General features: G+C 48.2%; 1 protein-coding gene across 1 annotated transcript; it reads left to right on the top strand.

The window, feature by feature from the left end:
* The first annotated feature begins 27959 nt into the window (after positions 1 to 27959).
* LOC149347567 (uncharacterized) lies at positions 27960 to 52874 on the top strand. Its single transcript, XM_089585615.1, has 3 exons — positions 27960 to 28417; positions 31960 to 32172; positions 52779 to 52874. Exons 1-3 carry the CDS (start codon positions 28349 to 28351, stop codon positions 52839 to 52841), a joined length of 345 nt encoding a protein of 114 aa, XP_089441741.1. The 5' UTR covers positions 27960 to 28348; the 3' UTR covers positions 52842 to 52874.
* Positions 52875 to 72089: the final 19215 nt, after the last annotated feature.

Genomic DNA, 72089 nt, shown 5'->3' with positions numbered 1-72089 from the left:
GCTCAACTCTCCAGGACCAACGAGCCCTGGTGACAAGAGCCCGGGCCGCCGCGGAGGCCACAGGGGTCCCGGACTAGGGATCCCTCCTAGTGATTGTGAGGGCCGGGCCCTTCAGGCAGGGTCCAAGCAATACCTCTCTTGTATATAGTATAAATAAATGTTTTACACCACCACCTACTCTCTTGAGTTTCGCAATAGTGGAGTCCGGTCTGAGTCTCTGGTGAATAAAAAGGCCCAGAATACGGAGCTCCTCCACCTCTCTAATAGGACCTCCTGACAGAGAGATGTGTATTGCTGTCCTATCCTTTGGGTTCGCTCTGACATGCAGAAGCTCTGATTTCGCTGGAGCACATTGGAGCCCACAATCATTAGCATACGCATCGACTATGGAAGCAGCCTGCTGAAGGCGGTCCTCCATGTCCCCAAGGCTCCCCTGAGTGGTCCAAATTGTAATATCATCTGCATATAACGCGTGTTGAATGCCTTCCACCCGGGCCAATTGGCTTGGGAGGCGCATCATAGCAATGTTGAACAGGAGCGGTGATAACACTGCTCCCTGAGGGGTACCCCGTGTTCCCATCATGTAAGGGCCGTATTCCTCGCCCTCAATCCGAAGAAAGGCCTGGCGATTAGACAAGAAATCTCTTACATACGCGTAGGTCCTAGCCCCACAATCGCTAGAACTCAAGTTGGCCAGGATGCTTCCGTGTTTCACATTGTCGAAAGCCCCTTTCAGATCAAGGGCGAGGATGGCTTTGTCATTGTGTTGCATAGTTGTGGGTCGTATTACATCCCTGTGCAGCTGGAGAAGGACATCCTGTGCAGACATGTGAGGGCGAAACCCGAACATGGTGACTGCAAAGAAGCCCTTACTCTCCAGGTATGGAGAGAGGCGATCCCGTACCATCGTCTCCATAAGCTTGCCCGCACATGAGGTCAGTGATATGGGCCTCAGGTTGTCCGTATTCACGGCCTTACCTGTTTTAGGGAGGTACGCTAGGAACTGCGACGCGCCACTGACGTAGAGAAACACTACTCCTTGCACAATGAAAACATCAAAAACAGCAGCATCATCTATACAGATTCACTGAGCGTCCTTACAGCATTAAACTCCAAAAATGCCACGGAGCCACTGATCTGAAGCGTCACACACAATATAGTAAAGGTCACAACACAAAAACATGTTATAAAATTCTGCTGGGTTCCCAGTCTCGTTGGCATTAGGGACAATGAGAGCCGACATGTGTCCTGCACAAACCAGAACCATGGAAATAAAACATGTGAATTTGCCTCCTAGGAATTACATGAAGTCAGTACGTAGCAAACTAAGAGCCAAGTGGCGAGCTTCTTGGGAAAATGAAGGAAACAACAAGCTGCATACCATAAAGCCCATTTTAAAAGAATGGAAATCATGCCGCCATAAAGAGCGTTTCATCGAACTAATTTTATGTCGGTTACGCATAGGTCACACACACATCACCCATAACTTCTTAACAAAAAAAGACAAACCTGTGTGTGAAATGTGTGGTGAGGAGCTCACAGTAAATCACATTTTAATTTCTTGTTCGCATCTCGAAGAACTTAGAAAAAATTTTTACGGTATTTTACAATGAACACATTCCATTTCATCCCGCATATTGCTTTTAGGCGAGCAAACACTTGTCGAGTTTTCACTTGTTTGTAAGTTTCTAAAGAAAGCCAATGTTTTAAATCTATTATAATGTAACCTCTATACACTTGACATAACATAATCTAACCTTGTGTTTGGCGCATGATAGCCATAGTTGCTTATGCGCCATGAAACCCCATATAACTATCTTTACACAATGGAATGCCATTCTGCCCATCCACGAAGGTCAAGTCGACTTCCGCAGTGAATGCAACCGGGTTTAGGGCCGCCCCTCCTCACTGGGGTGGCTGTACGATACGCCCTCTGTCAGATAACAATGCAGGCCATTCTCGAGATGGGAGCCGCTGGTCACCTCCGCCGCATACACTGGGCGAGAGGCTCCTGTTCCTGCTTGATTTGATGGCGTACATGTAGTGTCACCTTCTCGAGATACGCTGGAAATAGCATGCGCCAGTGTCGTATTCACGTAAACGCGGTTAGAGATTACACAAGGCGAGAAACCTCGCCGTCAACGTCAGTTGTCCTTCAGCTTTCGGAGAGTGAGGTTGAGGAGGTATGGGGTCTTCATGTTCGAAGTTGAATCCCTCGCGTCGCGTGTACATCATTGGGCGAGACTGCATTGCGTGGCCGGAGGCGGCAGCTCAATGCCGATGAAGTACGGGAACCCGACAACGCAATGAAACGCGCGAAACGAGCTGCTGCAGCGAAGACGTTCGAGTCTCAAGTCCTCGATAACTCGTCGACAAGTAACGTTCTCGCATTACACATAAGAATCGCATAAGTACCCCAATAAAATACTGAGACGACAAAAAAACACGAGTAAAACTAAAAACTTTGAGATCACTACGGCGACCCGCAATGGAGCAATGCAAAAGCAAAATGCCCACATACGATATCAACGTCTGTGGCTGTTCTGACGTCGTCCATGTACCATATTGAAGTCTATAGCTATTTTGAAGTCTTATTTTTTCGCGTTTCTAGCTTTTTATTCACTTATTAAAGCTCATCAACCACATTTTGCCCATGACAACACTATCTGTCACAATCACATTTTCACACATTTATCTCTAGAGAACGTACAGCGGACAAAATTGCGGACACTTTTCGCTATTGCAAGAGAGTCATAATATAAAATAATATAAAAACACAGTTATTGCAGTAAACACGCAGGCGGAAGAAATGTGGAGCGAGAGGGACCCTCGACCATATTATTTGGGAGTACACACAATCAACAGGCAGGGCGAATAAAATAGGCAGTAGAGACGCCCGGGAGACCTTGCTGCGTAGTTCTGACCCTGAGCACCAGCTCCCCGCCGTCCGACTGGCTGAAGAGGCCGGTGGGATTCAAAAATTCCAGGCCAGCACACTCCCCGACAAGAAATTAACCCGCGGCCAGTCGGTCACGTTACGCTTCCTGCAAACGAACTCATACCCCAACCCCTGGCACATGAAGCACATCGACCCAGACTAGGACGGACAACATGTGTGTGAACAGTGCAGTGAACGTGTAGACTTGAACCATATGCTGTGCGGTTGTGCATCGAGTGACGCCTACTCCAAGAACAAGGAACATTGGGACAAAGTGCTAAAAAGTGCTTCACTACACGACCAGCTTCCGGCTGTCCAGGAGGCCCGCGCAGCGGCGGAGATCTTTGGGCTCTCTGTGCCGACGTGGGAGCTGCCCTGTGCACCTGGCGCCTAGTTGAGTGTCCTTCACGAACCCTACTGTGGGAAATAAAGTTTTGCCACCACCACCACACGGCGACCCTGTCCTCCCCAGTCCCTCCTGGCCCTCATCTCTCGACTGGGAGGGAGAGCCGGAGGGTAGGATGAGGTCGTCTTCTGTCGGACAATAAAGTAATTCACTCACTCACTCACTCACTCGTGACCACGTCGTCCAAAAACAGGTAGCGCCGGAGCGCCCACCAGCAAGGCTCGTTCAGGTCGTCGAGCTGCGCACGCGTATCTTGGCGGGCGTGGCACACGACGCTCTCGCGAACGACGCCCGCCATAACCATGAATGAGTGCATGTCGTCGAATGCGCAGAGTGCAGCTCTTAGCCCAGCTGCGGCCTTCTCCGCGGAGATGCATTCCACTTCGGCGAACTCTTCCAGCAGGGCACGATGTCTGAAGACGCGTTCCATGGCACCGGCAGTTGTCCTGCGGACACAGCAGATGGTTTGGGACGAGACAACAGACTGAGTTGTGGTGTGCTCTTGCGAGGAAATGAGATTCTCTAAATGACCTTTCCTGAAGGCTTCTCACGTAACACCATGTGACGATTTCGTATCACGTTTTTTCCTGCCAGAGTCGATGCGGACGAAATAAGACAGTGCCTTTTTTCTTGCGGTGGATAAAAAAAGATTTAAAATACAAAACTTTTGCCACGCTCGCACAGCATCTGCTTCATATTGGCATTCCCCCTTGCAGTGGGCGCACCGAGAACCTGATCTAAGAGAAACGGAGGCGGAAGAAAAGGAAAAAGAAGAGAAACAGGAGAAAGCAAGCGCGCCGCGACGCAGAGTGCCCCATAATTTATAGCTGCAGGAAACAACGAAAGGGAATAGATTAAAGGGAGGAGAGTAAAGGAGGAAACTTTATTTAGCAAACACCTACGCGTCGACAATGGAGTGCATATTGCAACCGCGCAAAACGACGCAGGACGAAGAGAGGAAAGCACAGGACGTCTTGTCCTGTGCTTTCCTCTCTTCGTCCTGCGTCGTTTTGTGCGGTTGCAATATGCACTCCATTGTCAACCACCAACTAGCCCGCCTTCACTTGTTACCTACGCGTCGTAAAAAATTCAGGTGGGGGCTATCAAATCCCGTCTCTAAAGTGACGCTATTTAGCTTTTCATAGGGGCCAATTACTGGTTTCCTATTCGTTTTTCGATGAGCCCATGACTACAGCGCAACGAATGGGACACGAGGAAGGACACAGGCAGAGACACAACACAGCTGACTGTGTCCTGCCTCGTGTCCCGTGCGTTGCGCTGTAGTCATGGAATATCGGAACCAACTCGCCCAGCCACTTACTTTGTACTTTTTTAATGAGATTATAGCGCAAACGAAAACTGAAGCGGACAATTAAGCTATACCTAAGGGTATTACGCGATAGCGTAATGGGTTAATTCCCATATTGACATGAACTCATTCTTAACTTTACATCTATAGATTCCTAGGAGTAGTCGTACCCCTCCTTGCGCCATGGTGCAGCGGTTAAGGGACGCGCCGCTGTAGTGCGATGGCAAGTGCTCCCGCCGGGGGGCCTTATGAGGCCCAGCTTGCTCCTCCCGAGCGACCAATCAATATTTTAAATGGTACAGTCTTTGTCAAAAGTTTAGAGCCCAGGGGGTTTGCTTCTAAGCCTCTCAGTGGGACTCCTGTAACATTCGTGGCAGCCCTACCCATTGGAGGAGGCAGAACCAGAAGTCATCGGACCTTCAGCAAATTTGGAGCGTTGGAGATGCATTACGAACCAGACAGTGTGGCTCAGAAGCAAACCCCCTGGGCTCCAAACTTTTGACAAAGGCTGTACATTTCAGGGTGAGCAGTTGGCTCACTATCAGGTGGGCTGGTTTTGATGACGCCTCAAGGTCACGTGACTTAGGTGGCCCACCCATCTCCTGGGTTGCTCTCAGGGCACCACCTGCCAGAGCCAGGCTCGTGATTTTTCGCTCACAACACCGACATGCCGACAACGCCACGACGACAACGCCTACGCCGGATTTCCGGGGTAATGCGGCCTCTAACGCTATCGCGTCAAAGGTAATCATGCGACGAACGCAACCACTGCCAGCCGTTGCTTATGCATAAGTACAAATAATGAAGCTGAAATTTTGAGCCGCACAGCATCCGTGTCCAACGAGCGTCATGACACAAGGTGTTTCCGTCTACTCGAGATGGGGTCAGCGACCCATTTACCAACCACTTCACCCTAAAGAAGCAGAGCACCAGGCCAAGGCAATGCTTGTACCGATTGTATCACCTCTGGGTAGCTGACAGCGCTGATCGAAGATCGAACCCAACACTTTCAGCATGCGAGGCGGATGCTCAAATCACTAAGCCACCGCTGCGGTAGCCGTAGATGTATACGAATCGCAGGTATCGTACTAAGCGATATAAAATAATAATGGCGCATCACTGATTAAACATTTTCCTCGTCTCCTAAAGAGGGGATACTTGTGTGTCCCATGCATGTTATCTACACTTAATCAGTAATCTTGGTACGACGAAACAGCGCTGACCGACGGGACGGAAGTAGAGAGACGCATGCGCATGAGTCTGCCTGCGCATGAATGTCTGCGCATGAGTCTCTCCGCGCATGAGTCTCTCCGCGCATGAGTCTGCCTCTTCTTCCGTCCCGTTCGTCAGTGCTGTTTCGTCGTACTATTTAACATGAACCAACCAGCCCGACTCAGCCCTCTCCTTCAATCTTGGAACGTACAGTCGTGATGCATGCCAGCACGAATTATTGTGAGCCACAAAGGGTAGTACGTATACATTGGTTTGCGTTGCTTTTAACTTCATCTACGTATTACCTCTGTCGACATGAATGGGCGACGCGTAGACCGTGTCCAGCAAGCATCCAAACTTATCAGGGGAAAATGTTAAAAACAAAATACAACGCACGAAAAGGGAGATGACCGTACTTGACTGCGCACCACTATTTCAAAGTTCTTTTAACATTGGGAGATCAATAACAGTCCACTGCAGCGAAACAAACAACAAAAGGGGAACACGATGCGCCCTGTATTTCGTACGTCCCTTACACTCGTGCACGTTAAGAAGTTCAGTTGAAAGATATGCCGGCATTTCAACCTTCGAGCGTTGTCACATTTGCCGCACTAAACATATTCTTTATCCAACTAGAAAGAAAAAAAAACCTCTCATTGCCACGAGAAAAAAAAAGTTGCTGTAACATTACCACTTATCAGTAGAAAATTTGAGCGGACACTGGACGTGGTTCGTTCCTTCTCTGCCAGAAAAAAAAATTCCCTGTCGGCATACAACGTGTTTCACCTAAGAATTTACAGTTCTTAAAATTAGGTTTTTTCAGTTAGAAGAACGCTTTTTTTTCGACATAGCAATGTCAGCTGTGTAGTACATCAGCATTCAGCTAACACGTGCTAACTGTCAGGCTGTTTAACTACTACTGAATAGTTATTCGTAACTATTACCATTTGGCTCCTTAATTATTGAGAGGCGAGTAGCCCACCGCAAAATATTACTCCTATTCGTTCTTAGAATTTCGAAAACGTCGTTAGCCTCGGCGCTGTGGCCCAACAAATTTTGGAAATTTTGCTGGGATAGCTGGGCTCCAGTAGAGTTGCTTTCGCAACAAAATGGACCACCAAGTTCAACCACACACGTCAAATTACAGCGTGGATATGCGAGGAGTTTAGCCGAGGGAAGATTTTTACAAGGGGCAATTAGGGATGCAAAATTCACGCCAATTAAAGATATGGCCGCCGGGTGTGCGTTCTTTGAAGCAGCCATACTCACCTTTCGAGATGAGCTCCCATCTGGAATTGAGAAGCCCGTGCCACCAGACTGGAGTTGCGTCGCGTCGTGTCCCGGACGGCGTAAGCGTTTGGGTCCGAGTAATTGGGAAACTTCACGCTGATCAGGGCGTAGTTGCTGGCAATGCCTGTGGACAAGTGCTTCGTGAAGAGGTCCGACATCCGCTCTTCAACAATCACACCGAGCCTCCTGATGCTATCACTGCATCTGATAACATCGGCCAGATATTCGATGTCTTTCGCCTCCACGATATGCGAGTTTATGCGCAGCTTTGAGATGCTCTGGTTTCTTGAGAGCGACTCGATGGTGGCTTTCCAGCGTACGTTTTTGTAGTCCGCAGGCTTAACGGTTGCAGTCACAAAAAGACGCAGCGTCTTAAGCGTGGTTGTTGCTCCGATTAGGCTGGCGATGGGAGACAACGGATCCCTCTCAGTCGGATGTAGGGAGATGCTCAGGGTTAATGACGTCACGTGACTTACAGCAGAGACCTCGGCTGTAAGTTTCTTAAGTTGTGGGGCACTGTCTCCACAATCAGCCTGGATGTCGACGAAGCTCTTGCAATGAATGAGGCTGAAGTTGTTACCGTAGAGGGAAAGATCGAATGCAGGAGTGAAGGTAACTCTCCCTTCTGCTCCACTTTGACAGATTGCCACGCAGAATTCGTTCAAGTCCCTCACCGACATATCGACCCAAGCTATGCTGATCCTTTTGAGGTTCTGCTTCGTCGATAACAATTCGAAGAACTGCAGCCACTGCGGTAGGCTCCAGATCTGAAACGGCACCGTCATTTCTTCGATAGTGTCGTTTCTTGTCAGACTGGGGAGCCAGCTATCACAATGACCACCCCCTTCGATGACGCACTTGTAAGCAGGATGAATGTAGAAGCTGCGAAGCATGGTGTTATTTGCGAGCAAACTGGCGATGAGGTCGAGCGCCTCATTATCGAAGAAAACTCCGTCCAGTTTCAGTTTGAGGATGCTTTCGTTACCGCATAGCGCCCGTAACACCGCCTTGCCGCAGGAGCAACGAAAGTCGCAATCACCGTCGAGGCTCAGAGTCGTCAAGGAGCCGCTAGTCTTGAGGTACTCTGAAAATGCCTCAAAGTCTTCGGAAGGCGTCTCCAGAAACGTGTAGTTTAGTGTAAGCTCTCTCAAAGAGGCGTGCCCAGTAATCGCAGTCAGGAGGTCCGTTGGGTCCATGTCGTAATTCCAGAGTCCGGGAATATGCAACGACTCCAACGTATTCGTTTTCTCCAGAGTTGACTCCAGAGCTCTCAGATGTGCCCTGCGGAACTCTGCATCGGTTGTGTATTGAAAGTGCGTCAAATTCTTCAACGACGAGATCACCGGGAAAAAAGGCTCGAATGCATCGCGGTTGTGCGTGAAATCCACAAGGGTGACACTACGGATGTGCTCGTTGTCGCGGAGGGCGTCGCAAAGGAGTGCGTCGTACACCCCGAGTCTGCCAATGACGACGTCAACCGCTGTCAGGCAGTGATGTTTCTTGATAAGGAAGTAAAGGAACGTGGCCACTCTCAGCAACTTTTCAAGATCGTAAACTGTGGCGCACGGATCTATGCTCGCTAACATTAATTCGGGACGTGTTCGTGGTCGTTCGCGGAGTTCATAGAGGCCCTGGAGTAGTGCTTGGTTCCACGCAGACAGGTGATGAATGATCTGGCAAGCTCGGTATTTGGTGCCGGTGCAGGGTAGTGTGCAGTCAACCACTCCACCTGTGAAGGGAGCCATGAAGCCGCCAGCGCATGCCAAACAAATTCGGCATGCATGCAGTGTAGCCGTTGGGTTGGAAGACAGCGGGTCCTGACTTGGGTCTCTCTTGCTAGTAATCTGACCTGCGATAAGTAAGCGTTCGTCATGGCGTAGCGAAACAGCAGCTCAAGTGATTTCAAGTCATGCCGTGGATGCAGGTGGAATGTTTCTCAAAAAACGCACGTTTCATTTGGAACATGTTTGAATACTTCCACACCAGATTGTTCACTAATGACGGTGTGTGTTCGAATGACCTGCAGTCCAAAAAAAAAAGAGGAATCACATATGCGCTTCGCTACTGTTGCTCGTGTAGATCTCCGCCATGTTAGATAACGACTTCACACAGATGCGTTGTCAAGTATCAAGTGAACATGGGTGAACTCTTTGTGCTTAGGTCATATGTTGCATCAGCGATACTTCTCTCACCTTGTCCAGAAGCATAGAAGGGTTTTTTTCGCGTTTTGGTCTGATCATTGAACACGGCGCGGCTTCTCATGTTGGTGTCCCTTACACAAATTTTTGTAGACTGTCTATAGACTTCTGTCTATAAAGTCTGGAGAACAGTCTATAGGCAATGCTATAGACAATCTGTAGATTTATGGCCATACACTCTAATAGATTGCTGTCTATAGACTATGAATAGACAAAAAATATCTGCATGAAGGCAATAGAGTCTATAAGAAGTCTATAGACTGTCTACAGACCATTTCTATAAAGGGTAACTATGGATCGCACGCCCTTTAGCACGCGTGCTATGCACGTTCACCATGCTATGCACGTTCACCATGCTATGCACGTTCACCATGCTATGCACCATCATCCTCGGCTCGAATTAAGCCAAGTGAGAGTACCGTTCCTACGGACTTCCCAGAACCCCAGGTGGTTGAAATTTCCGGAGCCCTTCACTACGGCGTCCCTCATAGCCTGAGTTGCTTCGGCCGTTAAACCCTAATAAACCAGAATACGATGCCCATCTTCGCGATGAGTTTCATACCGTTCATTTCCGAGACTGCTTCAAGATACCTTCCACGGTTTGGCGCCGCTGAAACCCAATGCAGAATAAGAAAAGACGTTGCGACAAGCGAGCCACCGGTAGCAAGAAGAAAGGGTGGCCCGACGCGCTTCTGTCGCGCAAGCAAATATTCAACGGGACTTCCAGGCATTCATATTACCGTAGCACGGGGATGCAGACAACAGCCGATCACTAGCGCGCATTGTATCACTCTGCTTTGCATATTCCTCGTCGACCACGCTTGAATGTGCCCACAAGTTCACATACTGCCCACTTGTCGCAAAAAGCGCTGTCTGTTTTCTTAATGAGCGATTCGCCATCGTGGAATGGTGAGAAGACCCAAAAGCACTGGTCGACGCCAGCCTAAAGATTTCCTGGCATTTCTATCACCGCGTACATCTGCGCATTTCAACATCAATAAAACGCTACCTCACGAGTGACTTGACAGGAAGTTAAACGAGTGCAGCAGAAAAAAATGCCCTTCAAACGATACCTACCGTGACCCCAACCTCTGATCAACCCCCCCCCCCTCGCCCCCAAATCCAAAGAAATAAAAGTGGAAACGGCCCAGCTAGCCTCGCCCTCAATGTATCACGATTTTCTCGAGCCTCGCCGTCTACCACTTGTGGCAATCTTCCTTTGGTTTGCACTGTACTTTCGCGCTCATTAGGCAGTTTTAGCTGAGCGTTTTTACGTCCAGCGAAGAGGAGCAGGCGAGCGTAGATGCCACTGCGCATGCGCATCTCGCTGGGCCGCTCAGCGTTTTTACGGAGCGAAGCTTACGCCCGCTGGGAAGCCCTCTCCAGCGGAGCGATAGGCAGCGCGCGAGAGTGCGGGCGTGTATGGGTATTCAAGATGGCAGCCTCTTTTGTACATATAAAACGCAACATTTACCCAATAAATAACTAAATATACAGAATCGACCTTTACTAAATAGTTTCAGCGTATTATTAGCTGGCTTAATTGACATTATTTTCACTGTAACTCGATTTTTGACCTATAGGTGGAGCAGCCGAGCAATTCGACTCTACCCCGCTCGAGAAGACGGGCGATCCGCACGGCTAAAACTCTTTTCTCGCGCACGTCTCCGCTGCCGTATCCGCTCGCCTGTTCCGGCCCGCTGGCCGTAAAAACGCTCAGCTAAAGCTGCCTATTATGACTTGCAGCGCACGAGCGTGTGGCCGCAGCGCTTTCCGGACGCACGGTGGTGCCAACACGCGGCATGCCTGAAAACAAAGTAGAAAGGATTCTGCTGTTCCACCAGTCAGCCGCATCCCCCGCGTCATCTGTCCTCCACAATGTGAGATCAGTTGCGACATACACCTTGCGTTGGCGATGCGATAACGCTATGCTCCTTTCAAGGCTAGACGACAGAGGGGAAAAGGTTCACTGTGGCAACAGCAAAACCCTTTCCCTTCTATTTGCAACAGCACCGCTTGCTGGCCCCACCATGCTTCCGGTAAGCGCTCCGGCCACGCTTCCCGGCGTTGCAAGTCATATTGAGCGCGATATACATGTAAAGTATTACAAAAGGAAAACAGCGAGTCCGTAGCGATCCTGTCCTAAAGCGCGCCTCCGGCTCCTGTAAGTATTGAATGCACGCCCTGCCCAGCTTGCGGCGGGGCGTGCTGCAATTTCAAAAGCGGAAAGCTCATCCAAGTACCATTTTTGCAAGCATAGCAGCCAACTGGTTTTCTAAAGCAAGTGGTACGGAAGCACGACATGGCAGCCTCCAATGTTTAAAAAAGCCAAAAGACTGATCGGCCCTCAAATACACAGGCTCCCGTGTTCCCTTTAACAGTGCTGCTAGCTGTGCACATAAACAAGGCTCCTCGTGATTTGCAACGCAAAATGGCGCACGTAGTTTAGAAGACAAGGAAATGTTAAGCGGTGCTCGTTACGACATCAAGGAGCCACCGGAACCAAGGAGCATATGGAATGTCTTTTTGTAGTTATTTAACAATGGGACATAATAAAAGCAGAAGAAAAACAACCTCATCCCACCGGTGGGATCCGAACTCACGACCTCCGAATTTCGCGTCCTGCGCTCTTCCAACTGTGCGCATAGTTTAGGAAAGGCATAACACACAACCATCACTTAAAAGTAGCCGAAGGAACGACGGCAACAGAGGACAGCCAGCACGGAAACACAGGGGACCAGAGACGTTAGGAACTCCTTGTGCTGAGCTGCCAACCCTGCTTCGAGGCCGCACCTTGGCGTTGCTCTGTTGTTAATCATGAAAGTTTGCGTGCGCGCTGTATGTAGTGCAGAGGTGAGCAAGCTTGCCTAGAGTACTTGAGCGTTGTGCTGCGGAGCAAATAAATGCGCAACTTCTTTGCTAGGGGCAATCCGCTTATCCCTGCAGGGTCGGCATTTCTATTCGGCTGCGCTCGAGCGCTGGTATCATCACTGACTATCAGCACCTGCACTAACATTTCGGCTAATTTCCTGCTCGAAGCACCATCCGAGCGCTCCAGACAACTGTGCTCACCTGCGGACAAGACCCGAAAATTGAGCGCAGAGGGCAGTTAAGATGACGCGCAGAACGCATTCGAAAAGCGTAGTGACTAGGGGAGCCTACAAACTGCTGCGGAAAGACCGAAGAAATAAGGTGCGGGGTGCGCGGCATACTGCACGCACCGAGGAACAGCCAGAGGCCGAACAGGTTGCTGAGTTTTCGAGGCGAACCGAACAAACGAAGGAAAACAGGTACAGTCTGAACAAGAAGCACGCGAGGTCTATGGCAAACGTGTGAGTTCAGCCGCTGCTCAGCCGCTGAACAGCGCTCAAGCGTATGTCTCGTTCCCTTTGTTCCTCGTCAGCACGTACCAACCAGCCCACATCAGCCCTCTTCTGGAGTACACGACGGGCCACGCAGTCTGAAGAAGACCGGCAGCAATGACACTCAGCACGAGAAGCGCTGGTTCAAACACGGTCTATGAACCGGGTGACCCTTTGCCTCAAAGCAATGGCAGCTGGCAGTTTTTAGCCATACCTAGAGCGACTAGTGCGGCAGCCATTAACATCTTTTTACTATTTCTTTGTAAGGGCGTAACACTTGTGCGGCTTGTGAAGTAACGCAACAGGGCCCGCACATTCATAACCCCCTAATTAAGGCTCTAGCGGACACCGCGCAAAAGCAGTCTCGTAAAGCATGTACTCACGGCAGAAGGAACTGTACGAGGCCTCCAACTAGCTTCCTGCTAAACGGGTTCTCGAATAAAGGTGAAGGGTTCTCGAATTCGTCGTGTCCGTCCTCACAGCCTTCTTCGGTGCTATGCCACGTGTCGTGAAAAAAACTGGTATCGCTTTTTTTGTTTTTAATTCTGGCGAAAGTTTTCTGAGTTCGGCCCTGCAGAACTGCTGCTGGTGTAATCGCCCCGTGCTGACACATGCTAGAAAAGGAGGAAAGGTGAAAAAGAAAACAACGATAAGGTAGCTTTGTCTCTTTACTACTTCTCGCTGTGCCATTTCATTTACATAGAACGACCCATATGCGATGAATATCGGCACGATGGTTGACCGCACCGAAATGCACGTGCCAGTCGCCGATTTCATGGCGGTCAAGAACCACCGCATAGTATCACCGCGCCACATAGTACCGTTACGCCGCGCCACCAATAGATTTCGCTCTGCAGAATGGTCACACAGGAATGACTACCGTTGAGTGTAATCCAGGCGTTGCGCATAGATGAGATGCAGAACATACGCGCAGATTAGTTATGCAGTAGAGACTTCCTGTAGAGATTACAGAAGATGTACAGGATACCTGTGCATGTTCCTTTAAAACTATTATTTCTTTGTTCACAGACAGCATACTCCCGCCTAAAGGGCTCGCCATGAAACCATTATGGTCAAACCCTGCAGTTCATCATGACAGTTCACTCTATCAAGGCTAGTCATGAGTTGTGAGAGACGTTAAACGTAAAAAGATTTCCATTGCAAGCACACCCACGACACCAACAACGCGTTTTCATAAATGCTTCCCCATAGGTCCTCTCATTATCAAATCGATAGTAACATGATCTTCGTTTACTTTTACCAACAAAAACCGACAGAAAGATCTCGACGCATTCTTATTATCGTCTGCGCTGCCTCGTAAAGCCGTCGAATGCGCGTTCGATGCCAGGATCGTTTCGGCCACATCCCCAGCCAACAAGTCTCAAACTGCGTACTTTTCACGTGCTTCAAGGCGAAGTAAGGGAACGGGATCACTACCTGTAAGCATGGACGAGACGCGTGAGCAGCGGAATCACAATGAGTTTTCAAGGCGCTTAAACTCTCTGAGACGAGTGCAGTGCGAGCCTACGTTAAATGACGAGAATAGGTACAAGCTAAGCGGGCGGGAAGAGAAGATCCTCGACTGTGTATGCGTCGAAGACTGCGTGGTGGCACTGGTAACGGTTCAACTGCAGCGTCAGCTCTTCCTCACAGTCATCAATGCAGCAAGATCGCAGCGTGCCGTCATCCTCGGCGAACGTATATTCGAGGACGAAGATTTTGTCACCTCCCTCGATGCTTTGCTACCAGTCAATGTTCACGTCTTGCACTCCACGTCGTGCTCCGTAGAGAGCTTAGACGGCGTGTACCTAATGAAACCTGACCTCTTCGCAACCTACCTGGATGAGGGAATCCCGTGGACGAGCGACATTCCCCTCGTAATTCTCCGGGACTTCTATCACTATCTGGACCCGAGTCATCCATATCGCAAGATCATTGCCTCGTTTCAAGAGAGTCGGCAGCGAAAAGCGTCCGCTACAACAAGGCTTCTAGCGATAGTGGAGAACCTGGACGTCAGCGGCATCGACGCTCTTGAATCGGAACTCAAAAGCCTGCGGACGCCGCTGAACCTCGTTTGCTGCCTCGGGACGTCTGCGAGGCCTTACGCAAAGGATGTCGCCATCGAAGTCCGCCTCGTTCGTCTGCGTCACTCCTCTCTGGACGCAGGCAAGTTTCCCTGGCTCGACCAGAGCAAAATCGAGGCAGTCAATTCAACTTTACGAGAGTGTGGCATGGTGGCCGCGCGCCGCCAAGCCCAGGATATAGTCGCAGGCAAGCCGCCGGCAGAACTTCGAGATTTCTTATCGCAATGCAAGAGGCTGCTCGTTGAGGCCAAGGCTAAGGCTGTCCTAGAATGTGTGCAAGGCCGGTCGGTTGCCTTAGTGTCGACAATAGCTTTCCAGCGCGCCCTGAAGGACGAGATCCGCGCTCAGCAGTCTGTGGCGCTCATTGCCGATCCCAGAAACGCTGCTATCGACTCGCCTGCCATCCTTGTGGCCACCATGGCGGACGTTCCTATTCTGGTGTTGTACTACTGGGACGCAGTGCTGCTTTGTGACATGCCTGCAGGCGTTGATTGCGATGAACTGTTCAGGAAAGCCCATCGCAAGATTGCCGTTGCTACCGAACCCGAATGGTTCGATTGGAAGGAAGCTCTAAAGCTTTACGATGACCTAGAGGAAGTCCTCCAGCGTGTGAACGGCTGAAATCCCGATATTCTGTATGACCCTTTTCTTTTTCTCGATGTGTGACTATTCGGTTGTTCTGCTTGGCCTAGTATCCAACACCTTGACGGGCATAAGCCGCCGCAGCGTGGTGGCATTTGTGACATGTGAAGGTTGGAGATAAGATTTAGGTAGAAACCCGTTCGCTATTTCTTGACACTGTGAAGAAAATACTGGTATCAATGACGCTCCGTTTGATACATGCGTAATTCTCGAGGCTCACCCTTGGACGCCTACCTGCAAGTTTCTTGAGACCTCCGCTCGTTCGAGACATGCACGCTAACGTTCTGGACGGCGTGGCCTGGGCATATCAGCAGTTTCTATAGTTACACTAAGCGAACATCGGCCTTCCCTTGCACCGTTCTCTGCGTGGTTAATTCCGACCCTGTGTTCCAATGAAACGCTCAGCCGACATAAGCGTGCACTGTTGCACTAAACACGTTGCCTAGCTGAGAGGAGCCGGTGGTTTAGTCAACTATGATTATTATGCAATGTATTTTACACCAAAAAGGATATTGTTACATTCGCAAGCCCTGTACTTGACATCTTTTCTGGAAGCGAGTGGTTACTCAATCACACATCTCCAACGTAACCCACGCCAACTGGGATGCCGCCCTGACCAGCTGGGACCCGAAGGAATAGCTTTGTATGATCCAAAGGGCGAAAGAAATCGGGGAATCCAACTGTGATTTTTACTGTAGGAAGTGACCAGACTTAGTGCCAATAAAGTTTTTAATCATCATCATTACTCGACACTACCGTCACAGCTGGTGCGCTTGAATGTCCTAAGATTAAGCCCATGGACCGCAGGGCGCTTTAGATGTAATCGTTTCGTCGCTGGTAAATAAGCGAATGTGGTTTGTTTGTTTATTTATTTATTTATTTATTACATACTACCAGTCCTTTCCAGGACTAAGGTAGGAGTGGAAACATTACATTGTATACTGACAGAAATACTAAGACAACTGATACAAACAAACAAACCCGTAACAAAATATGCTTACTAAGTACTGCACAAATGGTCATAAAGCAGAGACGAAAAGGCGACGCCGCCTTTTAGTGCTACTCGCTTCAATACGATGCATGGCTAGTGATAGCAAACCGTGGAATTCGTGTAGCTGGCTTCGCAAATGCGCGCTAACGGTCAATATACTATGCATCCGTACTTTGAGGGAGACGTCACATATTGCGGGGAAGTAAATCGAGGGTGCCGGGAGTGGAACTAATATTTGCTGTCTACATTCAAGGCTAACCACTATCAACGAACTGCTACAGTTACAAGGCGATGGCTGCCAAAAGACATGCGTGGCAGCGAACACGTACTGGAATTAATTCGGTGTTTCTCTCGTGGCCATATTTCGTGGACGATCGGCCATCAAGTGTCGTTGCAGTTTTCAGTGCCTCGTCTTATATCTGTGAACCCCTGGCCTGGCACATCAATAGCTCACCTGCAGTACCAAGGTGGCCATTTCATTGATCATATTTGTGCCTAAAAACTGGTGTCGTAAGCCGTTTGGCCCGCGACAAACATGCGACCACATTCTGGACGATCAAAGGCGCTCGTTCGGCTGATAACATTCTTTGCCTTGGCGCTTTCAACGGTGCTGCCATCGACACGGTGAACTTCAACGCAGGTTGCATACAGCATTAATTTTCATGGGACCCAGCATCAATCTTTTCAAAAACGGCAAATATTTGGTTGCTTTGGCTCTCGTACTCCGATGCCAATGGTATTCGGGGGCACCTAATTAAAAAAAATTGGTACAGACACTTACGACTTACGTGTGGGAATGCGAAAGCTTGTCATGGACGCAAGACGTATAAGTTTTGTTGCGGTTTGCGAAATCAGTTTACCTCCGGCGATCAATCAATCTTTTTTTTTTCGAACTATGACACCACCCACACACAAACGCACGTAAGCACCATACAACGTGAAATCGTATGACACCGCCTGGAAAGCTGCACGACAAAATTTGTGTCACAGTTTTGTTACGACATGACATGAATGTCACGACATGAATGGCTCCAAGTGGAGTTCGGCCAGTGGCGAGTATCATGTATAAGATTGTCCGACGTGGCGATGCTCGGCTTGCTGTGTGCGTAATACGACCGCTTGATGACGTCACCCTTGTTTTGCTTGCCATCACAGAGATTTTCTGTACCATCCGCCAGCATGGACACACACACACCGCCGGCTTTTGTCGCATTGGGACTAGTAATGCTTTCGCATTAGTCCGCATCTTGCGCGTTACCACATGCGCCGCCTAACTTTTGTCGCCAGTGGACATTCACAATTACACAGGGAAAATGGTGGCGCTGGCATTGCTATTCGCACATTATCTTATTGATGGGCTTATTGGCGCCGAGAGTAAGCGGAGCCACTTGATCCGTGCTATCGGTAAAACGCAAATGTAGCCTTGAATCGCTATCTCAAGTATCGACAGGATGTTGGGAGCTGTCAGCATTTTTGTAGCGAGAGCTACATTACCCGCAGTCTCGCCGTTTCGCTGTGGGCCTTCGGCGCCACTTGTGCGCATGCGCGAGGAGCCGAGTGACGTCACAGCCGCGCAGCCGGTGCGACACGAGATTCCGGCCGAGAGGAGCCACCGAGTGACGTCACAGCTGCCGGCTCCGCGCGCCGACGCCAGTCGCCTCCGACCGAGAGAGAGACTGCGCATGCGCGACACGCAGCTGGCATGCCGTGCACTACAGCGCATTCGCGGCAAGGGGAGGAGGAGGGTCGCGGTGTATAAATGATGGTGATGCGGCAGTGGAAAAAACACTGTAATGGCGGCCAAGGAGAGCGAGGCCGACGCAGTGCGGACCAGGGATATGCCGTACCTCTCGCTATGTATATCCGAGCATAGCTGAGCTAAGCCACTGCCAATTTTTGTCTATCCGGCTGACAACGCGGTGCGTGTTCGTAAAATGGCGGATGCGATGCAGCACTCTGTGAGGTCATTTTCGTGCATAGGGTTGATCCTAATCAGCGTTCCTTTACTACAATGTGGCCTAAAGTACAAAGGGCGTTATTCTCTGAGATATACAAATACGCACGATGCAGGAAAGCGCGTAGCTGGCATTCCCAGTTATTTTTACAGACAAAGGCGCCGTAACTCTCGCTCCTCGGTGGACAACTCAATCGCACCATGGGAGAAGGAATGAAAAAAAAGAGTAGCACTCAAAAAAAGAGTGCACTCATATCGCATGGCAAACGGGCATATTTTACACTGCGCCGCTACCGAAACGTGTTCGCATGGGCCGGGATAAATTTTCGTGCATGCATGCTCAGTATCCGAGCGCCATACCTGAATCCTAACATTTCTATCCCTTCTGTATTTTCTCAGTAAGGCTGTCACGCAGAGCGCATAGTACAGGATGCTATGAGAGCTGCGTTGTAAGATCGTTAAAGTGTATAGTTGGGTTACTTCCTAAATTCATGATCACTAGCGCAATGAGTTTAAAAGCTGCATTGTTGAAGCGTCCCGTGGACTTACCAGCCAAGTTCTCTGCTGCCTCTGTCTGCTCGAAGCTGGACGTTCGCAGAACCACGTGCTACAAGAGACATGCAAAGGGTGCCAAGGCCTCCATTATGCGAGGCCAAGATACAGGTAACGCCAGTATGAAAGGGATCATGGGAGCTCGTGGCCTCCGCACTTCGCGTAATGGTGCCGCTGAGATCCAGCGAGAATCGGCGGCATAGGCGCATGCGCACGAGACAAGGGCGGCTGTTCTTACCGCGCACGCGCACGGCCTCGCTCATGCACTCCGGCTGTCGGCGGCAGCGCTTCGCGAAGCGCGGAGGCAACGCGCTCGCGTGTTCCCTTTCATATTGCCGCTACCTGTACGTCCCAACTGATTTTCTAGGCGGCGGGCGAGCCTTAATCTCGACGAGCGCAGTGCCACAGGACTGCTGCGCACTGCTTCCTCGGCCTTTCTTGCGCATGAGCAACGTTGACCTCTTTATTCTTGCAAGTGCGGTAGGCACTATATCATCAGGCGTTCCAGGCTTCGTGAAAAAATAGTGCTATGAAGGATAAATTGAAAATCGAAATTGAGAATTATTATTGAGAAAGGAAATGGCGCAGTATCTGCCTCACATCTCGGTGGACACCTGAAACGGGCCGTAAGGGAAGAGATAAAGGAGAGAGTGAAAGAAGAAAGGAAGAAAGAGGTGCCATAGTAGAGGGCTCTGGAATAATTTCGGCCACGTCTTTGGTGCACTGAAGTCGCACAGCACAAGGGCGCCTTTTGTGCTTCGCCTCCTTCGAAACACGGTCGCCGCGGCCTGTTTCGAACCCGGGTTCTCCGGCTCAGCAGCCGAGTGCTCTAACCACTGAGCCACCGCCCTCGGATACACTTTTTTCAATGCCAAGACTCATAAGCACGCACATTAGTCACGCTGCCTCGTGCTAACTGTGCCGTTCAGTGTTCCGGCCTGAATGGCCTTCTGCCGCGGGGTATCCCATCGTAGAGGGACGCAATGCATGAAAATGACCGTGCTCCTCACAACCTGTCAACACCGGTCGCGTCCATTACAGAGCTAAAAATAGTACTCAGTGATTTCCCCACCGCAGCACAGCTAATTGGCCCAGTATTGGAAATGTACTGGCGAAGGCCAGTCCTAGAAAGAACCAGAGTAAAACCATCCATTTCCAATATTGGGCAGATTATCTGAGCTGCTTGTGACCGAACGGACGGCCGCGAATACCGCCGTGGGACCTTTTCCATCAGACGCGTCGTGCCATGCCCCACTGTCGACGCTACGAAGCAGGCGGTTTGATGGGAGATGAGGTGCTAAACGTCCGCGCTCCGAATCAAATCGAGATGCATGCAGTAGCAGCGCACCTGGAGAAACTCCAGAGAACGCGAAGTAATGGCGAACCGTCGACGCTGAGGGCAGAACATACTCAGAGAGCCGGGGATCGCCCGGACACATGTGTCGTCATCTGGATCCCAGCAAATGCGCTATCCACTGATCATGCTTTGCAGTTCATCTCCTGAGTGACTTAGCAAGGCAATGTCACCAGCGAATCGTAGATTACTAAGGTATTCTCCATTACCTCTTATCCGAAAATGTTACAATATTCCACAGTTGGCTCACAAAAGAAAGTGATGTCCAAGTAAGCTGGAGTTGCTTCTGCTTTTCCGCCCTTCAGCAGAGCCAAAGAACAGGGTCTTCATAGCGATGTGGTTTTGAAGAATGCTGTACGTAATGGAGTCAGGACCAGCATGCATATCCCAACCAGGTCAGGTAATTGACCCAATATTGGAAATAGATGGTTTTACATTGAATCTCTGCAGGACCAGCCTTTACCAATACGTTTACAATATTGGGCTGATTACATGTGCTGCGACAAGATGGTGGTGAATTTTTAATTTCCCGAATTCTTCAAGAAAATTCGATACCATTTCGAAGCTGGCTCACCGCTAGATATCAGAAATTGACCCACCACAGTAAATTTAGGAGAATTAATAGAGAATACGGTGGATTAAGGGTGGATTAGTAAATATTAGTGGTTGGAATAATGTATAAGAGTGGGTCGGAATGACAATGTCCCGTGCGACAATGCAAAGAAAGGTACTCCACACAGCATGCAGTCCCCGGATTAAATAATAATAATAAAAATAGATGAAACCAAAGCCAAAGCATAGTCATGGTCACAGTAAAAGTCAAAAGAATACGCAGAAGACAAATTAAAGAAAAGAGAGAAATCAGCGTTAATAATTAGGAATTGTGCTACTTATGAGGTGGCGCACTTGAAGGAGATGGCAGTGTGGTCTGACACAATGATTAGAACATTTGAAGGAGAAGAGCAGAAGCAGCATGGTTTCGGAGAACGTAGGGGTGAACAGATGGTGCGATGTCCGATGAGCAAAGAGATCTTAAGCGAGAAACTAAAGAAGCAGCGACGGAACAATCCCGGAAGTAGTGACGGACGTCTTCACATAACATCCCGGAAGAGCAAGTTGAAGAGGGAGACAGGCCGACTTTTTGAAAACAGAACGGCAATCTACCATGCCCAGCAACTAAAGTAATAAGAGGATTCCTGGGTAGACGAATAAGGGGAATATTAAATGTATCAGCGATCCAATTGAATAATTCAGTGCCCCTATTGTTCTCGCGCCAAAAATGCTCAATAAAAGACGTGAAGAACGATGTAAATGGTAACGAACTTAACAACGTGAAAGGGTAGAAATATATAAAGTGCCATACTGCCCGGCACTACATGCAACTTGGTCAAATAACTCATGACCGAAAATTCCGGAATGACCCCGGATACGAAATGAAAGCAATAGAGCGAGAGAAGACAAACGATAGCGATCTTTCTTAATGGCAATAATAGTCGGATTGTTAGAAGTAACTGAAGACAGGGCAGAAAGCAGAGATAGAGAATCAGTGTAACAATGAACAGGCGTAGAGGAAGGGTTACGAATAGCATAAGCAACAGCAGAATGGAAGGCTGCAAGCTCAGCTGCAGAGGCGCTAGAGGGTGCTTCCAAAGACAGGCGATGAACGTATACAATATTTTGTGTTGAGCTAAGAACAACAAAAGCAGCACCAGCTGAGCGAGGAGTGAAAAACCCATCAGTGTAAATATGTAGGGTACGTTGACAAGAAAAGAATGCGGCTTCCTGAGAACTAAGTTGAACAAAAGAAAATTTGAATTTCATTGAGGGATGGTCGGACCAGGGATTAAATGAAGGTTGAACTTGAGAAAGGTCATAAAAGGCATGTCCATTTCTACGGATTGCCGTAGCGTGAAAAGCATAAACTGTGCGCCTAACTGGTCTAGATAAATAAGCAAAGGAAGAGCGTTTGCATGAACATGAAGAGCATCGGTTCGCCTAGTATTATAGGCACCTGTAAGAGCCAGAAGGGGGATTCGTTGAAGCGATAAAACACGATCTCTTAGTCGGGAAAGGGGCCAATGAAACCACCAAGCTGGGGCGGCATAGATAATTGTAGGAAGAATAATCTGATGATAAATTTGGCGCATAGGAGGAGGAGAAACACGAAAATGGAAACGGGACCAATTAAGGAGCTTCGTGGCACATTCAAGAATTTTTGTTTGCAAATGGTTAACATGGGGTATAATGCTTAAATGAGAGTCAAAGACAACACCTGATAATTTAATACTTTTTAATTTAATTTTATAATTTAATAATAATAATTTAATACAAATTTGCCCATTTTGCCCTCTGCTTTCCAAGCTCCCACTCCATTGGTTTCGCAGCTTAAAGCGGGACTAAGGTGTCCACTCCTCGTTAAAACGGACAACGGCGATGACGACGCCGCGAAACGGTGAAACCGGCGCCAAAGAGCTGCGCTCTAAAAATTCTGCAGACAGTTTGCCATGGCTTAGCGCAGAATTTCGTGCAAAATAGTGCTCGAGCTGAATTGAATTATAATTGGTTTTTTGAGGAAAGTAGATGGCAGTATCAGTCTCACATATATCGGTGGACACCTGAACCGCGCCGCGGTGGGAGAGCAAGAAGAAAGAGAGAAAGATGTGCCGTAGTGGAGGTCACCTCACCTCAAAGCATTAGTACAAAGGAACAGTGGGAGGCTCTCTGTCCAGCTGCAACCTGCAAGATTGATGCCAGCTGAATCGTCAGGCCCGGGCGGCAGCGACGGCCGCAGGGGTTCTGAACTAAGAACTCCAACCACCTCTCAAGGCCATTGAACCTTTATTACTTCGCATAATAAACGTTCTACAACTACTACTTCAACTTCAGAATAATTTTGACCACCTGTGGATCTTTAACGTGCGCTGACATCGCACAGCACACGGGAACCTTTTGCGTTCCGCTTCCATCGAAACGCCGCTGCCGCTGTCGGGTTCGAACTCGGGCTCGGTAGACGAGCGCCTTAACCATTGAACCACCGCGGTCAGTACGCTCGAGCTCCCTATTGTTCACGCCGTTCAGCACGACGAAGTTCGTTAGAAGGCGTGTACGATGGGGGGCTAGTTGGTAATCTATGAACTAAGAACGAAAACCACGCAAAGGACGATACACAGGGAAGAAGTAGACAGGACGAGGAAGACCGCGCTCGTCCTTTCTACTTCTTCCCTGTGTATCGTCCTTTGCGTGGTTTTCGTTCTTAGTTCGTTAGAAGGCCCCGCCTCCCACTCCGTACTTACGACAGCGTCCTGTGTATCGAGCGCCGCCAGGATGGAGACGTCTGATCAGGTGGGCGGTGCCACGAATAATGACGACATGCGCAAGGTTGTGCAGAAAACTCCTTGAAAACGAATAAATCATTCTTCCCTAGTGGCATCTACAAAGCAGCGTAAAGCGTGGCTCGGCCACCCTAGCCGTATCCGGCTGGTTACAAATGTATTGGTCAGCCTCAGGGCGTCTTTGCATCGTAACCGCCATCCGCCCCCCCACCCGCTGTTTGCTAGATGCCCGGCGGACCATAGGCCCATCTGGTCTCCAATCTTGGGGAGATTCTGCAGGGTTGTATCGATCTTGCGGTTGCGGTGAACACAGAGTCCCAACACTCTTACCTCATCGTGTTCAGGGATAGGGCCGCTAGCAAGGGAGGCACTGCGGGTTGGGCCAAAGGTGCACGAATTCTTATTTGGTCTCGGAGCATTCCAGGCCACAGCGGCGAGCGTATACGTCCACGATAGTCGCCGCTTCTTGCAGGTTGGCCTCGATCTGTCCCAAAAACCCATGTGTTGCCCAGAGCGTGATGTCTTCGGCATACAGGGCATGCCTGATGCCTGGTACATCATTAAGCAGTGCGGGGAGCTGAGCCATGGCGAAATTAAAGAAGAGGAGAGAGAGGACTGCTCCCTGTGGAGTTCCTCTGGTACCTAGAGGGTACGGGCCATGCTCCTGGTCTTGAGTGCGTATATAGGTTTACCGATAAGTGAAAAATTGTCCGATCTACCTAAACATCTTGTGGCCACAGTTCATCTGTGACTAATACGGCGCTTTATCTCCACTTGCAGAAATGTGACGAGAACGCCCTAGAGGTGATCCGTCACAAAATCGCGAGTGCGCCTCGACCTCCCCATCACGACGTGCAATCAACGGCTCATCGATGACCAACCGCTCGTCGTGCTGTAGTTATTCAATACCAGTTAATTCGAAGATCTGGGGTGCTATGCGGGAATCCCCAATCCCAGTTTTGCCACAAATGGATGAAGTAAAACGATGCTGATACTTGACTTATAAAGCGTTGCTACGCAGGGCGCACTTACACAATCGATACCTGCGGTTGAACAAATCCTCAGCCGGCAAAAGCCTCCTAAACCGCCTGCACATTGCCTACATAGAGCATGCAGTGGAAAGCACCACGGTTCCACACGACTGGCGCCACGCAGTGCAGGTCCAGCCTCTGCCACAGAACATAACAAAGGAGACTCACAATGGCCGACGAACCGCGCGCGTGACGGCCCTTAACGACCGCTATGGCTCTCGCTAAGGAGTCTTCTACACGGACGCTGGTGGCCCACACGACGGGGGATGTTATACGGCCGCAGTAATCGATCAAAATACGTACGTTAACGGACTCACTTTCCGTGCCCGCAACTTTACACACGTGGAAGGGGTCGCCATAGCACTCGCCGCTGCAGAAATAGACTACTCCCGGGAAGCGTGTCGAAAGCCACAACAAGGAGGCATATCTCATCCCGCCGCCAAAATTTGACATAGATGCGGTACTGGGATACCCCGAACACACGTGTCGTCATCTGGACCCCAGCACATGCTGGACCAGAGAGAAACGACGTTGCAGACGTCTCAGCCGGCGCGCTCAACCACCGGTCATCGCCTCGACACTCAACGCCTGAGGTATCAGAACCTAATCCGGCTATCACTTACAAACAAATTGTTGAATTTTATCAAACACACCACAGCCGCTTTTACCCCCTGCGAAAGGGCTAACCAAAAGCGAGGAGCATTGGCTCCTTCACTTGTATACCAACAGAGTACTGTGGCCGGCAGTGTTGCAACATTTTAATCCGGCTTTTAACGGAAGTGCCCGCATTGTGGAAGCGCGTTCTCGGATGTGTACCACATGGTGTGGGCATGCCCCTCTAACCCTATTTACCCCCTTTCCCCTCTCCAACTCGAGAGAGCTGGGAGTCTGCCCTGCTCGTCTGCTCTACGTTAGAGAGCCAAAGAGCCCTTGTCGCTAGGGCGCGAGCTGCCGCTGAAGCCACACGGGTCCCGGAGTAGGGACCTCTCATAGAATTTGTAAGGGGCTCGCTTTTAAGGCCATTCATCACTCTCTCATGTAAATAGCCTAAATAAATATCTTCCACCCCCATCACCACCCTAATCGTCCCCTCATGTATCAATAGGTCTCTAATTTTCCTTTGCTTAAAAACCCCATTCCTCAATAAACGGCCGTGAGCCTCCCTTTCTAAACAAACAGCTCATTCATTCCTTCCTGGAACTGCACACCTGTTCGGACTCGGACAGGTCGTTCCTCGTTGTTTTCGGCACGAACGCCTGCCCGGACGCCACTGTCTCGGTGCTTCCTTATAACCAATCATCAGCCGTGCTTGAACCCGCGCCCTGCAGCTCGGCAGCCTTGGTCTGGAGCAGTGCCTGGAGTAAAAGAGGATAGTTTGCTGTCCTGCAAAAAGAATGGCCCCCGAGTAATATAACCGGCGATCTATTTCACTAAAAAATCTTCGAAGATATGCGATAATAGCCACAGAGCGTCACCTTTAACGTGGAGTATCTGGCCACGTAACTGTGAATCCCGTATGCAGTTGTTATTTGCGTAGTAACCTAATGTAATTTAATTAGGCCTTGACCCTGTATGATTGTTTTTTGAATAAAATCAAACACGATGCATGATGTTGGACGAATTAGGAGGCCTGTGAATGGTTGCTTGTGTGTGCTTTATTCACGACAAACTTGTCTTCAAAGAATTTTTATATATACCTCGCAGCCTGGAAAGGGAAGTACCGCCTGCGGTGGCGACAGCTTGAATAGGGGACACCCTTTGCGACATGAGATACCCGCGTATTACCTTAAATAACTGTAATGTGCAACACACGCCCTGTTCAACAGCTTCGTGAGTTCCGTGCTCCCCTGAAGCTGAACATGAATTTGCACTAATATGATTTAGTGTTCACGTTTTTAGTGAACTCTTCTCCTCTTCTTGCTTACAGAGGTATTTTAAACTAAACAATAGCATTGAAGGACGATTAAGCTTCGCCTTCAGGAGTGGAACGCGACAGCGTGTTGCAGCGCTGCCAGGGAGTCCACGGAACGCCACCACCCGATACGACGCGACGGCTTGACCGTTGGAAACACCTCGGAACGCAACGCACTTTTGAGGAAAGCAAATTTGCAGTATCTCACATCTCGGTTGACACGCGAACTGCACAATAAGGGAAGGGAGGAAAGTGCTAGTGAAAGTAGAAATAGGTGTCATAATGAAGGAAATGTTTTGGATTTGAGGAAGGAAATGAAAAGTAGCTGTCTCACATATCTTAGTGGACACCCGCAGCCCCTGAATATAGGTCGCCGGTTCGAATTGCTGCCGCAAGCTAGGCTCTAACTTGTTAGAGCCTAGAGTGAGAGAAACGCTGCGTCGTACGACACCATCCGGAACATTCTGCGGTGAACGGTTGGCATGATGCGATTTTGAAGCGGTAGCTTCACTCTGCTACGCAAAGCCGGGTGTCACCCTGTGTGCAACACACGGCCTGTCAAGCTGATAATGAGCAAACTGCCCACCGTGGCAACCTGGGAAGCGCAAGACCCACCGCTGGAAACACCTCCAGCCGCAGGGCAGTGGGACATGGCTTAACCGCTCCACCACTGACCCTGGAGGGGTATGACGACTCCCAAGGATCTATAGGAATGCAAAGTATAGAATTATCTGCATATATTGGAATAAGGCCATGCTATCGCATCATACCCTTATAGTGGAGCTTAAATGTTCCGTCCATTTTTTTCCCCACGCGCGGTGCTCACTACAACTACTGAGACGCCGACGACTTTCGACCGAACGAGCTGCGTACGCTGTCGCATAAAATGCAGAGTATTCAGTTGGTTGATCTCGAGACCAAATTCGAACTCCAGGAATAGATGATCCCTATTTAGGCTAATTTGGGGTACAAAGAAATACTTGACTTTGTTGTACTGATTGTTCTGGTTCTTGAGTTTAGTGGATAGTCTTGTCTTGTCTTGGTAGGTGTGGGCTTTGTAAATGGCTTATCTAAATGTCACGTGACTAAATGGTATATATATGGTGTCGTCATCGAACAACGGGTGAGGGAGGAGTATCTGTTCTCGCTTCGGCGAGCGCGGCTTCGGCCGCTTCTTTTTGAGCAGCGTCCGCTCCGGCGGACGCAGTTGTTGCTGCGACGCGCGTCTTTTCTTTCCTTTTTCTCTTTCCTCTGATCTTTTAACTCTCCTCTATCTGCACGTGGCAGCGGTGGTGGCTTGGCTCGAGCCAGTAGCAGGCCCGTGCAATTTCCTTTTCATTCTTCTCTCAGTCACAACAACAACAACAACAACGGGTGAGGTGGTGACGATTTGAGTGGTGGAGTGATCGCGGCTTTGGCCACTTATCTGTTTTTTTCAGCAGTGTCCGCTTCGGTGGACGCGGTTGTTGCTGCGACGCGCGTCGTTTCTTTCCATTTTCTCTTTCCCCTGACCTCTTGATTCTCCTCTATCTGCACGCGGCAGCGGTGGTGGCTCGTCTCGAACCAGTAGGCAGGCCCGTGCAATTACCTTTTCATTCTTCTCCCAGTCACAACAACGAATAACGGGGCTTTCATCTCCCGCTCTACCCTAGGACCTCGTCTCCATCCCTTCGCCTCCACCACGTAGACGACGACGGGTTGTTTGGCCTGCGTTCCCACCCGCACCGACATGAGTCCCCAGTTTCATAATATGGTCGCACGGCACAAGTCGTTGCAAAATAATGGTAACTCGTATTCCTTACAACCATACGGCAACTTCAAGCTTCGTCTGCACAACTTCTACAGCAAATGTGAGTCCTTTGCTTCATTTTTCTTTGTTTGACTGGCCTGAGCGTTGGCCGCCACCAGAGATCAAAATGATTCATTGCAGGGATGTTCTGTTTCAAGTAGCTCCCTCGTCTTCATTCCTTCGTTGTGACTGCTCGGAGTATTTTTTTTTTCAAGTGTTCGAGGCTGCCTTGGCAGGCATCGTTCGTTCTCTGTGGGAAACGCGGCGCAAAGGCATCACTTCGAAATCCATGAACATCGATAAGCAGAACCAGCGTGCAGCACAAATTTCATAAAGGACTACGAGGATATACGAAGCCGACCGTCCAGCTACAAGTATATTCAAGTGAAATTCCGAAATTAATGTCTGGTGCCTCGTTTCAATAGCCGGCATCCGTGGACACGATTACTTACACGGAGCACAAGACGGCGTCTCATCAGGACCAGCATGCGAGGCCCTAATCCTACTTTCGCATCGGCAGAAATTACAGCCAAGCGACTTTAATTCAAGGCAGAATGGAGAGAAAATAGGAAGGAAAGGGCCAAGCACAGAGTAGTTCTGTGGGGAACCGAAAAACAAAATTCTGTAAAACGGTGCGCATGTGTACGGCGGCGTCCACTTCCCGTCGGGGAGGGTGGGCACGGCGGCAACGGTCAGACGCGAGGCCTAAAATAACCAAGAGTTCTCACGCCGCGAACCTAGCTGAGAAGGTCAGCGTTTATAAACGAAAACAAGGACTTTCACTTTTCTTCGAGGAATCTCACACAGTTTTCTAGAAATGCCTCAGTAGGCGGTAATGCGGAGATTCAACATGCAGCCGCCATCGGCGTTCTTATCGTGGCTTGGGCGACCCGATGTTCCGTGGTCTCACTGGTTGGTACCAGAAGTTTCAAACATGCCTGTCGCTACAAGGAGGGTCCGGATACCACCTCTATTATTAGGGCAGACGCATTTATTATGCAGGAAAAGCTACTCATCTACCTTTAACGATGACGAACGCAATGGGCGAGGACGCCCCATTTGAAAATCATGGTACGGACGCCATTGTAAAGCAAGCATTTCCACATCGTCACGCGTTGTCATCGAGCGGCAACGTTTTTAATGCATAAGACACGAGCCAGGGGTGAGGTTCCGAGTGTGGTACAGCTCTGCAGGACTTACTGAACGCGGGCAACTGTGCCGCGTCTGAAGATTCTTCGCGTTATGGGAGTCGCGTCTCAGCTAGTCCCTGAAAGTCTTCCTACATGGATCCTCACTGACGTTCTCGACTTCTGATCGTATCGCGACGCAGCATGAACAAACGTAATGTAAGTTTGGGTGTTCGACGCGACGGGTGTTCGACGCGATGGTACAACTTGTTCAGAGGGCAGATGCAACGCCGTCCGCAGAACGGCGTCTGCCTACAAGGCGAGCGACAGAGTGAAGGCACGATAGCAGCATAGTCATCATATGTTTTATAGATTGTTTTGATATTTGTTTCAGTTTTGTGGGATTTCTTCCTTGTCTTCGTAGCTGTGTACCTTCTAACTGGATTTTATGGGTGTCATGTACTAAATGGTATAAAAAAATTTGGAGGACGAGCCGACCAAAAGGCTCGCGTACGGGAGCCGGAACGTCGTTTTTTTGGTTGTTGTTGTTTTTCATTTTGGTTGGCGTTCTTTCTAAGCTTTTGTAAGTTTGTCCCAGACCATATGAATGCTTCGTCCAACTCTCTATTTCACGCTTAACCTTCGCCTTTAAGAGTAGAACGCGACATAGTGTTGCAGCGGTGCCAGGGAGTCCACGGAACGCCATAGACCTTTCGGCGCGATGCCATGTACCCGCCGCGGTGGCTCAGTGGTTACAGCGCTCGGCTGCTGACCCGAAAGACGCGGGTTCGATCCCGGCCGCGGCGGTTGAATTTCTTGAAGGCGAAATTCTAGAGGCCCGTGTGCTGTACGATGTCAGTGCACGTTAAAGAACCCCAGGTGGTCGAAATTTCCGGAGCCCTTCACTACGGCGTCTCTCATAGCCTCAGTCGCTTAGGGACGTTAAACCCCAATAAACCAAACCAAACCAAGCCAGCCTTGCCCCATGTGCAAATCAAAAATTGTTTTTTCGAGGAAAGGAAATGACGCAGTAACGGGCTAACTTTTCTTCTTGGACACCCGAGCCACGCATGATAAGATGTTTTGCGCAGCCCCCATTATAGTTCAATGGTTCGAATCCCTGCCACGAGCCAGGCTCTAACTTGATTAGTAAAAGACGAAAGATTGGTACCGCGATTGAGGAGAGGCCGAAGCGGCGGTCGAATTTTGGTGAATGCGAAATTCTAGAGGCCCGTGTACTGTGCGATGTCAGTGCATGTAAAGAATCACAGGTGGTCGAAATTTCCGGAGCACTTCACGACTAATCTCCTTCATAACCTTAGTCGCTTTGTCCCTCATGACGGGGTCGTCGTTGTCCCTCGTAACCAGCTCTGCAGCCGAGGCAGCGCGCTGCGCGCTCTTGGCGCCATTCCTCCCGCACGCCCAAGCCGGAGCGCACAGCCGCCGCCATTGGGAAAACAAAATGAGCGCCATAGTAGAAGGGGGACCATTTCGACCACATGAGGGAATTCTTTAACGCGCTCTTGAATCACACAGCACATAGGCGTCTTTTGCGTTTCGAATCCATAGAAAAGGGACCTCCGCGTGCCGGATTGAACCAACTCTAACCACTGAGCCACCCTGACGTTAAATCGGTTTTCTCTTTAGCAAAGGCGCAGTAACTTTGTCAATACTCTGTGCGCATCTGAAAGTTGCTTTTGAGGAGAGGACAGCCGCTGAAATTAAATCATTTTCTTGGTGGACACCATGACCAAGTCGTGAGGGAAACGTTGAAAGGAGTCAGCAAGGAATAAAGCAACAGGTGCCATAGCTCTGGTATAATTTCGAACTCGTGAAGATTGCACAGAACACGCCTGCCTTGTGTGATATCGGTGGGCGCTAAAATTACGGAGGCCACTAATTACGTTCTGTGAAAGTGAAAGCATCAGTCTGTAATCGTGGGCTGCTAATTAACTATGTTTGATTACTAATAATTACTAATCTCGCAGATACCACGGTAAAGGCCCTTAGGTCAAAGGCATTTCAAAGCTTTAAGGTTGAAGACTTTACACTAGAGGCCTTTGTTATAATTAAGAAGCCTAATGGGTTTATGGAGTGTTACGTCCCAAAGCAACTGAGGCTACGAGGGACGCCGTAGTGAAGGGGTCCATAAACTCCGACCACCTGGGACTCATTCGCGTGTACTGACATCGCACATTGCATGGCCCTGTAGAATTTCGCCTCTCGAAATTCGACCTTCGCGGCCGGGATCCAGCGTGTTTATTCCGGATCAGCAGCAGAGTGCCATAACCATTGAGCCACAGCCACGGTTTGCCTGAAGCTGTTATCTGAAGTGTCTATCGCAGAAATATTTTTTTAGAAAACACTCATCGGCAGCTATAAGTGCTCTGTTTTAAGTTTCGTCGCTTTTCCTTAATCATCAACACGGACAGGTACCTATTCTACAGAGCGAGCTAACTTTCCTGCTCGCCTGCAGATCCTGAACGTGATGCTGTTTCTTCGTTGTCATGGAAACAGCCAGCAGAGGCGCCTGATGGATCTCCGTGGCGCTGCGGTTTCCGGGTCTGCTCCAGTCTCGCACATGGAGCCTCAGGCGCCGCTCCACCGCTCCATATTAGCTCAGCTCGAAGAACATGTCCAGGTATGCCTGCCACGGCAGCCCGCGCAGCAAGTCAGCAACCTGACTGTGGTGAGTATCTGGTTCTCCGTACAAATATGGCTCACAGTGGAAGACGTCGCGGCTTTAATTCTTTAAGGATGTTATTGTTCTTTGAAAAACCGGCGTGGCTGTTTGCTTTTGTGTAGGAAATCTGCGGTTGTGCCATGTTGACCCTATTGAAAATATTGAGCGTGAATTCTGCGTGCCTATCTTTGCGTGTTTATTGCCACGCAAAATGCGACGATTGAACGAGGTCGCAGAACGCGAGACATATTTCACATAATTTGCGCAAGCTGAGCAAGCTCGCAAACGCGAGACATCTCTCACATAAGTGCGCAAGCCGCGTAAGGCTCGTACAGCAGGAGACATCCTCGCGTAATATGCGCAAGCCGGGTGAGGCTTCCAGAATGTCCGAGAGCCAAGGGTGAGTCCCAGAATGTTCAAGAGCCGAGTCTGGCTCACAGAGCACTAGACAGTGTCTAATGGAGTTACCATCATGATGCCGATAATACCTTGCATGGCTGCAAGGCTCCTACATCACTGCTCAACACGGTACGCTAATGTACTGCATTAAGGCCTCCTCATCTGTCTCTCACTGCCTCATTCAGCATGCATGTTGTGAGATAACAAGCTTTGCAGAAATGGTGCTTCGTGGGATGGTTCTCATGTGTGTAGCATGCTTGCAAAAGGACATAGATAAGGTCACCTTAACTGGCTTTATTAATGCCACATCCCTCATGATGGGTGCCACGCAGTGGCTAAACAATTTCTTCAGTTTCTCCAAGTCCAGCAGGTTGGCGTCTTGATACAGGTTCTCACTATGCAGCACCTGCAAAAAGGTAGGAGTATATGCAAAAAAATTCAGTTAATCTGTTTTCTGGAAATTCCAGAAAAGGGCACAAGTACTTCTTCCTTTAATGAACTAATGATGATTTCGAAAAGTTTCAGGTTTGAAATACAGACACTGGAAAACCCGACTCAAGCACGCAGACTGCTCAGCATCAAACCTGCACAAAATCTAATAACCGTGTCACACAGGCATTTTGAAGGCTTTCAAATGGCTATTAACTCAGTGGCACTTGAATACAGCTAAATGGGCATTTCCAATAGCCACTGAGTCCCTAGAACAGTGTGGGCATCTATTAAGATTTTGAAGGCTTTTCAGTGGTAGAAATTTGCACTCAGACATGGAGCACTCGCAACTATACACGAAGGAATAAAATCAAAGCAATTTAATCGCTCAAAGAATACTCAACATGAAATGTACAACTTATTTCACTAAAAAAAAAAGAAGGCTAGCCACAAAACACTGCAGCAAGCATATTATTACTGTTGCCAATAGCACAAAAACAATGAATACCACCTTATCAAAACTGTGTGAGCGCTACAACAGCTTCCCAGCAAAATTATCAACTGTGACAGTGGCGCCACAGCAGCTTGGTGCCAGATGATGAAATATCTCTACGGCGATCAAGTATTCTGTGTAGCAGTAGCATAACTCCCGAGCTGAAGTGCAAATCTCGAAGCTCAATCTCCCACCTCAACTGTTATCTTTAAATACATATTTAAATTCATTGGAGCGTGCTGCAGAAGTAGGTGGTCAGATCATTCGAGAGGATACCTGCAAGCTATCTCAGGAGACGAAAGATCTGATGAAGAAACGCCAAAGCATGAGGACGCCTAACTTCAGAGATAGAATAGAACTAGGAGAGCTATCGAAGTTATTTATAAGTGCAAGGTAGCCAACATAAGAAAGTTTAACATGGAGAAAACCTAGCATGCTCTAAAGGTAGCCTAAAATCAGTAAAGAGGAAACTAATCACAGGTAAAAACCAGATGTATGCGCTAAAAGACAAAGAGGTCAATGTCATAAGCAATATGGATAAGATAGTTAAAGTAGCCGAAGAGTTCTGCACAAATCTCTACAGTAGTGAATGTAATCAGAACGTTACGGAGAGAGGCAGTAGAGCATAGCAATGGGACATCCCGCCAGTAACGAGGGAGGAAGTAAAGAAAGCCTCAGGAGCAATGCAAAGGGGCAAAGCAGCTGGTGAGGATCAGGTAACAGCAGATTTGTTGAAGGACGGAGGAGAGATTGTGCTAGAGAAACTAGCCACCCTGTACACGCTTGCCTCGTGACCACGAGCGTATCAGGAGCTTGGAAGAATGCGAACATTATTTTAATTCATAAGAAAGAAGATGTCAAGGATACTCAACAAGAGACCACATTCATGCCATCAATCAGGTGATAGAGAAATGGGCAGAATATAACCAACCCCAATATATAGCCTTCATTGACTACCAGACAGCAATTGACTCGGTGGAACCACAGCTGCCATGCAGGCATTGTGGAATCAGGGTGTAGAAGAGTGTTATGTGAAAATATTGGAAGATATTTATAACGACTGCACAGCTACCATAGTTCTCCATAAGGTCAGCAATAAAATTCCTCTATATTCCGAGTTTTCTAACACCACCATCATTTTTTGGCACCGTGACCATATCATACAAGAATGTGAGACCTACTGCATACCTAAAGAAAATATGTGTGTCAGCCAAGCATCAGCCGTTGTATGCAATAAGAAGTCTAAGTGAAAAAGATTCGATGTAAATTAGAGAAAGCCTTGCCATTTTTGCACTTCTGCTTCTATGACTGCTTGCTGGATTTTTTTCTTTAGTTGGAAGCATTCTTCCGTCCCTTATCACTATACACTATTCCTCTGCCAAATGACTGAGTAACCCAAATAGCAATTCCTAAGTAGGGAGCGGGCCTTCCACAGTGACCACACAGGGGCCTTCAAGTTCTTGCAGCAATCAAAACATCCCTTTGTAACACTGGCCTTGAATGCACCACTATACTTTTGTGGCAGGCCAAATACTTATACAATTTATGTTTTAAAACCACACAGAAATCCACAACTGCCATTATGAAAACAACCTAGTAATGTAACCATAAGCGTACCTGGCCAGCATGATCAGCATGGAAAGGCGTACATCTTGTGTGCAGCTCCTAAAATGAAAGCAAATTCACATGATTAATTGCAATTTCCACAGAGACATTCTTGAAAAATAATGTTTTTGCACCACTCAGCCTCAAGCCTGCCTTATTGCTCCTGCAGCAATGAGGCAAATCTGAGCACAGCTTGGGGTGAGCTGGTGGTATCACATTACGCACCTGACACTACGTGCATCAATCCATTTGTATGATAGATTTTCAGAATGGCGAAATGACACACACAAAGGAAAAAATGGTGGGTGGATGAGTTTAAGAAGTTTGTGGGGATACAGTGGCCGCAAGTGGCAAAGGACAGGGTTAATTGGAGAGACATGAGAGAGGCTTTGCCCTGCAGTGGGTGTAGTCAGGCTGCTGCTGCTGCTGATGATGATGATAATGACAGCCTGAGCACACCTACAAAGTAAAACTGTGATCTCGACCCAGCAGCACTTTACTGTGTTGAAAGAGAACAGGTACAATTGAATTACTGCATTACCTTGTTATTATCATTAAAAAGTACAGGGCTCTACGGACTTCCTAATTTACATCGAAACGAATGGGTTACAGTGAACTTTCACGGATTACACTAACAGGCACTGAAAATCCAACACAGCTGCCCAAGAGAATATTAGGCAGCCGCGCTAGCCTTCTTTTGCGCTATGCTACCTGATACCAGATTAAAATTCCAGAGCAATTTTCTCATACTCTAGCACTGGGATACGTTATGCCCCAGACTGATGCAGCTGTCTTACTAAAGGCAGAGAAGCTTTCAGTGAGGGTCATGTGTGCTGTGGCGTGAACACATGCACAGCATCGCCTGCTACCATTCAAGTCCTCTGTGTACACAAATGCAGGTGCAATAGAAAACCCACATCACAAATTTGGATAGTCTGGTCGGCCAAGCATGGGCCAGCTGATAGCACGAAGCAGCAGGTGCGACACATACCATCATCATCAGCCTGACTAGGCCCACTGCAGGGCAAAGGACTCACCCATGTCTCCACATTAACCCTGTCCTTTGCTAGGTGTGGCCACCATATCCCCGCAAACTTCTTAATCTCATCCGCCCATCTAACTTTCTGCCGCCCCCTGCTACGCTTGACTTCTCTTGGAATCCACTCCATTACCCTTAAGGACCAGCGGTTATGTTGTCTTCCCATTACAAGCCCCGCCCAGGCCCGTTTCTTCCTCTTAATTTCAAGTAGCATGTCATTAACCCGCATTTGTTCCCTCACCCACTCCGCCCCCTTTTGGTCTCTTAAAGTTAGACTTATCATTTTTCTTTCCATAGCTCACTTTGCTGTCCTTATCGTTTGGCACGTGTTTTTTTCTTTGTAATAAGGCATAAAGTATTATACACGGATTACCACATGGCATCCTCCTATGACCGCTAAATAATTTATAATCAAATTTTTTTCTCCTGCTGTATTTGTTTCGGTTTCAACAGCTGAATGATGGCTGTGATGTCAAAGCGAGGTTATTGATCAGGTGAGGCATGAAAAACTGCAATACAATTGGTACTTCTGGCTCTTAAGGAATGCTGGCGTCAGCGCTGTAGCGAATTAAAATGATGAAGCAGCGATTATAAGTGCAGTTTTCCCACGCCTCACGTGACCTATAACCTCTCTTTGATGTCATAGCCATAGTCAAATTGTTCACCGAAACAGGATGGCAGAAAAAGTTGATTATAAATTTTTTAGCGGTCTCACGCGAATACCAGATGGTGATTCATGCATAGTAGTGTCTTCCGCACCATTATAGCGAAGAAAACATGCCACCAAGATTAGGTGTCTATACTCTTTTAAGCTGAACTCTCTTCATTAGCCTCCAAGTTTCTGTCCCAAAAGTGAGAAACATGCAGGCTAAAGAAAAGATTTCAGCTTAAGTACCAAAGTGGCTCTAATCACACGATGAAGCGGAAAAACTCTCGACACTTGAACAGAGAACAAATAGGAATTCCAACAAAATTTTAGATTCTTGTAAGGCTATCAAGCATTTCTGAATATTGTAAACTGCACTTTCACACATACAGTACGCATGTATGCCAAGCTCACATTCAGTAGCCCTGTTTTCCGGCTGTAATTATCACGGTCTGAGCTCAGTTACAGATTTAAAACCAGCCAAAAGATGCAACACAGGAAAAGAGAAGAAAACAGGTTGGACTATCAATTGAATTTTTTGTGAAGGAAAAGAAGGCTCGCATGAAGATGCGCCACACATGACCCACACCAGCGAAAGGCAGGACAACAAATAACTGTCACTGATATACAAGCACGTCATCTAAAAGAGAAAATTCTTTCCGTTGAAGATTGACTAATGGCTTCGCTACTCATACAGCCGTTGCCTTGGAGATATGCATCAAATACCTTACAGATTTGTTTACCACTTCTATACACCACTGAAGTGTCACAGAAATCAGGCGTACACACTGATTGGTCATCTTATGATTTACACTCACGACATTGGCACTGTAGTGCCAGATTAGAAGCTGCCTTCCCCCTAACAAGTTAGTGCTCACTCAGGAACACATTAAAGACACCTGCACATAACCCTGAAGTAGTTTCTTGCACAAGCTAGCGGAATGTGATAAACCACTTCCTGCAAGTCCTGAACCTAGTTTTATGGGATACCATACTGCTAACCCGGTTTTGACAGCAGCGCAAAGGCCATCAACACAATGATTGGCGCAAAAATTACATTTAAAAATTTTCCCGCCACTCGATTTGAACTCATGAAGTCTACACAAAGGACTCCATGATAACCGTTCTGAGGTGAATGGCAGTTCAGCCTAGCCTCTGGAATCTGTGCCAAAAAAAACGGAGTCAGCGCATCGCAATTTACTTCCGAAATCAGCCGGTGCTGATGAAAATTGTATGTTTTGCTTTCTCTGGCTTATAAAGCTCCACTTTCAGAAAAAGTGTCGTCTTTGTGGTTAGGATGCGGAACTTCATCATCACAGGTCAACTTCAGCTTGCCATCAGTGTCCCTTTAATGCCTCAAAGTTGAACAATAGCTCCATTCATAGAGGAGGGCTGTGCATAAATTTCGACCACCAAAGATTCTTTAACATGCACTGACATTGCATAACACACGAGCAAATATGCATTTCGCCTTGTCGAAACGAAGCCACCACAATTCAATCCCGCGTCTTTGGGCTCAGTAGCCGAACACCAATGCAGTAGGCCACAGCAGCAGGTGAAAAACAAAAGAGAGCCCTTAATAGGCAACCTAACTTGCGAAAATCAACATAACGAGGGGTCACACAAGTAGCAGTGGACTCGGAAAATAAAAGCTACTTGTGTCGGAAGATGTCTTCAGTGCTTACCTCAAAAGCCTGCTTGCTTGCTGGGCATCCTAGCACCAAGTGAAAGGCTGGCACAGCCATACTGGAGAGCTTGGAAGAGGCATTGCTGGTAAAGCTATGTGGAGATTGCTGCAAGGTAAAAAGACACATTTAACAGCAGCACAGTGCAAAAAATGGACTAGAATCAAGCATGTAAGGCAAAGTGCAAGGCACAAAAAGGAGCCGGTCGCAGAATGGAACACAACTGTTTAACCACATTTCGAAGTGGGCCAGGCAACAAGAAATTCATAACCACGGCAGTCATTCACAAGCTAGCCTCAGACGAGACATCACTTGCATATCGATATCCAGCATCGTTTCTACAATACATGCCACCATTCAAAAGAACAGACCACAGCAGAACGATATTTTCAGTAGAAGGCTGGTTTGCTTCAAATTCTGCATGCGTCCCTCAATTTGAAATCTGGCATGATTAGCGCTGATTTCACATTCTCACAGGTATGATGAATTAATAGTGCCAATTGCAGAAAAACCACACTTTTTCCTTTAACATCAAATAAGGTATTGGAGAGGTACCTCAGCATATTTAAGTCAAAGTCAGATTTATTTGCGCCATTATAATCATGAAACAATCAAGTTTATTCTTCGTACATATTAAAGGCTCAATTACCCTTAAATTTCACTGCAACTTCGGGATTTAGGGCAAATGGAGCTAGGGCACCTGTGTGCATTTTGCAGTTGTTTGTACCATTTCAGCTCCGAGCGAAAGTATGAAAAAGCGAATGCCAAAATAGAGGCGGAAAACTTCAGAGCAATTTGTTTTTATCTCACCTTTCTGCTATTCAAGGCTCGACTACACTGGCTCGGCTATAAGTACGAACGCAGCTGGATCATATGCAGCTTCGTACCTTAAATACACAATTTATAAAATTACAAGTGAAATACAAGTGAAAGAGGAGGAAGCTCAATCCTAACGCATACAGCTGAATCGCAGTCTACGTAGTTGAACTGCTCGAGCGCTGTTACTTCAATTACAGCGTAACATGCGGCGAGAATGTAAAGCCCGGGCCGAAGATCTATTGGTGGGCACATATTCCATTCTCGGCGAGAGATGAATGGCAGTACGGCGGCAGTACGGCGCCGATATCGTGCACCCCGCGATCGGATCAGCTGTGCATATTTGCATGGCATACTGACCATGACCGTGTGACCACTGACACTACACGCGCATTCATGCCCGTGTGCCGCCAGCAAACAACCTTTCAGCGCTGCGTGCTGCCGCGATAGGCACTGCGTCTTCGCGTCTCTGTACTAGCTGTGTTGACGTGGCCAGTTGTGCGCAAAGGCTTTGAAGTAATGAACAGGTTCGAAGAAAATTAACTTACCCCCAAGATGCCAGATGTCACCCGGGTAGTGGTCTCCCACCAGCTGCTCCGCCATGGAGGAAATGAGCCCCGCCGTCAGCATAGCGTTTCCAGTGAAGGCGCGCAAAGGACGACGCGCTATCCGTCGAGCCCGCTGACGCACGCTATCAACACAGGTTTACTCAGCACCTTACCACGTTTTCGTACATCGCACCAGCGAATTTCACTGCTGTCGGCACATCACATATCGGAAGAGTGACAAATGCTCATGCCAGCGATGGTTCATGCCCTCGGCACCACAAAGGACCACGACAAACGTAGTAACGCTGACCGCCATGCTGTCCCTCCCCAGACGCTGCGTTCGTTGGCTAGCGCTTCGGCCAGTTCCGGCTTCCTTCGGCCCGTTTAGAAAGGCATCGCCTCCAGGCATTCCTCCAGGTCGTCTCTTTCGGGCTCTATGCTTTTGGGCAGTGCGATAGCAAAGGACTAAAACCAAATGAAACTTTCGTTACAAAAATAATTAAGTTCTTGTGCACATATTAGCATTAAAAACTTGAGAAATTTGTGACGCATGGATGCATTAATATGCGTGTCGGTACATTCGTGCGTGCGTGCGTGCGTGAGTGGGCATGGTCTAGCGCGTCAAATCCAAAGCCTATCCGACATGCTGCATGGTTTCTGAGATCACCGCCGTGAGCTTCGCTTGTTTTCTTGTGCTGCTGCTGGGCGGTCTTGCGCGCCGCTGTTACTGTGCTGGAATCGCAAAAGAAGAAGGATTACCGGTGTGGGCTGCCGGTGGGCGCGCTCTCATCCAAGAGTGGTAGCAGCTCCCAATTAAGCGATCCGTCGGGGCATATGTGTTATGGATGTCTGGTCGACAACGATAATGAGGCTCAGCAGTGCGGTGCCGTCGTTTGATGAGTCGAACCTTTCGGCCTATTGCACTGCTAACTTCGTTGCAAAAATGCCTGGCTCATAGGCAGCGACAGTGGCCATTGTTTCTGTGGTGTGTTTCGATTACAAGACGGCGCCCTTCTACAGTGTGGCTTCCTTGGAAACTTATTCGGCGGTGTGCCTGCAACGCCTGTCGCTGTCAGCTCAAACTGACCGCCTGCGAGCGCTGCCTTCTTTTGCGATGTGAACGGTGACGGGACACTTACTGCCTGTGGCCGGAGCTTATAGCAAAAGCGAAGAGTGTTTTCTGTGAAGGTTTGACGAAGTGCGTGTGTCAGTCTGGACCCTTAGCAAGTCATACGAGATGCGACATGCAAAAGTGGTCCACCAGTCGCTTCAGCAGAAAGGAGTGCGGATGTTTTTTTACGTTACTTCAATCGAGAACTGCCCATGCAAATATTTCAACTCGTCTCTTGCCTAAACAGCATAGTAAAGAAGCTAAAGCAACAAAACTGCTGTTTCCATGCTGTATATTGATTCCGCACTCGTGCTAGAGGTGGGAAATATGTAGCAGTTATTGGCGGAGTTACAGCCTATGAAGCACGTGCAGCTTCATGTAATGGCAGGTTAGGATATGCGCCTTACATGGTATTGACTTTGTAACCAGACATAGCCATCTGTCAACTAAAAGAAATTTTCTTGCTATAGGATTCTGCAGCATTATGTATGCTTCTGGACACTGAATACCGGGTGCGTCACCTCTCTTGAAAGCACTCAGATTTGTGTACTTATCAGTACGTTTGAGATGAGAAAATTTTATCAGCTTCTTTTCTTTATTTTATAATTAGCTACACAGCATGTCACAAAAAAAATGTTTTAAGGAAAAGTATTTCAGTTTAGAGTAGAACAGTTCAACAAAGTTGTTTTGGGCATTCTGGTAACTTCAAGATGGTATCTGATGGTTGCATACAGACGCGCAAGTCAAACCTCAAAGGGCATCAAACTTAACAGTACCGCTGAGCTTATCCTTTCGTGCTTTTTATGTGTCCGTAGATCACCTGGGGAAGTTCAGTATTGGATGTTGGATTTCATAGTTCTGCTACAACTTTTATCTTCCTTTCTACACATGAAACATGACTGAACTTGATTACATTCCCCAAGCAAATACCTGACGCCTTACAAGCGTTCCTTACTGTGCACAGTTGTCCCAGTGCATTATATCCACTCATGTGCAGCACACTGTTGTGTTGCTCTTGGTCTCCGAATGTGACTCTCAGCAATATGATGGAATCATAGTCCATCCAGATGGTCTTTGTGGTAGTGCAAATTTCGAAACAGATTGAAGAAGAATGAAGAGTGTGATACTTCGTCATGCATCATGCAATGCTGGTGCTAATCAGGCAACATGTGTGGTATATATACTTCGCACATTTGAGATTCATTGGATTTGTTCTGGAGCCATACTGGGAATTAATTAATCGAACTGTGATTTGTCACTGAAATTGAGAGAGGGCACTAATTTCTGAACTTTTGACACCAACTGTGAATTCAAAACTGTCTTTTCGTGTAGGCTTACATGGCCTTTTTACGTGTATGTAAATTTATGCTAATGACTTTGGAAATTGCTTTGGAAATGGTTTTGGGAATTGCCTCGTAACATTCCTGTTACAGCTCACAATTCGCTTTCTGCACGTCATGTTTGATTGAACCTGATTATATCCCCAAGCTTGTTTGTTGCACCTAACAAACACTGTTGCCCTTTCAGAGTTATTCCATTGATTGACTCCTTTCCAGTGCAAGCAACAAATGGTTGTGTTGCTTCTGATTTCGAAATATGGCTGTCTGCATGACGGGCAACAACATAAGTGCTCTGGATGGCTTTCATCATGCATCTATAAGATATCTGTAACTTTCAGAATTGGTTAAAGGAAGAACTGAAGGATGCTGTAAGAGTCATTAGCAGCTTGTTTTTTACATTATTTTACAATGAACTTGCAATGTTGACAAGTTCTTGCTCAGTGTGCATGTTGTCATGTACAGGTCCCTGCAGTATCGAAGGGAACCATTTTGCACTAAAAGATAATTTTTTGGTTATTTGTTTGCTGAAGTTGAAAATGATTAATGGGTACTTACGCCAAGACGAAAATTATAAAACAGCAAAACGTGAGCTTATTGCTCATTATTGAGAAGTAATCATTAACTGAATGCTCGAACTTTGTTTGCTTTCACCCTAAATTGGCCTTTACAGTCTCGACAAGTTGCTACTAAGCAAGCAAACGCACACATGGCCACACGCAGCCTCACTGAGCTTGCTCAGTATGCACATAAGCACGCACAGCTTCGGCAAGCCCCTCTCAGCACGCAGATGTCCACGTACAGAGAGTTCTCCACGAGAGTCCACGATTTTTTACACACAAAAAGTGTGCGTGAACGTCTATCAGCTCACAGCACGCGCATATGTACACACAGGACGCACAGAATGCGTACAGGTAACGCGCAATTTCTGCGCATTCGTGTGCAAAATGAACGTGATCGTACAAAAATCACTGTTCTCGTGCAAACTCACGCAGAGTTTTTTCAATAGGGGACTCTTGGCGTTTGCTTGAACCCTTCGCTGATTTCAAGCTTTCTTTTGTCTGTACAGGTGCCATCAGAGGTAAATGGAGAACAATATTAACAAAAAATTTAAGTATTGCCCCGCCAAATCATGCATCCGTGAATACATATGTGCAGCCTAATTCCGATTGTGCGAGTTGCACTGTGCACCAACAAACATGGACCATTATGCTTTAGATTTACAGAAATGAAACTTTTGCGACGAAGCCGCCTTCCGTTTACTTTTGACGTCGACTGTGCATTTCCGCTTCTCTTCACATTGTGGAGGACGTTGGTGTCTTGTTGGACGTGCAAACAGGTGAAACACGAATAGTCTAAAGCACGATGTGAATTAAAGTCACTCTACTGGAAATTACGTCCAGGGGCATAAAAGGCAGTAGTTTATGAAACAAACGGGAAGTAACGATGCTTATATCAAGAGTACGCACTTGATGTCGGCAGTAAAACAGAAAAGGGATGGCCATCAGGGCTGCCTTCGAAAGGGTAAATGTAGCACAGTGTGGTAGGGAGTCGGTTGAGTACGGTCGCTTGAAAACCGCACTTATGTTGAAAGCACAGTAGCGAGAGGGAAGTGGGGGAAAGCTGTCTGCCACAGTGCGCATAGATTTTTGCGCCTGAGCTTTATGCCATCCTGGTCACTCTGGAGGAAATTATGAACAAGAAAATGAAGAGAAGTATTATATTGGCTAAAGCATTAAGCACACTGAGAGCACTGCACAAGTAGTGCAGTTTTACCATTACTTGGTGATTATAATACAGAATAAAGCGAGAGCGGCAACTTATGCAAATAGCCTGAAATAACCAACAAAAACCCACAACGAGCAATCTAACGCTTAAACATCGCTCATAAACATTGCTCGAAGTTCATAATAGCCTTTCAAGTTCATAATAATCTTTCAAGTTCATGGTACCTTAAAGTTCATGATAGTCCTTCGAGATCATGAAATAGCCCTTCAAGTAAATGATAGTCCTTCAAGTTAATGAAAATCCCTTAAAGTTCATGATGCCTGAAATAGCAGTCAAGCATTATTCTTTCATGCACCAAACTCCAGTCACTTATGGAAAAGTTGCTCACAATCTCATAATCAACACCTCCAATCGCATCTTTCTTAGGCTGTTCCTGTCTTTTTAACAGTTTTATACGAACCAAACCTTTCATATGAGTTGTTTTATTAAACCTTAAGATATTTTACACAATTCAAAAACCTTGCATTAGGTCGGGGATGGCTGTATTTGCTTATGCCCCAAATTCACTACAAAACACAGGATGTTTGCAGACTAGGTGGTCACAGGGCTGCAAGGCAGGATTGCATGGTTATGGTTGGGAACAGACAGCGGTCCTGCGGTGCATGTAACCTGCTTGGCTGTTGTTGCTGATGATGACGACGATGGTTGACTAGTTCTGCCACCGCCGTAAACAAATACTAAAACCCGAAAATCGGGCAAGCAAATCCATCTATGGTCCGATGCATTCCACATGGCCGAAGATTGGTTGTTACTAGAGCTACGCTCATTAGCGACTTTGCTGAGAGTGTCGGGCGAAAGCGCACAACTTTGGCTGCAAGAGCTACAAGGTTTGAGTTGGGTTATAGTCGTGTGTGTCAGTGAAGCTTGTTCTCGTTTGTTGCCTTTTTTCTCTGTGTATTAACTATAAAGTGCGTATGAGAAAATAAAATGCGAAGTAACCATGCACCTCTCGGCTCACACCTCAACCGCGCTTTTACGCAAGGGATGAAGGTAGAAGTGCATTTCAAGGAAGGAACAGGAAAATAGACGCCATCATTGAAGGGTCCCGGTTAATTTCGGCCCCCTGCTCTTTGTGCTCTTTTTCCTATGCCCACCGCAGTGGCCCAGTAGCAAGGGGGCTCTTCACAGTGTCGGATTAATCTCTGGATTAATCTCGGCTTGCTGGTGACCGCTCGGCAGACTGGAACAGTTCTTGTGTATCTAACGGTGTGCCGCGTAATAATCGTGATAAATCTGGTGGAGGTGCTGGGTACGCTTCCAGACCCGCGTAGGCTACCGACCAATACGGATCTCACCCCAGTTCACCAGCGCCGCGGCCGCCGCCTCCGTGGAGCGTCCCCTGAATTTGGACGCCTTCCGGCTGCAACCAGGGCGACGCAACCCCGGCCTTCGGAGGCACCAGCTGCCATGGCAACTGAGACCACGCTCCCGGCGCACATCCTCTGTCATCAGCCACGAACACCCCCGTCGTTTCATGGCGACGTGTTCGAGGACGCCGAGGACTGGCTCGAGATCTTCGAACGGGTCGCCCGTTACAACGACTGGAGTGACAACCGTAAGCTCCACAATATCTATTTTGCACTTGAAGAGTCGGCTCGGACATGGTTCGAAAACCATGAAGCTTCGTTTACGTTCTGGGAATTTTTCATCCGCAATCTTAAAGCCACTTTTTCGAATGGAGACCGTCGAGAGCGAGCAGAAGCTGCGTTACACTCGCGCAAACAGCGCCACAACGAGAGTGTACGCATGTACTACGAGGACATGACTCGCCTTTTTAAGCGCGCGGATGCCAACATGACAGAAGACAAGAAGCTTCGCCACCTCATGCGGGGTGTCAAGCAAGAGCTCTTCGCAGGACTCGTGCGCAGCCCACCAAGCACTGTGGCAGAGTTCCTCACCGAGGCGGCAACTATGGAGAAGACGTTGGAACAGCGAGCCCGCCAGTACAATCGCGACGTCAACACCTTCGGGCCTGATCCCATCTCCATGCCTCCCGGTATCGACGCGGCCTTTCTACGCGAGCTGGTCCGATCTGTCGTCAGAGAGGAACTGCAGGCCTTCCGTACGCCGTCCGAGACGCCATCTTTCACGCCACTGAGTGAAGTCATCCGGGACGAGGTGCGCCTGGCAGCACAACAGCACCAGATTTCCGAGGTTCCTCGCCAGCCTGATGGAAGGCCCACGTATGCGTCCATCCTGCGCCAGGCCCCTGGGTACGACGTCACTGCCGCGACTCCAGCAGTGCTCTCGTCGAGCTCCCCTCGTGGTGACGCTCCGCCAGCCTATCAGAGACCGCGAAAGAGTGAAGTGTGGCGTGCCCCGGATCGTCGGCCCCTCTGCTATCACTGTGGCGAGGCGGGTCACCTCTACAGGGCGTGCCCATACCGCCGCGTGGGCCTGCGTGGTTTCGCGCCGGACGACCCGTGCCCTCAGAACGGGGAACGACCGCAGGAGATAGCATTCCATCTGTCGTCGCGCCAGAACCACATCACGTCAGGCCACCAGGAGGCTCGATCACCGTCGCCGAGACGCTACCGTTCTCCAAGCCCCCGTCAAGCCGCAGGCTACTCCGGACGCCGTTCTCCCAGTCCACGCCGGGAAAACTGATTCCAGCGGCCTCTGGAGGCAAGGCCGCTGATGCCGGGACGTGTGAAGATCCTCCTGCGCCACTACCACGCGACGATGTTTCTCCGGGAGCGAGTAGCGACAGCATCCGACGCGCTACCTCCGATTTGTGCGTCAGAAATGACGGAATCGACGTGACCGCTTTGCTGGATACTGGTGCCGACTATTCTGTCATGTGTCTGGCCCTTGCCTTACAACTGAAGAAAGTATTGACGGGGTGGTCGCGGCCTAGCATTCGCACTGCTGGGGGTCACCTGATTATCCCCGCCGGCAGGTGCACAGCTCGTGTCGATATCCGTGGTTTTGTGTACGTCGGCGAATTTGTAGTCCTCCGTGAGTGTTCGAGGGACTTGATCCTCGGTCTCGACTTTCTCCTCACGAACGGTGCTGTCATTGACCTGCACGAAGCACGGGTCACGTTCTCGACTAAACGGGCCGTGGCGCGCACTGACACAGACGACTCATGCTTCACTGCTCTGCGACTTGTTGACGACGACGTAATGGTGCCACCCCGCTGCAGTGTGCTAGTTCTCGTAAGGAACGATTTATTCCACGACTACGAAGGTGTCGCTGATAGCCACGTACCCCTGCTGCTCGAGAAGGGAGTAGCCGTCGCTCGCGGGCTCGTCCAACTACAAGACGGTTGTGCTAGTGTGGTCCTTAGAAATTTTGCCAACGAGTTGCAGCACCTCGCCAAGGGCACGGCTGTCGCCTTCCTGCATGACTTCGCCGTGGTGCCTCAAGTGTGCGCCCTGGAGACAAGCTTTCAAGACCAGGCTCCACCATGTCCTGTCCTTCCGTCCGTCAGAATCAATCCGGATTTGGCGCCTGAGCAGAAGGCTCTCCTCTCGGCGCTTATAACCGACTTCGCGGATTGTTTTGCCACAAGCTCCAGGGTCGGTCGTACGCCCGTCGCAAAGCATCACATCATCACCGACGAGACTACACCACCCGTATGCCAGCGCCCATACCGCGTTTCTTCGACGGAACTCGAAGCCATTAAAAGGCAAGTGGACGAAATGCTCGCCGACGATGTCATTCAACCGTCGACAAGCCCATGGGCATCACCGGTGGTCCTCGTGAAAAAGAAAGACAACACCTTGAGATTTTGTGTCGATTACCGCAAACTGAACAACGTGACCAAAAAGGACGTATACCCGCTCCCCAGGATTGATGATGCACTCGACAGACTACGTGATGCCAGGTTCTTTTCCTCCTTAGATCTCAAAAGCGGCTACTGGCAGATAGAGGTGGACGAGCGAGACCGCGAGAAAACTGGTTTTGTGACGCCTGATGGTCTATACGAATTTAAGGTGCTCCCGTTTGGACTGTGCTCAGCGCCGTACTTTCCAGCGCATGATGGACACTGTCTTATCCGGGCTCAAGTGGCAGACGTGCCTCGTATACTTGGGCGATGTCGTCATTTTCTCGCCCACCTTCGAGCAACACTTGGAGCAGCTGCGCACAGTGCTCCGGGCGCTCCAATGTGCGCAACTTACGATCAAGCCTGAGAAATGCTATTTCGGTTTTGAGGAGCTTCGTTTCCTCGGCCATGTTGTCAGCGCGCGCGGTGTTCTCCCAGATCCCGACAAGGCCGCTGCTGTCTCCAGTTTCCCGCGTCCCACTGACAAAAAGACTCTTCGACGTTTTTTGGGACTGTGCTCTTACTATCGACGATTCGTCCAAGATTTTTCCAAAATAGCTGAACCCTTAACAGCGCTGACCAGAGAGGACACACCCTTCTTGTGGGGAAGCGACCAAGAGGATGCTTTCGTGAAGCTCCGCCACCGCCTGCAACGTCCACCGATACTCGCCCATTTCGATGACGCCGCAGCAACCGACATACACACTGATGCTAGCAAAGTAGGTCTTGGGGCGGTCCTGGTACAGTGGCAGGATGGCGCCGAACGAGTCATCGCTTACGCAAGCCGTACACTTTCGCGCTCGGAATGCAACTATTCAACGACTGAGAAAGAATGTCTTGCGGTAGTCTGGGCCATCAGTAAGTTCCGCCCATACCTATACGGAAGACCCTTTCGCGTTGTCAGCGATCATCACTCGTTATGCTGGCTGGCCAGCCTAAAAGATCCATCAAGGCGGTTGGCGAGGTGCAGCCTCCGTTTGCAGGAGTACGACGTAACGGTCGTGTACAAGTAGGGGCGGAAGCACCAAGATGCGGATTGTTTATCACGCGCGCCAGTGGACCTGGCTTCCCCGGAAATCACTGAAGACTTCTCTTTCCTTGGTGCTGTTAGCGCAACCGATACGGCGCCGCTTCAAAGAGAGGACCCAGAGTTAGCGCCGCTCATCGCGTACCTGGAAGGCTGCGATGGTCCCCGCGTTCCTCGTGTTTTTCTTCGTGGGCTCCAATCTTTCACTCTGCAGAACGGCGTCCTCTACAAGCGCAACTTTGAGAGCAACACCGCAACACTTCTGCTCGTAGTCCCGTCCCAGTTGCGACCTGATATCTTGAGCGCTTGCCACGACGAACCATCTGCCGGCTACCTGGGGGTCAGTCGTACCTTAGCGAGGATTCGGCAGAGGTACTACTGGCCCAGATTACTTCCATCAGTGCGGATATACGTCAAAACCTGTCGCGACTGCCAGCGCCGTAAGTCTCCTCCCTTAAAACCCGCAGGATTTCTTCATCCCATAGCGCCTCCGAAGACGCCTTTACAACAAGTGGGAATGGACCTACTCGGCTCTTTCCCGAAGTCATCCACTGGAAAACGTTGGATTGCTGTCGCGACGGATTATTTGACGCGGTACGCTGAGACAACGGCGCTTGCAAACGGAACTGCTGTCGAAGTAGCTACGTTTTTTGTACACAACATCGTGCTGCGTCATGGGGCTCCGGCGGTTATCATTACTGACCGTGGAGCTGCTTTCACGGCCCGCTTGACTCAGGCAGTCCTAGATCTGACCCACACCGGCCATAGGCGTACAACAGCGTACCACCCACAGACAAATGGTTTGGTGGAGCGCCTTAACAGAACACTGGCCGACATGCTCTCCATGTATGTGGATGTGGAGCATAAAACATGGGACCAAATTCTCCCATACGTAACGTTCGCTTACAATACGGCCCTGGAGGAGACAACGCGGCTCACGCCCTTCCAGCTTGTCTTCGGTCGTCCACTTGTTACTTCTTTGGATGCCATGTTGCCCGTCGACCCTCAGTGTGACCTAGAGCCAGATCTTGACTCGCCACTTTCGTTCAGCGGGCTGAAGAAGCACGTCAACTGGCCAGGCAGCGAATACACCGTCAACAGCACGTCGACGCTAACCGCTACAATCTCAGACGGCGATTTGTTACGTACGAACCAGGCGACCATGTATGGGTTTGGACACCAGTTCGTCGCCGTGGGTTGTCCGAAAAATTACTGCGCCGATACTTCGGACCTTACCGAGTTCTCCGCGGCATTAGCGACGTGACGTACAAAGTTTCCCCGACAACCCCAGGCTGCCCATCGCGCAGACCACCGCATCCGGATGTTGTGCACGTCGTTCGTATGAAGCCGTACTACGACCGTCCTGCTGATTGTACTTGACGCTGAGTGCCACCGGTTCTATGTCGTGATAGCTGTGTTTAACTTTCCGTGTCCAACCCATTTTCCCCTCTATGAAAGCGGCCCGCATCGAGGCGATGTTTGCAGAGGAGGGAGCAATGATACTACCTAGTAGTGGACGAAGAAGAAGTGCTCCGCCATCTCGCTTGTGACGAGGAAGGAGAAGTGCTTCGCCGGCTTGCTGGTGACCGCTCGGCAGACTGGAACAGTTCTTGTGTATCTAACGGTGTGCCGTGTAATAATCGTGACAATATGTAGTTAACGAAATTTATATGCGCAGAACTATAGAAAATGGATTGTCGTCCGTACTTGTTTGCAAAGGATAGTAAATGTAGCAAATGGAGGTAGGGAGCCGGGTGACCACATGTGGTCAGTACGTTCTCTTGAAAAAGTACGTTCTCTTGCTAGAAGCAAGGCTGTGCTAGGGAAATGGGAAGGAGCTCTTTTCCTCACTGTGCGCTGATAATAAAGGTGGCTCAGTGGCTATGGTGCTCGGCTGCTGTCCCGAAAGACGCGGGTTCGATCCCGGCCGCGGCGGCTGAATTTCTTTGGAGGAGAAATTCGAGGCTCGTGTACTGTGCGATGTCAGTGCACGTTAAAGAACCCCAGGTGGTCGAAATTTCCGGAGCCCTCCACTACGGCGTCTCTCATAGCCTTAGTCGCTTTGGGACGTTAAACACCATAAACCAACCAACCAGAGCTTAAAGGGCCTTATTATCGGAACTGGATCACTCTAAGCATGCTGAGAGCACCACACTCTAGAACAGCAGTCATACCATTACTTGGCAATAATATACAGTGAAGCGGTTTTTTTTTATATATGGCACTGCACAAAGAGCCGTGTGCATCGAGAACTCCCACGGGTCTACGAATTTAGAGTAGAGGATGACCTTCTGCTTATATGGGAATTAATCGACTATGCTAGCGTTACCCCGTAAGGCGGAGCTTAAGTTTAGAACTCCAGCGATGGGCGCTCTGTTCTAGAGAGCGAGGGATGATCTGCTTACATTCCAGCTTAACCTCCAAAAATGTTAAGCTTTAAACGGAAGCCTTCAGTTAAGGTTCCCACCACAGCACAGCAACTGGGTGGTACACTTGCAATAAACATTTACAGCATCGAATTTGACGGTATGCTAAGCATTAAATAAAGCTGTCTAAAATCGAAATCATGTGGACAACTAGCATCAGACTTCAGCACTTATTTGACAGAGTATCCACAAAATTGCTTGCGTACATACTGGCTACCGCGATTTCAGCATCGTGGTCTGAAATGTGTATGCGAGTTCGCTGCTATTTTAGCTGCGAAATAATTGGTCTAGGGAACTGAGCGCCGTACCGCTCAGCCTTAACCACTTTAACTCAATTCGTAGATAAGTTTGCTACTACTCCTTGGCTAGGAATGTGACGAGAGGGACCTTCGAATGTCAACAGTGATACATGGTACCTTGCTTCAAGGGCACACCTTGATTCCCGCAAGGGCCCATTCATTCCTACACGCCACAGTAATGACCCAAAGCAGCCTTGTAATACTGCACAATACTGCGACACGCACGCCTTCTTGTAGTGACACGCACGGGTTTCGCGTAGAGAAAGACGAGACGGCAGTCGACTATTGTGGGCCTGCTTGCGAGTACCTACTCTAAAGGATAGCCTTTGACGCTGCTCAAGTTGACAGTAGTCATAGAGAAACGTTGTGACTCCGTGTGACGACCGGCTACTGTTTCGATCCTTGACAGGTTCCGAAGATTGCTGTCAGGCAGGGTTGTGAAATGATGTTAAACCTAAGGGTCACCACTGCGTCTGGACAGCCTTTTCTCGCATGCTTGTCTAGGAGTACGACGACACACGTGGCCATCATCGGAGTTCAGGTCACTTAAGTAAAATAGATGGCTTTCCAGATCTTCCCTACGAGAAAGTGTCGGACTAGCATTGCTTGGTTTTGTTTCGTTTGTGGGGTGTAACGTCCCAAAGCGACTCCGGCTATGAGGGACGCCGTAATGAAGGGCTCTGGAAATTTCGACCACCTGGGGTTTTTTAACGTGCACTGACATCGCACAGTACACGGGCCGCTAGAATGTCACCTCTATCGAAATTCGACCGCCGCGGCCGAGATCGAACTAACGTCTTTCGGGTCAGCAGCTAGCAGAGCCAACGCGGCTTCTGGACTAGCATTACGATAACCTGTAGCATACCATATATTCAATGCCAGTTGACACAAACCACATAATGTTCCCTACAACGCATTGTCCGTCTAAACCATCAAAGAACGTGCATTCTCTCCTTCCTCTGGAAGACATATCAACGCTTTCAAGTTACCTACCCTCCGGGGAAGACACCAGAAAATATGGTGCTCGGGCTTCAGAGGTGCCTCCTACATGCAGTGTGTATATGCACGTTCGCAAAACGCTCCATGCGTGTCATTATATCATACATCATGCAGGATTGGGCTCACTGCGGCACGAAGAGCTTTTATATTTGGGCTACTGGGACAAACAAACTTTTTCTTTTGTCTTTCTGTCCAGAACCACGCCAGCGGCGCCGGCATGGATGGAACAGCCACTGCAGCCTGCAACGGAAAGCATTGAGTGAATTCCTCACGTGGGTGTAAGGAAAGCAGCGTCAGCAAGACTAAAGGCATACTTAGAACAGGAATGGGTGAGCACGACTGACGCACAAGCTGGGGATGTGACTGGCCGACGCGTTTCCTCGTGATCAGTGGAAATAGACGAGCGCTGAACAAATCTTATTATGGCAGTGGTCCAAGCGCTTGAATATAACCCTCGGAAAACACAGTGAAGTTTTGATATACTCTGCATGCAGGGTAATAAATCCTCAGCGGTATTTTTTTTGTACTCAAAGAATGGTATTTTCAATCTGATTGTCCTTCCGCAAATATACTGTGCGATGTTAGTGCATGTTGAAGAACCCAAGGTGATTGAATATTCCGGAGCCCTTCACTAAGGAGTCCCTCAGTCCGAGTCGCCTTGGGGTGTTAAGCCCCCATAAACCATAAACCTAAATGTTTAAATGGACCTTTCTTGACTTGAGCGGTATTCTGCAAGCATGCGAACTTCGTGTTTTGCGCAGCACGCGGAACCTGTTCGTGTCCAAGGGTGACAAGGAAGGTCTCGTTTACGCCGCCTGAGAATGATATTATTTAAGGCGCCACATTCAAGTTTCATTTAGACCTCTTTGACAAGACCTGAATCACATCACGGCTTGGTCCAAGGAGGCTTAATTCAGCCCAATACATAATTATGTCAAACGCGAAGAGGCGTTTCCTTTTTGTTACCTATTGTTGTGGTGTGCCGCACGTAAAAAGCTCCGGTATCCTTTTACGGCAGACAGCGTACGCCAGCGAAGAGCTGGTGGACTTGTTGACCTTGGGTGCCGTGGTGGTAGCGAGGTGCTCCTGTGCTCCTTCAAGATGAAATTCAGCAAACTCCACCAAGATGAAACAGCTTTATTCATAGGTGACCTTGCGCGAAGGCTGGGTAGAGCAGGCAAAGGACAGGCCCGTGCCAAAAACGGTTGGCGCTCTAATTTCGCGGCGCCGCCGCTGCAGCTTCCGACCATCTTCCTTTTTACAAAATAGTCTGCATGCTTTGTTGTTCAGATGCCACTTTGTAGAAGATCCCCTGTATAATAAGCAGTCTTAAGGCTCAGCTTCATCACAATGTTAGTACAAGTGCATATCAACTAACGTTATGCTGCTCAAATTAAAGAGCCCCAAGTGATCGAAATTTACGGAGCCCTCCACTATGGTATACCGCATAAAGTAAGTCACTTTCGTGCGTTAAACCCCGCATAAACTGTACTTTGAATGGCAATAGCTTTCGATTGAAAAAAGCACCAAACATGAGGTTGCATGGTATCGCATACTTTTGACAACCGCATAAAGTAATACATAGGCACTTTTAAGGTTTCCTAGCGTATCAGGCACTCTTGCAGCCCAGGCGATGGGCACAACTTTTTCATTGTCATGAAAACAGTCCTCGAAGGCTAAAGTATCCCAAGCGTACCCCGACACCTGGTACTTTGCCAGGAAAGGTGTGAACACTAATAGAGTTTGATGCGAATTGGTGTCGCTCAGGACGACGACGCTCTAATAACATGTTCGTGATGACCGGTAGCTCAACATTTGCTGCACCAAATGAAAGCGAATGGTGAGCACGTGCCTCTCTAGACAAACGTATCTGAGAGCCGACGCGCTCTCCTTGTTGCTTTGGAAAGAACGGAACAGTACTTCCGGGAACAAAATAACTTATTATTGCACCACCGTGCAACGATGGTCGCACCGTTGCACCTAAGTAAGGAGATGTCGAGGACTATTCTGTGAAGCCTGCTCCCTGGCGAATAATCCTATCAGTGGTAGCCAGAGGGGAAGATTCCCGATAAGTTGAGCAGCCGTCCAAGTGGGATGCAGACGATAGTTTGATATTCTGTGAGCAGTTTTGAAGAGACACTGATGCCGTATCTTTCTTGCTTTGTTGATGTTTGTCCAGCAGGAAAACATGCATTTCCAAGAAAACTGGATCAAAATTTTTTCATTCCTAAAGAGTGAACGAAGCTGCGTGGTCACCATTCCCTAGTAGGAACTCATGTAACCTAGCCTCAGAGATCCGAGCTGCTAAAACCTCTCTCGAAGCAATTGAGTATCCTTGCCATAGCGGCTGGCCGTGGTGACAACTGTATTTCTTTTTTAGCATCATCTAAAAGATAAAAATCTCCATTCCGAGTGAAAAATTATGTGTCTTTATGGGGTCCGCGCATTTTATGCGCGATACAGCACCATAGCCATCTAGAGGCGTGTGGACTGTCAATGATAGTGCACGTTAAAGAACTCAAGGTGGTCGAAATTTACGGAGCCCTTCACTACAGCATTCCTCATAACCTGAGTTATTTTGGGACGTCAAGCCCCATAAACCATAATCTGATACCTGCCTACTAGGTCAGTGGTTGGAGGCGAGAATTCTGAAGCCGCCGGCTAAACCCCAATCTGTAGGAAGGATCCTAATTCTGCTATTCTGCGCGCTGCCCAGTTCATATCAAGGCAGCATATCTGGCAGGTCACTTATATCAGAGACAACACATTTCGTAAGAGGCAATTTCAAGCCATGGTCTTGTTCACGTCGTTTCAGAATGGTCGTAATTAAGGTTGCACATTTTCGCATATTTTAGTCCTCTTTAACATGGCCGGAATCACATATTGGCTCCATTGTGTTGTGTTGCTTTCATTGATGCATAAGCATCTAAGGCGATCATGCGCCAAGCTAACGACTGGATTAAAGGCTGCATGATTGAGCACAACGTATATGTTCACATGTAAGACTTGATGAGGCACACCGCGTCCTTTACGTGATTTAGCCGCTGTGCTGTGCTCAGTTGTGCCACACGTAAAATTCTCCGGTGTGCTTGAAATAGGCTGCACGCTTTGCGGTTCAGTTGCCACTTTGTGGAAACTCGTCTTTGTAATAAAGAGACTTAAGACGGCGTTTCATCACGTATTGTTAGTGGAAGTGCAAATGAAATAACGATATGCTACTTGTTAATGGTAATAGTTCTTCACAGGCGTTGATATTGCACATCAGGTTGCATGGCATCGCATGTTTGTGACAACGACAAAAGGCAATACAGAGGCACTTTTAATAGCAATACGTTTCTCTGCATATCAGGCACTGTTGCAGCATAGGCGATGGGCGCGGCTTTTTCGTTGTCATGGAAACGGACGCCCCAAAAAACCCAGGTATACCCCGCCACCTGGTGTTGGCCAACACAGACGACAGCGCCAACTGAGCTTCGCAGTGTCGCTCAAGCCAGCGGAGATCGAATAACATGTCCACGCAGAGTGACGAGTATGCACCAGCTGTCATTGAGGAGAGCGAGCGGTGAGCCTTTGCCTCTCTAGACCAACGTAGCAGAGAGGAGCTCTCCTCCTTGTTTTGGCTGTAATTCTTACTTCAGGCAGCAAAAAAATTACACGATTGCACTTAGTCTGCTTAAGAGCAAAAAATGCGAAAGCCTTTCCTTGTCTTCTTTTTCTCCCTCCATTTTTTTCATTTATTTTCCTCGTTTTTTCCATTTTCTTTGTTTTAATTGTTTCGTTTTACTTTGTTCTTTTTTTTGGACGCCACTAATGAGCCAGTTTAGCCAATGTATGGATTGTTGTGTGGCTAGCGTTGGGTTGGCTATAGATCTGTCTTGTCGGATGAACGCCACTCGTGGGCAAAGAAATGCTTTCGCCTTAAAATGACGTTATCGCAGTACCACGGAACGACGGTTTCACCATTGCACCTAAGTAAAGAGATGTCGAGAACTACTCTGTGAGGCCTGCTCCCTGGCGCATGTTGTTATCAGTGGTAACCAGAGGGAAGGTTCCCGCGAAGGGGAACAACCATCCAAATGAGACGTATACAATAGTTTTAAATTATGTGAGCAGTTGTGAAGAGACTCTGATCACAGCTCCTTCTGGTTTTTTTGTTTGTCATGAAGGCGCGCATTTATATGTGAGAAACTTTTATCGAAATTGTCACATCACTGGTCTTAAAGGCCGAAGAAGGCTGCGGCACCATCGCTTGCAAGCGAATACTGATACTAGCCTAGCTTCGGAGATCTGAGCTGCCAAAACCTCTCTCGAAACTCTCGTGTATGCTTGCGTAGCTAGGTGGTCATGGCCACACCTCATAATCATGGTGAAATCAGTGTTTTTATCTTTAGAATACTGCAATATATTACGAGCCCAACAATACTGGACAAAAGCATTTTTTAGCGGGAAACCTTTTATGAAAGCAATTTTTTCAGATAACGTAAGATTTAACTACAACAATCAATATATTCAGAGATAACCCGGTGGCAGTTTGAATTTTTTTCTGTTAACGTTTTTGCTATCCTCAAAAGCTTTCACCATTGGTTCTCTGTGGGAGCCTTAAATGTTTGATGCACCAACGGAAGCATTTTAAAAGAAAAATGCTGCAACATATCAGAAGGATGGACTGTTACCTTCAATTATTCTGTAAAATTATTTTAAAAATTTCCAATTTTGAAAATGTTTGCCTGAAATTGCTATACATGTTTGTGTTGATTTGATGAAAAACGAGCTCTGCTATGTGCGGTACAGCTTGCATTGTTCATGCTATTCACTGGTGGAGTCTCGCATTAGGTGCTCTTTCCGCAGTCTGGGCGAGTTGGTCAACATCTGGTCCGCGTACAATACCTGCGTAGAGCCTGGCATCAAGTCATTCCGCTGCAATGGCTGGGTGAGTGCTTTGTGCCCAGTAACAGTCACCGGTTATCTCGGCTGTAGTGCAGTTGAGAACGTGGAACATCAATATAAAACCGCAGACTTGCTCGAATTTTATGCACCGTGAACGCAACACAGGGAGAATATATAAAACCCTTGCATCATACGCAGTATTCTTCCACGAACGATCGCTAATATAACCAGGAAAGATTTTTACCTAGTGATTCATTACGCTGACAACTGCAGTGTCTCCTAATTATCAGGCCTCGACACATCAGAAGCCACTGGCTAGGTACCACTTTCATCGCCATTTTTTGTCTCCATCGAAAGGAAATATTTTTCAGCCTGAATGCGCATTCAGTCCTCAAGACTGATGATTTCTCATGTAATCTTTTTACGGAGATGTGTAAATTTTCGTAAAAGTGATGAGGCCACGATTTCTCAAATTGGCACACATTGGGTAGTAATCAGTTTGTCTCGATGATGCACATTAGACTCGAAATATTTTTACTGGAGCAAAACGTGGCTGCATAAAAATGGTGGTTGCTGCTTCCTCAAGCTCCCTGTTTTGCGAAATATCGTTTACTGCATTTGCCAGTGGGCCCCAAAAAAGCACGTCGGTAGCAGGAAATATGCTAAATTCGGTGAAAAAAAAACTTTTTTCCTGGCAGGTGTAGCACATCCTTTCTATACAATTTTGTACAAGCTGACTTAGAGCTAGCCGGGATATTTATGCCGCTTGCATATATACGTTCGTTACGTTCAGATCGTCAGTACACTGCTGTAACCATTTAGGCTTCCGAAAGAATGCAGGCAGTCGCATATTGAGGGAATGAAGCTCAAGAAAGCTACACGACAAGGCAGGCATCTGAGAGAATTGGCTTCTTCATTCCACTGAAGCAATGACCAGCTCTTAATTCTTTCCACCAAGGCATGCTTTCCTGTGGCTAAGCCTGTCTTGTATCACATTTCAGGGGGTATTTATAGTTGGAGCTCAGCCATATGTACCCGTAATTCACCAGTAAGCGATATGTGCAGGTAACAAACTACTGGGCAAGACGCGTGCCAGATCCTTACAGCACATATGGGGAAAAAAGAAGCCATCAGAAGCCATTAGGAGTGCCACCTGAGCAGTGCACATTAATGGAGACAAAATGCCTGTTTCATATTTTTAATTTACTTGATTGTTTTGTATTATTATGCACACACTAATCAATGAATTTCGCTTTGTGAAAATGTTAATATATCGGCGAAAAGAGATAAGAGCAACGTCATGGCAGCGGCAGCATTTTCATGAACAATGCTTTTTCGCAATCTTCCACTGATGTACGAATCAAGACTAAACAGCCGGAATAGATATATTTTGCGCGAGAAAAGCAAGGGTGCGAGTTATCGCCTTTAAGAACCTATCAATCAGCAGCGAGTCTCAAACTAGGATGACCAGAAATTTTTTGCTCCATTACTGTGCGGTGCACCTCCTTCAAATTTGCAAAAGTTGAGGTTCATCTTGTGCGCAGGACATTTTCGACTTTGAATTCTTAAGCTTGAGAGATATTGTCCCATATCTGACATTTCATATATCTTCAACATCAGCCTCTCTACGCCCGCTGTAGACAAAGGTTTCTCTCTTATTCATAACCAACAATGCAGGACAAGATTATTTTTGAGCGGGAAATTGTTCATGAACGCAATTCTTTCATATAATACAAGATTTTAATAGCAATCGATATATTCACAAATCACCCGACGGCAGTCTTGACCTTGTATCATCATGAGCATTTCCCATTGCCTTTCTAAGGCAGCCTTAACTTTTCAGTGTGATCGATGAAACGCTTTAAAAGATTTTCCCGCATATTATAAGGATAGAACATTACCTTCATTATTTCCATACCACTATCCCACAATTTTCAAAATTTTTGTCAGGGAATTTTGGACACACTTTCCAAATAACCCGGTTTTGTGGCAGCCGCGGCCACAAGATCCCCACAAACTTCGTGACGAATGATAGGTGTAACGTTAAGAGAACGGAAGCGAGCGGAGTGGATGAGCAAACAAACGCGGGTTAATGATATCATAGTCGAAATCAAGAAGAAGAAATGGGCTTGGGCAGAGCATATAATGCAAAGGCAAGATAACCGCTGCTCGTTAAGGGTAACGGAGTGGATTGCAAGAGAAGGCAAGCGTAGCAGCGGGCGGCAGAAAGTTAGATGGGCGGATGAGATTAAGAAATTTGCGATGATACGGTGGCTGCAACTGGCAAAGGAGAGGGTTAATAGGAGAGACATGGGAGAGGCCTTTGCCCTGCATTGGGTGTAGTCAGGCTGCTGCTGCTGCTGATGATGATGATATTGTGCTTCATCTCAATTAGTAATGTGATCCTCGGGAGCACGCCAATCATTTCATGCCACTTCGAACATTCTGCGTCAAACGGGTTGCCCCCAAATGTTATGAAATGGCGTTCCAGGAGAAGCCCCACTTCTATGCCCGCTATACTGGCACATATATTTCAGATCGAAAGTATAGGCATTAATTTAGGCGCTACGAGTCCAGTGTTGCTGTGTGATATAGTGTGGTCATGTGGTTACTGTTTTGGTCAAATTAACGTTCAGTGCAGACAGACGCGTCCTCTACAAACGTAAGTATTAAGAGCAAACGCTCTTAAAACTATATCCCAACCAGAGGAGTGACAGGCGGTGACGGTCCAGCAATGTGCTACTCAGAATTGCAACGATTTTGTCTAATTAGAGTACATTTTCATGAATTACTGAGGAGTCGAAAATTGTTCACGCCAGAATATGTGGGCAGGATGCAACTCTATATTCAGTAACTGTTCACAGTAAAAACTAGTTCTATGGTTCTTTCAGGGCATTTTGGCGTTTGTCCGACAGGAAAAACCGAATTAATTTATTGGCATGAAAAGTTTAGAAATTTTGCGCCAGCCCATTCAAACTCTTGACGGCGTCATCGAAAAGTACGTACTGCCATCGTTTTAACTTTTTTGTCACAGTACTGGTAGGCATTGTGGGGATAGCCTAGTGGTCTCGCTGGGTGGCCCCTAAAGAAGACCTGTTCTTTTTTTTGTAGCCGTCGCGGTGGCTCAATGGTTATGGTGCTCGACTGCTGGCCTGAAAGATGTGGGTTCGATACCGGCCACGGCGGTCGAATTTCCATGGAGGCAAAACACTAGAGGACCGTGTACTGTGCGATGTCAGTGCACGTTAATGAGCCCCAGGTGGTCGACATTTCCGGAGCCCTTCACTATGACGTCTCTCATAGCCTGACTTGCTTTGGGATGCTAAACCCCATAAACCAAACCAAATCAAACTCGTAGGCATTACAGTGGCGGTGATGTGGCATGGCCTCTAAGATCTACGGTTAATACGAAATCGGCCGGTAACGCTGACACCTGTTTGTTTTTTTTTTCTCTGGGGTGTTTTGCTAGCTTTCAAGACGTCTGTTGTCAATGAATGATCCCTTTGTCGTTAAACTTCTATGGTCAGTCTACTATACAGGCCAACTTCAATACATTATCAGGGGTGCCTTCACTGCAAAATCAGCTTAGCTACTACGCTCGGCTCAGTGAACACTTTAAAAAGGTAACGCATGCTCCCTGTTGTTTTCGGCTATGCCATGAGCCACAGCATAACTCTCAGCAGTTCTATTGCTGACACTTTACTACCATGCCTTGAGACTTTTCTTTAAGATAGGTTTGCTCTCAACATGTTTTTCTTTACTTTTGTAAGCAGTTAATTCACTCCCATTGTTCCGCTCTCTTAAAGCCACAAGAACCGGCGGCCAAGCATCTACCGACACTGAACAAGCTACTGCGGTTTCCCTTTTAACCTGGAGTGCATTCGTCATGTGGGTACAAGCGCTCCGCCGACAGCCAGACCCTCCCCCTCCTTACTGCGTGGATGAAGTGAGAGAGCTCTCGGAGGTGAGGAACTAGTTTGGCCATAGCAGTGTATGTGCCTACTGCAATTTATGCTTCTCCAGCATGGTATTGGGCAAGAAGTAAGGTGCTGAGTTTTTGGAGCCAATTTGACAATGGCAAAATTGAAATAAAACGTTGCCTTCATCGTATCGCCCATATTCGGCAGTTCGATCGACAGCACGTTCACTGAGTGGAGCTCACAGCTCACGTAGCTCACCTTAAGTATGCAGAAGAACCGCTTTCTCAAGTCGTACCTTTAAAACCGAGATTAACGTCACCTGGAGGTCGACCCGAACGCTGTTTTCTCTGATTGGGAGAGTAGTTTTATAGGTTAAATTTCATTTTTTTTTTGTAACAATAGTAAAAGTTGACGCATGTAAATCGTTGTGCCCAAACCTGAATGATGAGCGCAAAATATATCGATATAGTGTGATTGTGAGGCAGGGCCATTGCTCCTTTGTGCTGGGCACATCACCCTAAAAATATGCAAAGCTGCTGTACGGGAAAATCTGCTGCACGTATGAGGGGTCGTGTTTTCTGTTCCATTTTGTGGGGTCTAACGTCCGAAAGCTACTCAAGCTACCAGAGGCGCCATAGTGAAAGCCTCCTGAAATTTCGCCCACCTGAGGCTGTTTCACGTCCACTACACATCGCATACTAGACGGGCCTCTAGCATTTCGCCTTCACCAAAATGCGGCCACCGTGGACGTGATCGAACCCGCGTTTTTCGGGTCAGCAGCCGGGCACTATAACCACTCCGCCACAGGGCGTCCGGTCTTTGCTGTGGTAACATCTGTACTGTAAAAAGTAAACTACCCTTTCATGTTTACCTAACGACATTTTTTTCACTTAAGCTGCAATGAACGTATTTCTTGCGTATAGACTTTGCGTCTCGATTCTGAAAAAAACTCATCAGTTCGAGTCGTGGTTCGAACATAGTGCGTTTGGTCCAGCTCCATAAAACCACCTTCTCTGATTGCAGCTTTTGATTTGCGAGGTTTACTTCACACACAAGCCAACAACTATCCATGGCATCTTTATTCGGCTGCCTGACAGAACATCATTATTGAAGCATAGGTGTCTCAGTCAAGTTAAAGGAGAGTTCCTCCATTTAACACAAGAGAAACATGTGGGGTATGCGAATTAATGAATAACCCTCGCAAATATCCAAGGTCTTTTAGTGACCACATTGCACTGTATCAAGTGTGCACTCAGGCTTCCCGTGCAAAATGCTTGCTGTAGGGTTAGTTTGTTGCAGCTATAAATTTTAACGCCGCCAAGAACATGATCACAGGAAACGTCAGAAAAACAAATCATCAGCCTGACTATGCCCGCGGCAGGAGAAAGGCCTCTCCCACGTCTCTTCAATTAACCCTGTCCTTTGCTAGCAGCAGCCACCGTATCCCCACAATCCCCAGAAACTTCTTAATCTCATCCGCCCACCTAACTTTCCGCTGCCCCCTGCTACAGTTTCCTTCTGTTGGAATCCACTCCGTTACCCTTAAGACATCTGTACAAGTGTGGCCAAATCTTGTTCTGGTGAGGTAAGTAAACAAGGAGGGAAGTAAACTGAAATTAATTGGCATATCTAATCTCTCAAGTCGGGCCGCCGCGGTGGCTCAGTGGTTATGGGGCTCGGCTGCTGACCCGAAAGGCGCAGGCTCGATTCCGGCCGCGGTGGATGAATTTCTTTGGAGGAGAAATTCTAGAAGTTCGTGCACTGTGCGATGTCAGTGCACGTTAAAGAACCCCAGGTGGTCGAAATTTCCGGAGCCCTTCACTACGGCGTCCCTCATAGCCTTAGTCGCTTTAGGACGTTAAACCTCGATAAAGCAACTAATCTATCAAGTCAATGGTTGCCGGGCATACAAGTCTTTCACCAGAATGTTTTTGCAATGGGTGTCAAGAGATGTTGCTAACGTGAGATATCTTCTAGACACTTCCAACCGAGCACGTCACTAAAGTGCACAGCATGGACTTGTAGAGTATAGGCAAACAGAGCAGCAGGAGTGCCTTTACTGTGGGTGAGCGAGCCCTTACCTTTTGTCCCTGCAGTGTGTTCGTCATGTGGGCGTTGGGCAGGCCGCCGACAGCCAGACCCGCCTCGTCCTTACAGCACGGATGGGGCGAAGACCGACCTCCCGGAGGTAAGCCGTTGCCAGGTAGGTTTTAATACATTTGCTGGTTGCAATGAGGGAGTAATTATGCACCGGCATCCACCCAAGCGAGCCTTATGGCTACAAAAGAAAGCTAATCCTCACCGAATCTGCAAAATTCTCGGATCCGGACTAATTTTTCTTTTAACTGCGAAGTTTCTGTGAAAGCTTCTTAGCTTTCCTTTGTAGCCATAAGATTTCTCTTGGGTGGATGCCAATGCATCATTACTCCCTTATTACAAATTTACTCTACCTTGGGGGGTTCCCCTAAAACTTTCACCGACATTTGCACGTTACCGCAGCGTTTATGCAATGTCCCTGCATCCCCACAAAATTCTAGCTTTGAGCTCCAGAAATTCCGTGAGATGTGTTCATGCGGCCATAACATCCTGGTAGAGGTCATCTGCACGGTTCTTCTATTGCGATAACTATCATTGTGCCCATTCACTGCATTTAGCCATTTTTGTTGCTTTGTCTGCAGCCTGCTTTGTGGCGGGCTGCGTCCTGCCCACCGGGTTGTGGGAAACCTGCCTGGGGTGTGTGTATATATCCTGACCGGAATGGGAGGTTCCGAGCATTCTTAGAAACTTCGACTTATTGCCCTGTGTGGCCGATTTTCCTAATTAAATCGAATTAACGTCCGGCTCGCGCCTTTTTTTTTAGTTCTGCCCGTACGGTTGGCGGAGTCGACCAACGCGTGGAGTGCCTTTCAGCCAGCTCCGTGGAGGCTTTGCTTTCGCTTTATTTTGTTTTTCAGGTTTTCGTGAGTAAATAGTTTCATTCGAAGATAATATAGCCGCAAAATAAGCCCGCAGAAATAAATATACGCGCGGACTGTTTGCTGCTTCGGATTACTACGTATTACTACGCTGATGGCAGAACGGCAAGCCGCTACGGGACTGGGTGAAAGGCACTCCACGCGTTGGCCGACTCCGCCCACCGTACGGGGAAAATTAAAAAAAAAAGGCGGGAGCCGAACGTTAATTCGATTTAATTTGGGAAATCGGCCTCACAGGGCAATAAATCGAAGTTTCTACGAATGCTCGGAACGTGTAGATTGAGTTCCCGTGGCAAAAAGACGAGTTCAGAATCCTCTTCACTGCACCTTTAAGAGTAACTAACTCCGATTCCCTTTTTAAACAATCTCTGGTACCATCCTGCCCTGCTAGAATACCAGATTTCCTGAAATCCACGCCGCAGCTGCAGTTGCCTCTTCGAAACGGCCCGCCGCCGCATGGCGCTCAGTGAAGCCGAACGGGAGAGCGGGACTCAACATGCCCCCGCCGAGACCGGGGTCTTCACCTTGCTGGCCATCGAGGGCAACTATGGAGCTTACATCCGGTGCCGCTGGCTCTCTCCGACTACGGCAGTACCGAAGAGAGATTGAGGAGGAAATCGGAGGAGGAGGGAATGTGAGGGCCATGAGAACATCGAAGAAAAAAAGTGTGATCTTAGTCTTTTTGGGGAGTAAGTCATTTGTCGCTGAGTTGACACCTTTTTGGGGTAAGGTTACGCTGCATCTTCGAGAGTAAGTGTTTTTAAGGCGAAAGCCTTTAATGGCTCATACTGTCGTGACCAAGACTCTTGTGTTAGCAAATTTGTCCGCTCTTCAGATTGGTCGAAATGGTCGCGACGTCACTTCGCGCGAATTTTGACGGATGTCCACCGAAATATTTGGGACAGTTACTGCGCAATTTCCTTTCCCCAAGTACAATTTTCGACTGGTGTTCACCGAGATATGTGAGACAGTTACTGCGTAATTTCCTTTCCTCGCATACAATTTTCATTTTCTTCATTATGGCCTCTCTTTCTCTTCCTTCTTTCACTGCCACTGCCTCCGTTTCTGTACGGTGCGGTTCAGGTGTCCACATAGATGACTGCGAATTACAGCGCCATTGCCTTTCCTCAAAAAGCATTGCGTTCAAAGGGCAACGCCTCCCACCGAACGGGTGGTGGTGTTCCGTGGACTGCCTGGCAGCGCTAAAACACGCTGTCGCGTTCCACTCCTAAAGACAAAGATTAAGCGTCATTAATTGGCAGTTAATTAATGCACCAACAGAATATGAAGTGAACAATCGCGTAGCAGAATGCAGCACTCAGCCTTTCGCCTTTCACCACTTTAGCCAATAAAGTTCCTCGTAAATTTTGCTCTTACCCTTACTTGCACTGCCATAAGAAGAGTACCTAAACTTCTTGCACTGCCGTAAGAAGAGTAACTTTAAGGCAGTTAAGTATAAGGTGGTCGAAATTTCCGGAGCCGTTCACTACGGCGTCCCTCATACCCTGAGTCGCTTTGGCGACACCCTTAGACCATTTCAGATCTGTGCGAACTCATCTCTTCGCGCAGTTCTCTTCAACTCGTGGCTTGTGCTTCATGTTCTAGCAAACTGTTCAGCTGGTTGCTTCGTACTTTATATTTGGAACTGAAGCACTCCGTACACCTAGCGCAGCCTGCCTAGCCGACGTATGCGTAAGGCAGCATCAGGACTCTCATTTCTTGCGCACATGCTGAATCGGGTAAAAAGGAAAAAGAAAGGTCAATTCTCGATTGTCGCACAGTACAGCAACTCTCATTATTGCTGCCAATCTGAGAGCCTGAAAGATGGCCGCCAGATTTTGATTTTTCAGACCCCCGTGTTTTTTAACGGACATCGGATGGACAAGGCGAAACGTCACCGAGGAGCCTTTCAATGAGCCGATTAGTAATTTTAACTACCAGGATAGGCACCTTCCGTACCATTGCGAGGAGTATGTCATATTATGCGTAATTAGGTTGCTGTAGTCAACGCCATTTTTAAGCGACGGCGCACACAACTCGTTCGGGCAAAAAGCCGTCGATGTCGTAGTTGGCACCGCACCACGGAAAAAATATTATCATGCAAACAGTTTGCCGCAGATTGTTTGGGATGGTGTCATGCGATTTAGCGTTTCGTGCAGCATACATTTATCAGTTGTTGGGAGCCTAGCTCGCGGCAGAGATTCGCGGATAGTGAACCGGTGACCTGTCATCTGGGGCTGTGTTAAAAAAAATTGTATCATGCGCTGTTCGGGTGTCCACCAAGACAAGTGAGACTGTTACCGCATTATTATATCCTTTCCTCAAAACAAAACAAAGGGCAAGTCCCAGGAACGCTTAAGACGCCGAACAAGCGATAACGTTCCTCCTGGCAGTGCTGTCAGGTAATCTAGAGCGTGGAACGTTGTCGTGTTCCATATATCCATATACATAATTTTCGGCTAAGCCGTGTGCAAATGCCTGGCACAGAGATTGACACCGCGAGGAATCATGTGCAATTTGTACCATATTTCTTCATCACAGGTGACAACTAGCACTGGAACAAGCGACAGCAATGAAGCGAATTTTTTCCACAATTTTTCTTTTTCCGGTTAGAAGAAATCTCTTATACGAAGTGCTGAATTCAGTCCTCCAGGGCTGTGGATTTGCTCCTGTTTACATTGCGTGCAATGACCTACGTCAACCTAGGTTCAAATAATGGTAAAAGCATTCTTGTGCTGTGTGTTGCCCAGTCACTGATAAGATTAGAGCCTTTCAAGACTACATCTCCACGTTCTCGAAAGAACTTTGAAAATGAAGGTTGTAAGAAATTGTTACGGAAATCAAGATTGCAATGGTCCATTCTTCTGATATGTAGCAAAACTTTTCTCCTTTCTTTCAATGAATTAACATAGATCGCATCGAACTGTTAATACCACCATAAAAAACCAATGGCGAATGCTTTTGACAATAGCAAGAACGTTAATAGAAAAAAGGCCAAGCCTGCCATCGTCGGGTGATTTGTGGATGTATTGTTATGCCGGGAAACCCGCCCGGATTACAATTCTGCAGGCCCCAAACTTTCTCCTGCGAACGTCCCTTTGGCAAGCCCTGGTGCTGCGCCGCAAGGCAATGCGCCCTAACGCTCCCTTGACAAGCCACAATGCTGCTCCGTAAGACAGCGGGGTCTTAAGAAGAAGCATCGGCGAGCAGCATGCCTGGACACGTCGTGGGGTGCCGCACAGCGAGGCGCCGGTTTCCCTTTCCCCAGGTTGTCACCGCGCGCGGCAAAATTTGAAGCGGGTGGCCGGCGCGGTCACTGATTGGTCCTCGCGGACTGCCGTCGAGTGCTGCCTTCGGATTGGACAGTTTTGAGTGACCACCGTTCCTCAGGCTTTATAAGCCCCACCCCTACCGCTTGGATGGCAGCTAGCTAAGTGACCGACCCACCGCGAGTCGAGTGCTGCTCACGAGTGGAGTCGCATGGTGTGACGCGTTGGTGTCTCGCTGGTCATCGCATCGCTGTGCGAGAACAGTCGCGTCGTGTAGCTCTCGGCACCCGTGCCGATGTTGTACTATGTTATGCCCTGTACATAATTTTTGCCTCGGGTTCGATCCCGGCCGCGGCGGTTGAATTTCTTTGGAGGAGAAATTCTAGAGGCCCGTGTACTGTGCGATGTCAGTGCAGGTTAAAGAACCCCAGGTGGTCGAAATTTCCGGAGCCCTCCACTACGGCGTCTCTCATAGCCTTAGTCGCTTTGGGACGTTAAACCCCATAAACCAACCTAAACCAACCATAGTGCATAAAGCATTTTCTTGATCTCACCGACGCCGGACTCGAAGTCTTCGCTACCAGCAAGAGAGCTGGCAGCGCACAGTCACGAAACGGGTGGCGAGCTCTACGGGACCACCTCTATGGCACAACAGTATCGACTGGTGTAATAAAATCCTGCATTATGTGAGAAAAAAATATGCGTTCATCAAAGTTTTTCAGCTCTAAGATGCTTTTATCCGGAAGTTCTGGTTATGAACTTTTCATAATTTGTGGTGCTCTCGCAGGATATGAGAGACAAACGCCGTTTCTTCGTTGTCATGGAGACAGCTCAAGGCGACCGACGCCCGGCCGACTTGCGACTGCGATGGGCTCCCATGCAGGCTTCATGCTGCAGCAGGCGAGCCGCTTGTCCTTGCGAGAAATTCCACGGAGCCCACAATAGAGTCAATGGTGAGTATCTGTATCTCTCTTCTAAAGGACACTCAGGACACCTCCGTCTAAATTTTCTTGCTAGTAAAATTAATTTATTTCGCCTGATGGAGAGTATTTGGCAGCGAAAGACTTGTTCATTGCTCGTAACAGTGTAGAATAAAGTTGAAAATCGTTCCTCGCCTTCCACTCAAACTCTGCTTGCATCATGCTTGGGTCACATTGATGATGATGTGGGTAAGCCTTAGATCAGAATAACAAAGGTTCCTGGCGTATCCGCAAGCCCCTTCGGCGAACGCTCTATTTCATCTTGTGGAAACGCAATAGATGCCCGCTGATTTCTTTCCCACGGAGGCATGCCGCATCTATTATATTCAGCTGCGTATGAATCATATCTAGGACAGCACGCATGGAGTCTCCACTTACTCTCACTTTGGAATTGAGACTTCGGTAATTAAAATGGCTGGGACCATGCAGCACAGGTAACCAGCCCAATATTGTAAACTGATGGTTTCACTGTGGTCCTTTGTTGGACCAGCGTTTGCTAATACGTTTCCAATATAGGGCCGATTAAAAGAATTATCCACCAGTTTTCGATGCAATCACTGGACTTATGCTATGGACAGATGGTAATTACGGCGAAGGTCATCAGTCCATAGCGCCATGTATTACGTCCTTGGAAGAAATATGGGCTGTTTCCTGACAAAACTGCTTTAATTGCTTGCTGCAACACATTCGATGAAATTTTTGTTTCCTTCCCTCCCGCTATCAGAATAAGTCTTGTTTCCTTCTTTGCTTACCATATCTCGTTAATATTTCTCTCTGTGCCATCGTTTACAATATTTCTCTGCTTGTGCCTGCGCAGATAACAAGGTGACAGCAGACAAATGACGGGGCCATCTTCGATGCTGCATCGCGGGGGGACATCGCGCCCAACCCATCAACCCCTGCAGCACTCTTCGCACTACAAATTACTGGTATGGAATACTTAGCTAAAGTTTGTCTGGCTGCCAAAAGAACACTTTTGTGCTTCACAAAGGGGAAATATGATACACTTTCCATAGAGTTAACCTTCAAACACAGCTTTTTATTTCACGCGATAGCGTTACAGGCCATATTACACAGAAATCCGGTGTCCGCGTTGTCAGCGTAGTCCGTGATAAATACAGGGTGGCGTAGAGTGACCCAGGCAGCCAGTCCCGGAGAAGCAACGTAAGTGGGCGACCTCGATGGGCAACATAGCAACCTAGGTAGGTCAGGTGACCTTGTGGGGCCATCACAACCTATGCACCGGATTGTAGGCAAACCGCAGGTGGCAGTTTATAGTTAAAGACACGAAGTTGTTAGGGAAGACCAACTTGGGTAGAACGAGACCCAACGGGGGAGCACGGTGCGGGAAGAGTGCGGTGCGGGAACTTGTAGGGAGATATGAATTTTAAGTTGAGAATGAACAATTCTGCGCCGGTCAGAAATTCAAAAGTGATAGAGAGAATCTTCGCCTTTCAGAATTTTTTGCAGCTAGGTCCTGTTCTTTATTACAGACAGTAGCGCCAGCTCTCCCTTCAGTTACGTTCATTTCGGTTGGCGGCGGAGTTACAACCAGCCAATTACAACCAAGCCACTGCTCTTTGGTGGCAGTTGTAGGCAGTGCAGAAAGCACGCTATCGTTGACAGCGTTCCGCACCTGATGTATAAAGCGGCAGTACATGAAGTATTCACTTGATGACACGGGTGCCAGTTCAGACATGCGCCGTAGCCATACACTGTGCTGTATGGACACCAAAATGGCGACCACTGCGGCTTGAGTGCATGCCTCCTATAGGCTACTCCTCACCTATCACTGGATCTGTCCGCACGTGGGCAGGCGCTCGCACGCTGACTCCCATGCGAGCGCCAGTGTTTCCACTTACTTGAGCCAGGTCCGAGCTACGTGCACCCCGAGTCACGAGCTATGTACTATCAGCAACGAGTGAAACGCGAACAAGAAAACTGAGGTGGCAACACAAAAACACCAACGTATTAGCTCCTCTATTGGAAATACAAGCACGGTTGAATAACACTTTTAAAGAAGAGTCTTCATGCCTTCGAAATTGAAATAGCAGGAGCTAGGATACAGCTTCCCCTGGCTAAGAGCTGCGCATTTTCCAGTGCGTGGTTCAATTGTCTTGTTCGCGTTTCATTTCTTGCTGATAGTACATGAGCCCGCCTTGTTAAACCGGCCCTGGTGGCTACACATGATCGCTAGAAGATGGCCTTCCATAAACAGCTTCGCTGCAGTAGTCAATCACTTCTGTCTTAAAACAAAATGTTATGTGCGAGAAAGTTTGTGAGATCTGCGATGCGTGGTGGAGGGAATCAAAACTGCATTCCTGCGTCATCTACTATTTAAGAGCACGGTGTCGAAGCTATCACGCCTCTTTAGTACTGTCTTGGGCGCATACAAGCATGTTTCTTATATGCGCAACATGCATAGCCTTAACCCATTACATCGCTTAGAAAGTGCATGAAGTTACGCAATAAGGTCATCAAGCACTAGCTATCTTGAAGGAAAGGTCGGCACCTCAGTGAAATACCAACACCGACCCACCGCACCAGTGAGCTCTGGATACTAAGTTTGCTCTAAAGCCTGTCACTGTTGTGGACTTGTATCACTCGTTGCACATCGATTGCACCGTAACGATCAATATATATGTGCAGATTTCCCCCTCACAACTCTTGGGGTTTTCTGCTAATTATTCTACAAAATTCCCCGCATCGGTTTTATGTGGCGGTCGTAAGGGGGACACTGGTCTTCTGGACCAAGAAATGAATTAAATTTTCAAATGTAATAATATTTTCGAAGCCATGCCCTTATTTCCTCCCGGAAATAACTATCTTAAATATAGCATTAACTTAGATCATCGTCTAGGCTAAATTTCCGCAGGAGGAAATATTTACTGCCCTACTTTGTCGATCTCAGCATCTCTAATACAGACAGTGCCATTTTGTTTGAAAATATCCCTAGGTAGTCGAAATTTCCGGAGCCCTTCACTACGGCATCCTTCATAGCCAGGGGGCTTTGGGACGTTAAACCTCATAAACCATAAACCACTTTGTTTCGTGTGGGAAGCTGACGGCTTATTGTTTGCAATAAATAAATCATGTCAGTGCCCGTTAAAGAACCCCAGGTGGTCGAAATTTTCGGAGCCCTTCACTACGGCGACCCTCATAGCCTGAGTCGCTTTGGGACGTTAGACTCCCATAAACAAAAAACAAACAGAATTCTTCAGTAACGGTTCAATAAAAAGTTATATACAGGGTCTGTTCCGAAAGTAGTAGGACTAGATTTTTCCTGGGCGAACGGGCGGACGAGAGGTGGTGTGCGCGTGCAGGATCGTTGAAGGCGGATATTGGGAATGCTGGGGAAAATCAGCAGTCGGCTGTCGGCCGTTGAAGAGAGGAGGTCGCTTGTACTGTGAACCCCTGTCGAAACGTCTCGTCACGCAGAATCGTCGAGCGTTTACTGGATCAGCGATACGCGATCA

The sequence above is a fragment of the Amblyomma mixtum genome, chromosome 4 (assembly GCF_055824585.1).
Source record: "Amblyomma mixtum isolate Tamu chromosome 4, ASM5582458v1, whole genome shotgun sequence".
Taxonomy (NCBI): domain Eukaryota; kingdom Metazoa; phylum Arthropoda; class Arachnida; order Ixodida; family Ixodidae; genus Amblyomma; species Amblyomma mixtum.
The sequence above is the reverse complement of the archived record's forward strand: the minus strand, read 5'-3'. Positions and strand labels throughout refer to the sequence as shown.

Excerpts from the sequence above, each read along its gene's own strand:
- LOC149347567 (XM_089585615.1), top strand. The coding sequence starts at position 28,349 with ATGGTAACTCGTATTCCTTACAACCATACGGCAACTTCAAGCTTCGTC. Across the intron at positions 28,418-31,959 it reads GCACAACTTCTACAGCAAAT|ATCCTGAACGTGATGCTGTT; the intron begins GTGAGTCCTTTG and ends GCTCGCCTGCAG. Across the intron at positions 32,173-52,778 it reads AAGTCAGCAACCTGACTGTG|AACCACGCCAGCGGCGCCGG; the intron begins GTGAGTATCTGG and ends CTTTCTGTCCAG.